At 39.1% G+C, this 71,741-nt stretch overlaps 3 protein-coding genes across 32 annotated transcripts in view; 1 reads left to right on the forward strand and 2 right to left on the reverse strand.

Annotated features, from left to right (window-relative positions):
* Positions 1–376: 376 nt before the first annotated feature.
* On the reverse strand, positions 377–27,165 carry Srsf11 (serine and arginine rich splicing factor 11). Of its 18 annotated transcripts, none has more exons than XM_087631486.1 (15): positions 27,075–27,165; positions 25,378–25,489; positions 22,392–22,497; positions 19,628–19,824; positions 15,505–15,638; positions 11,556–11,665; positions 10,607–10,699; positions 10,056–10,105; positions 8,174–8,301; positions 6,666–6,747; positions 5,132–5,263; positions 3,153–3,242; positions 2,223–2,318; positions 1,769–1,907; positions 377–1,665 (listed from the first exon to the last, which is right to left on the reverse strand). In XM_087631486.1, the coding sequence occupies exons 3-15, from the start codon at positions 22,416–22,418 to the stop codon at positions 1,471–1,473; spliced, it is 1,473 nt and encodes a 490-aa protein (XP_087487612.1). In that variant the 5' UTR covers positions 22,419–22,497; positions 25,378–25,489; positions 27,075–27,165; the 3' UTR covers positions 377–1,470. The 18 variants fall into 18 exon arrangements, 14 of the variants coding, with proteins under 14 accessions (XP_087487612.1, XP_087487605.1, XP_087487609.1 ...); XM_087631479.1 differs by having other exon boundaries at positions 2,223–2,339; XR_015668177.1 differs by lacking the exons at positions 22,392–22,497; positions 25,378–25,489 and adding an exon at positions 7,937–8,048 and having other exon boundaries at positions 377–1,662.
* A 94-nt stretch (positions 27,166–27,259) lies between these two features.
* Lrrc40 (leucine rich repeat containing 40) lies at positions 27,260–56,823 on the forward strand. 9 transcript variants are annotated; one of them, NM_001399480.1, is made up of 16 exons: positions 27,261–27,434; positions 30,994–31,175; positions 32,107–32,180; positions 33,058–33,308; positions 34,131–34,260; positions 39,016–39,139; positions 42,419–42,561; positions 43,515–43,687; positions 45,799–45,886; positions 46,002–46,047; positions 46,767–46,875; positions 48,377–48,484; positions 51,064–51,174; positions 52,477–52,554; positions 53,223–53,408; positions 55,913–56,823. In NM_001399480.1, exons 5-16 carry the CDS (start codon positions 34,147–34,149, stop codon positions 56,016–56,018), a joined length of 1,386 nt encoding a protein of 461 aa, NP_001386409.1. In that variant the 5' UTR covers positions 27,261–27,434; positions 30,994–31,175; positions 32,107–32,180; positions 33,058–33,308; positions 34,131–34,146; the 3' UTR covers positions 56,019–56,823. The 9 variants fall into 9 exon arrangements, with proteins under 9 accessions (XP_087481248.1, XP_087481262.1, XP_087481245.1 ...); XM_087625122.1 differs by lacking the exon at positions 33,058–33,308 and having other exon boundaries at positions 27,260–27,434; positions 31,061–31,175; NM_001034926.2 differs by lacking the exon at positions 33,058–33,308.
* A 14,723-nt stretch (positions 56,824–71,546) lies between these two features.
* Positions 71,547–71,741, reverse strand: part of Lrrc7 (leucine rich repeat containing 7) — a 479,249-nt gene continuing 479,054 nt past the window's right edge. For all 5 annotated transcript variants that reach the window (XM_087614691.1, XM_087614685.1, XM_087614702.1 and 2 more), the window contains one exon: positions 71,547–71,741. This exon is cut by the window's right edge and continues 2,302 nt beyond it. The gene's annotated coding sequence lies outside the window, so the exon portion shown is untranslated.

Below are 71,741 nucleotides of genomic sequence, written 5' to 3' on the forward strand. Positions count from 1 at the left end.
GTCTTCCTTCCTCTAAGCCACCCAATACTAGCCATTTACCTGTTTAATATTGTAATACAGTACAAACATGTGACCAGCAACTAACATACTATTTCAGAAAGGCAAATTTCTGTACTCTCAATGAAAATGTAAATTTGTTAGGCATAGGTGAGATTGTATTTATTCCCAAGACACTGTTGTATGACCTCAGTCCTATATCTAGAACACAGGTTAAACCATAATTTAGACATAAAGTATTGTTAATAATTATGCTGGCATCTACACGGAGGGGGTGGACTCCATTCAGCTATTGTTTAAACATGTAAATAGGGAATGATTGTAACTGACATACGTTCAACATGTGAATAAACACAATGCAGTTCTACAGAAGCATGACTTGTGAGTTTAAGGGTTTTATTATCAAAGTCTTGTAAAACAATTTCAGAAACTGTACATCAACATGGCACAGACTGTAGCCTACTTTTGTTTTTTTAACTGCACAAAAGTGAAGCTTGTAACTAAGAAAACAGTTGCCTAACTAGTCTGCATATAACATGGAATCACTATGCATAAGATACTACTGCAATCAAAGTAACACAAATTTATTGGTTTTATACAACTTGAGATCAAATAAAAGTACATTATCAAGGAGATCTGTCATATTTTAAAAGCACATGAAAGTCAATTTAAAATGCACCACCACTTCCTCTTATTCAACAGTGAGCTTTAAAACTAATAGTTGAAAACTGAAAATCAGGACAAGGTCATTTTCTAGTGATGGGCTGCGTTCACTGGTAGAGATGTGAAATAAATTATTGGGAAAAAAACATAAGTAGCTATGAAAAAGTGAACAACTCTAATTCAAAATATATTTTACAGCCAGTTTTATTTGAAAAAATTTTACTGTAATTTAAAGCCTACTTAGCCATCAAAAAAGGTTAGTGCATATATAACCTTTGAAAGTTAAACAAAGCCACAAAAATTTAGCCACAAGGCTCAAAGGGCTTATCTATCACAAATGCTTTTTTCGAGATGTAACTCTAAGAATGTTAATTTGTCATGTCAACAAACAAGACCATTAAATAGGTCACCGTGTCGGAAGGTTTCATGACGCTTGGGGTAACATGCAATCAGTGCATTCCCTACATGGCTCTATCACGGCAAGGACTCAAACTCTAGAAATACTCTAAGTGAACGCACTGAGGATCATAGACAAGAGACAATCCATGCCTGCTGGAGATGCATGCAGCTGTTCATCTGTTAGAAGCAGCAGTTGCACAGCTGCTTGATTACGCAAATGGATGTAACCATGGCAATGCTGGTCACCCAGGTACCACTTTACAGCTTTTGCTATAAAGCACTAGAGGTCATGATTGGGTGTTCTGCAGCCATTGGTAATGTGCAGCTGTATACACCTAGGTGAGATGAACACACACAGCATTAGGGATCACAAGGAATGACACTGAGGCCCATCTGCAGCCAGCCTTGGGCTCAGTCACTCATATCCATGTCTTCTTCGTGGTGATCATCCCCATTCACTTTGGACTCTCGAAGGTCGCCCACCCCCTTCTCCACAGAGCACTCCTTTGCTTTAGGGGACACTGCTTCTGTTGGTCTCTTCTCCTCTTTCTTTTCCTTCTCACTGTCATAGCCTTGCTCCTCTTCATCATAATCCCGAGTCACCTGCTTTGCCAAGGAGAATGGGAAAATAAGCTTCTTCAAAGGAAAAAACACTTCTTAATGAAACAGCAGCAGCACCATGGTGTTAGTGCCCAGCCTGTGTACTTACTTTGACATCCTTGTCACTCTCAGACTTCCTTTCTCGTTCCTTCTCCTTGTCTTTGCTCCTCTTCTTCTTACTTGTTGATCGCTCCCTTTCATCTCTGCTTCTTTCTTTGTCCTTATCTTTCTTCTTCTCTTTTTTATGTCTAGAAAGAACAGTTAAAATTTATAAAGTTGCTTTGTAGAAACTTTTGGCAGTTTCATTTATTTCTAAGTGAGCAACAGGTGACGAACTTAATCAAGCTCTCTAGACAGAATGTAAAGAGTCCATTTTGAAACACTGGGTAATCAAAGTAAGAATTTAATCTGGATAGAGCCCTAAAGTAAGTGCATACTAAGAATCAAGAGAACAATGCCTTAAATTCCGCCCCAAAGAAGATTACTGCATATAAAAACCCTAATAGTTTAAAAAACAGTCCCAAATATTACAAATCAGAGATATAAACAATTGATATTCCTACCTCCTTGGGGATGGTGAGCGGGACAGCTTTCTTTTAGGAGATCTGGGCTTTTTAGGGGACCTTGTACCACTCCTACTTCGCCGTCGTCTTCTCTCTCTAGAATCACAAATGTGCAAACTAGGCTTTAAAATATAGTGTGGTCTCACTAGCTCCACTAGGAGCTTCCACAGCTCAAGGCCTGCCTAACAATATTATTTTAAGCAATAATGACCTCAAGCTTAAGTTTAGACTATTGTGTTGGTTAGATCTGGAAGGGATTGGATAAGGTATAAATTTTTTATATTTAATGTAAAAATGAGCCCTTACAGCTAGCACTCTGGAGTGTTTTTAGTTTCTTGATGGTCTTTGAGACAGGGTTACATGATACAGTTTAAGTTAGCCTTGATCTTGGGATTCTTCTGTCTTCAAGGTCAACAAAGCTTATTTTAGTTTTCTTTTAAAAATTTTATAGTATTGGCTTTCAAGTCTTTGATCCAACATTTCAAGTTTTTGAAAAACGCAGCACAAAACTTGTGGCACATTCATATAAGATGAGTGAGTAACACAAATGCTGTACCCAAGAATGTGTGAACATCTGACTGAAATGGAGTTAAACATTGAGAATACTTTGTACAAAGTTTTCCACATCACTTCTATCTTGACTGTAATAATTTATATATAGTTACCGGAGCCTTAAAATGACACAATCAGTTCTTAAAATGCCTCCCATTCATTTATCAACAAATTACCATCTGGAAAGTAAACATTTTTTAGCATAACATGTGATTATAGTAAACACATCACAATAAAGCCACCCTAACAACTCAGGATACTTAGTCATCAAGACTTGGCTCTCTAAACCTCATTTTCTCAACACTGAGGTATTTGTTTGATTCTTTTGTGGCCTGCTGAAAACAGTCATGTCCCTGGCCTGCGGTCCTGTTGCCTTACCTGCTTGCACTCCGAGAGCGTCTGGCTGTGCTGTAGCTTTTTGGTGGAGTTTTGGAACGTTTTTTTTCTTTATCTTCTTTCTTTTTGTCTCTAACAAACATAATTTAATAAAGTGTGACTAACAAGTCATTCAATGTAATCTCACCCTTATGACAAATGGCATATTTGTAATAAAATAATTTTTTTAAGCTCCCCATTTTTCTTGGTAGTTCACCTAGAACTTATCTCCAGTAGAAAAGTGCTAAGAAAAGTATTAAGGATGCTGACTAGTTTCTTGTGTTTGGTGGTTGAGTTCACTGTTGCTGGGTCCTTTTCACTTGATTACAAGTTCCTGAATTCTGTCAACATGTCAGAATCCAACAAAGGACCACAGCCAATCATTTGCTATCACCCGTTTCCTTCAATGCATACATGCCGAGGAAATGCCCATCTCAGACTAAGCCAAGTTTCCATCTTTTTCTGCTATTGCATACTCTGGGCTAGTCGGTGATATCTGAAAACGCTCCCACCATAATGGATAGGTCCCACACCACTCAGTTCCAAAGTTCTTTACAGACCCTTCCCACAGTACACACTCTCTACTTGTCTCCTTCCTGCTCTGGTCCTTGTCCTACAGCAGCCATCTTCTCTCGTCAGACAGCACTTATCACCAAATCTCCCAACAGGCTCCAGTATGCCTTCTCAAGTATACTCCTCATGTACTCTGTTGGTCTTTCAGGACATAAGTGTGTGCTATACCATTATATTCTCCCTTCAGTAACTCATAATACCTGAAATACAGCTATCACTGAACATGGTTCCTTAGAAGGATCTTAAGGAAAAGAATACCCAGATTCCTTCTCTGTATAGAACAAGTTCCTTTCCCATTAATTAAGGTACATGTTCACCAATGATAAATGGTTGAAGGGTAGGGAAAACAGAAACTACTATTATTTTTAGTTATTCAAAACTAAACCACTGACTTAAAAGAATTTTTCTCTGAAAAGATGTATTTATTTAAACTTATAAAGTATATGTATGTTTCTGTACGAGTTTATCTGCACCATGTGCATGTAGGTGCCCAGAAGCCAGGAGAGTGTTGGATCTACTAAACCAGAGTTACAAGTAGATGTAAGAACAACCTGGTGGCAGTTCTAGGAACAAAACCAGGTCATCTATTAAGAGCAGCAAGTACGCTATTAAAAGTCATCTTTCCAGCCCCAAGACTAATCTTAAAAAAAGTGGGGAGAAAAAATTTTTTCTTCTTACAAATCCTTAATTTAACTTTTTTGGTCAGATCAAGGGACAAGAGACTTTCTCTAATATGGCTACATCTTCAGACCACAAACAATCTTTCAAGCATGTTTCCAACTACTGATAATGACATGAAAATAAATGAACACAGCTAGCTGTCTGCTTAGGGCTCATTGGCACGCAACAAGAGGGTATCTAGGAGTCCTAAACCCACTCCACAGCAGTGATTGAATGGGAAAGAGATGAGTCAACAAGGTAGGTAACTAAGAGATGTTGCAGCAGCTAGAGGGATGGCTCAGCAGTTAAGAGCACTTGTTGCTCTTATAGAAGACTTGGTTTAATTCCTACCACCCACATGGCAGCTTGCAACCACTGGAACTCTAGTTCTAGAGAACCCAATTCTCTCTTTTGGTTTCTGTGTGCACTAGGCATGCACATGGTACAGACACATATGTAGGCAAAACACTCAAACACATAATTTTTTTAAAATGGAAAAAAAGGAAGGAAGGAAGGAAGAAAGGAAGGAAGGAAGAAGGAAGGAAGGAAGGAAGGAAGGAAGGAAGGAAGGAAGGAAAAAGAAAGAAATGTTACACCTTTAGGGTGGCAGACCAAGAGCAGTATCCTCAAGCCATATTTTGTTTTCCATTCAGCCCCCTCCCCATACCTCACCAATTCTGTAACAAAGAAGCACAGCACTGGGGTCTCAGGAACTGTGGCTATTGAGTGTATGTTTTGTACAAATGTACCTGGCTTTGGATGTGCTCCTTGACCTTCTACCCCTCTCTCTCGAATGAGATCGTCTCCGTCTTGGACTTTTGGATCTCCTTCTACTCCTGGACTTGGAGTGTGACCGCCTCCTTGACCGGCTTCGTGACCGCCTAAAAATATAAATACATGTGCATAGATATAAAATGTACAATGAACCCAACTCAGAGGTAAGAGCTAAGTATCAAGCACCAGAGAAAGTTGCCCTCTTTTAGCTGTGATCATCATTTAGCCTAGCTATCTTCTAGACCTCAGAAACTGCTCATGTGTGTACACGATGTGCATCCACTTGTGCTTGTGTATACAACTGATAGTTTATAATGTACATTCTACAAGTTGATGCCAGAAGATTCCATAACAAAATTGAATCTCCCAAGAACCAACAGACATAGGTATTTTGAACTGAGTACTGGAAGGATGATTTCTTAAAAATGAACAAAGCATATTACCCCTTTAAGGAAAACAATCTGCTGTCAATAATAAAATCTGTCTTCCAAGAGAAAATAAAAACATGTGAAAATCTAATTAAGAGTCTGATTTGTTGCTTTTCTAATGAACTCTTGAAATCTCATTAAATGCCAGTGCTTAGTGTTGGGCAGCAACCAAAAGTCATACTAAATTTGGGCAATTATCAAGCAGCAATTTCCTGAAAATAACAAAATTCTTATCTAAGTACATAGTCAGGAGGCTAAGTTTTAAAATATGCAAACAAGACTGATTATGATCAAAATAAACTATATGCAATTTTTAAAGAATAAAAATATTAAAATTATATGAACCAAGCATGATATGGTCTTTAATTTTAGCACTGAAAAACAGGTAGATCTCTACGTGAGCAGCCTGGTGTACATAATGAGTTAGTTCTAGGCCAGCCAATGCTACAGAGACTGTATCAAAATAAGTCCCCCAAACCAACAAAAGTAAAGAAATACAGTGTAAAATTTGAATGTAAAATCCTGATTCTTCTATTAAGTTAAAACTTTAGATTGGTGAAATATAACAAACCCTTGTTTTGGGGGTGGTAAGTTATGCTGTAGAGCAATGCAAAGTGATCTGGATAAGCCGTTAAGACTTTCATAATGTTTAATATGGTCAGATATATTTTTTAAAATGTGAAAGCAAAGAGTCCTAAGTTTGGAGGGAGACCCACTCTGTTACAGAAAACAAAAGCTTACATATTCATCAGTCTAGCTAATGTGGGACAAGAGAACAGAGTAGATTAGTCTTAACTCTTGCTACACAGATTTAGACCTGACTTTGCATAGCAGAGTCTAGATCTAGAACACAGGAAAGGTTTCCAGTTACTTACTCTTCACATAACCGAGTTCCCGATCAGTGAAGGAACCTAGCATTGCTTTGGTTTTAAGTAGGAATCACGTGTTCACTGTACACCTTTCTCCTAAAATGCTCAAGGAAAGTCCCTCTAGAATTCCATGGACAGCAATGACTAATGACTAGACCTACTTTACTTAAGAGGTGGTTTTCAAGGCACAGCTGATGGTCAGCAGAGCTAACCTGTGTCTGGAGGATGAGGGGGTCCTCCTCCTCCTGGAGCGTGACCTTGATCTCGAATGTCTTCTCTTTTCTTCCTTCTTGTCTGGATTTTAAAAATGGGGGGGAAAAAAAGGAGCTATATTAAGAAATGTTTAACCAGCGGTATACGTGTGAGATTTAGGAATCAAAGTCCAGCCCTCCGGCTGTCCAGAAGCACATGTAACTAACGTGTTGGCCTTCCTTCATAAGGTACCCTCGAATGCTATAAATGATCATATTTCCACTCCAGGAAGCGTCACAGACAGGATACCTCAGCGTTCAGTAAATCCTATGGCAATTTGTGATTGCTAACTAAGGTCTCATCTATCTAATCTGAAATGCTCTTCAGGGCTCCAGCATCCTTCATAAGTCAACTCGATGGCTTTCTCATTTGGTCTTTAGAAGTCTCTACTGAAGGTGGTCCACAAATATACCTACAATCCAGACACTAATATAAGCATTTTAAAATCTTGATGCAATGAAATGTTCTCATCATACATGACTATGCGTGTATACATAAAAGATATCAAGAAGATCATTTTTCTCTAGCACTTGAGTATAATTTATATCAAAATTTAAAGCCATAGCCCCAACTCATTTTCCTGTCCCTATACCTTAGTGACAGAATCTGACTGACTTTAGGAAGCTAGCTTCTTCCTAATACATGCCCATTCTTCAAGGCCATTCTCAACTGCACACATATGAGTCAAACTGTCTCACTTCCAACATATCAAATTTCTTTAACTCAGGATCTAAGAGGTAACTACAGCCATTGCCCTCTTCACATGCTCACTATTACCAAATGGTGTCACCAATTCATCTGGTCATTTCATTCATAGGCTTTAATTTACAGGTACTTCACAAGTAAAGCCATACAGTCATGGAATTCATTATACGTAAACCACAGTCATTTCAGCCCCAGTTTTTAATACAAGCAGTTAAGAGCTTCTATAGCAATACAAACCCAGCTGTACATCTAAGACCCCTATCACTTACTTGACACCTTATCAGATGATATGCTTACAGTATTTGCTATCAGTTTATTTTTATCAATTATTTACTTTAAAATTATTTCCCAAATAATAACATTTCCACTTATTAAGGAATGATTAAAAGAAAAATGAATCTAACATTTAAGAAAATGTGCTTCATTAACACTGATTTACATATACGTAACAAACATACAGTGGGCTATTCATCTAATCAACCTCAAAAAGACAATCTGTCCAGAGCTAGTTTAGTGGTGGTTATACCTGCTTAGCATCCACAAGCCTCCAGGTTCCCTCTCGGCAACTCCTACCACCACCCAAAAGTATCTGATTGGCACTCTACTACATGATTTTTGTGTCTCAGAATACAGAAAGTCTTAAAAACAAAACAAAACAAAACACGACAAGAATGTTATTCAACAACTTCTACATGTAGGCCATTACCAGCTTTACCAAGAACTAAAATTTAACATTCAAGGAAAATGTGTATGTGCATTTTACCTGGCTCAATAGCGGCAGATATCAGGGACTGAGCTTCACGCACTCTCTTCATGGCTTCCTCTATTTCTTTACTAGAGGTGTCTGACTTCAAACTTGGTGAAACAAGACCAGCTGCTACATGATTCAATCTAAAACAAGAAAATAGTTTAAAATTTAAGCTTCCACTTCAAGTAAACAGGTATGTTTCACACATCATCTTTGTAAATAATCCTTGAAAACGAGATACCAGGGACCACCATTTTATTAAGCAGCATGCAGGAAAGTGCCACTTTCAATATTTACAGAGATCTGGAGTAAGAAAATCCTTATTTAATTTTGGTAAATGTTAGTATAATAAAACATGTTGATGCTAATGTTAACCTTGTAGGATTTAGAAATTTTCTATACCTCAGCTTCTTTCTTGTAAGGGTGGGAGTGGGGGAGCATTACCTTTTAAACTACAGACGGGGAGAAACTAAGGCAGTGGTTAATAGCTCATCTTGACCACAAAAGCTAATGATCTGCCTTTAAGTGCTTTAAGGAGAAAAGAAAAAACAAACCCAACTAGGCAACCTCAGTTGTCACTGGAGAGAAAAACAGGCACAAATGGCCCTTGAGACGACTTAGCAGGCAAATGCCCTGGCTGTCAAAGACTCATGACTGTGAACCATCACCTTAAAACTGTCCTAACCGCAACACACACTGTAGCTTGTATGCATGCACAGCACCCTGCTAAACATTTTTAAAAAAGTCTTCTTTTGGTTTTTAAAAAGAGCTGGTGACACACTCCTTAATCCTACTACAAAAGAGGAAGAGGCAAGCAGATCTCTATGAGCTTGAGGATAGCCTGATCTATATAGCAAATTTCAGGCCAGCCAAGGTTATATGAGGTATAAGGTATAAGAATATATAAGGTACAAGGTATAAGAACTCATGATGCACTGGTCCTACTAATATGTGGGGACAGTAACCATCTAAATCATGTCCTTCCCCCAGCCATGTTCTTCTATTTATTAATGGTGATGCTGACTAATTCCAAGAGACTTGGAATAAAACTCCAATTTAATTTACATTGGAAAAAGTCCCATGAATCTGTTACTGTGAAGGAGGAAAGAACTCCAAGCACTTGGGTAATAGCACCTTTAAGAACATGGTAGTGTTAGTCACCTAACATGTACTTCCTTCTCTAATTCCCACCTCCCTCAGGACTCAGATTCTGATCTAAAAACCCAGTTTTTTTTCTCTGTGGTCCCTTCCCCTGGCACTTCTGTACTTTTCCCATTTCAATGCATATACTTTGCCACAGTAAATGCTTACTATTGATTACAAAAAATGCTATGTGCATTTTTTTTTGGACTTTTTTTTTTTTTTGAGTCAGGGTCTCACTGTGTAGCCAGGCTGGCTTCTAACTTAAGAGATCCACCTGCCCCTGTCCTCCAACTGATGGAAATAAAGTTGTGCATGCACTACCATCCCTGGGCTCTGTGTACTTTGTATAAATCATCAGAATACCATTTTCATGCTACCCCTCTATAACAAGCCACTCACAATTATTAGGAAACACTCAAAAGAAAACCCTTAACATTTGGGCTTATTTTTGGATTCCCTTTCTTGTTTCTACAATGAAATAAACACTAGTGTATTAAGCATGTCCTAGGAATAGCTAACTTTCTTCTCTTAACAGTAACTGTTTTACATTATAATATATAACATAGTAACGGCTCTCAATTTGGTGTGGTGATCTATGCCTGGAAGGACAGGAGTTTGAGTTCAGGCTTGACCACACAGTTAACATACGGCAAAGCTACACTGCACAGTGAGACATATCTCAAAAAGAAAAAGTTAAGAATTCTTTCAACAGTTACACAATATAAAACCAAAAGAGACAAAGGAAAAAGCTTACTTGGGATCAACAGTACTCATAAGCTTCAATAGCTGGTCTGCAGCAAGGGACTAGAAAAAAAAAAAAAAAAAGAAAGTACAATGAGCTCACACTGATAACTGACTGCTATTTTATTTTCTTAAGTTTGTTAAAAAGTTCTAGGACAATCTGGCAACCTATAAAGTACAATGTTCTGTGTATATCCACAGCAAAAAGGTAAAACCAAAGCTATGAATCCTAACAATGGGTAACTTTGTGGCTTTGGCTATGGAACAGCAAGTTAACTAGAATAAGGCTAAGCAGTCTGGGTTCATTGGGTCAGCTCTTGCTTATTCTAAAGACTTAGAAAATGTGAAAATCCTTAGAGTAATAGAACATTTCTTAAAAGCAAGAACTCTGGGAAACAAACTATTCTCTAAATGTGTGAAGGATTAATGATTGATGTAATTCAGTGGTCATTTAAATCTCTTTCAAATGAGTTAATCCAATAAAAGATTACTATATAACACAAGCAGCTATCCCTTGCTTTGAAATGTACACTGAAGTTTACAGATAAAGGTAGTGAGATATACCTGAGAGTTCAAGTTTGTTCCTGGAAGCCCAAGAGCAGCAAGGGCAGGATCAAGAGCTGGAGCTCCCAATGCAGCCAGGGGAACAGCGCCAATCTGCAACAGTCAAGGGTTTCTTATATAAAACATCTTTACCTTTTTACATTGGGTTAGACACTAACTTATTCATTTATGTAGGCTATGTGTATAGTGTTATAATGGCTCAATGGTATAAAACCATTACTGATATTGTTCAAATTTTTAAACATAAAATGTTTAACAACTGGACATAACCATATCCCAGTAAAAATATATCAACAGAAATGAAGGTTGTAGTTTGTAGTTGCTCACACCTGTCTATATACTAGTCAACCTTTCATTTTCTTATATAAAACATTACTCCTTGAAGATTTATAAGAAAAATTAAGTACTCACTGGCTCCTTGATGAAAGCCCAGCTCTGTGCTATGATGCTGACAGGGCCCTAAGTACTTTTCTTCAGGCTGCTGTCATGTATACATGCTGTCTACAGACTACTGTTTGGCTACTTACTGACTAAGGTAGAGGCCTCCTTTTTGGAAGCCCCTGTATCCGGTCCTCCCAGTGTTAGCACTATCTTTGAGAAACCACTTAGCCACACTTTGCAAGTGCAAATCTCAGTACTAAGTCCTCTAGTCAAAATGTTTCTTTGTGTCCTTGTTCTGCAGCATGGCTTCTCATAGGACTGTTATTCACTCATTAGATGTATGGTAACTGCCACCTTTATTTCCTAATCATCCCTTGTTTCTCATTTATATTGCCAAGATCCTGTCTTCTTCCTGATAGAATTTTTAGTTAAACCACAATTAAATCAACTCAACATGCAAAGTTTTACAGAGGCAGTCTGACTTTCCATACATGTGCTGAAGTCATCTATTGTCAAATACTACCTCAAACACCAAACATACCCTTTTTGAATTCAATGGCATAAGTACCTGGGTAAGTGGGTTGGGGGTAGGCAGGAGTCCACCACCAGGCAGAAGACCTGCCACTGCATTAGCTGGTGCCAATAGAGACAAAGCCTTAGTCTCATCAGGAATAACTCCTGCAGAGAAACATCCTTGCATGAGAACACACTCTCTTGTAAGACAGAAAACACACAAAAACACCCAGAAAATGTCTCCCTGATACACCACCTGAGTTTGTTGAAAGTACTTATGTTCGCTAAAATATAAAGTTTGATCTCTATGATTATTTATCATTAATTTTATGTCAGATTGAAACTTCAATGTGTGAAAATTTGTTTCCTTTTTCTCTACAATGGTTAAGTTTCTAGAGTAAAAAAAATAGCACAATACACACTACTGTTTTGTTAACACTGCCAAGATTTCATCACCTGTACTCGATTTTTAAGTCATGAACCAAACGTAAGCAAGCACAGTCGGTTCTCCAGGGGTGTGCTCTCAACTTTCAAAAGCTGTTTTATGAACAACGACTCGTGTCGGCTGCTTCACTATAAAGCACACAGAAAAATCAAGATACACAAGACAAAAAAAGTTTGATTTAGGGGTTAATAATATGGTACAGTTACTATGATTTTCTTTACACCTACCATACAAATTTTGTAAAAATTAAAAGGAAAGTATGTAAAGGAAATATTCTGTTGGAATCAAGAGTAGGGCTTTTGCTGACTCATGACATGAATATGAATGTTTCTGAAGGTCTCTGAATACACAGGGGAAATGTGTGTAGGGGGAGTGGAGGGGAGAGGGAGGGAAAGGGAGGTACAGAGAGAAAGAGAGGGGAGAGGGGGTTGGAGAAAGGAGGGAAAAGGGAGGGAGGACGGAGGAGGGGAAGGGAGAGAGGGAGAGAGGGAGAGGGAAAGAGGGAGAGGGAGATGGAGAGAGGGAGGGAGAGAGAGAGAGAGAGAGAGAGAGAGAGAGAGAGAGAGAGAATAGGTAAAACATGGCACATTCCTTACCTGTACAGTAAAATGCTTTAGGTTCCAATATGTGCCATGCTAACCGTATCAAAAAATGTTGCTATATAGTGTCAATTCAATATCTAACTTGTTCAAAACTCCTTAAGCCCAAAACCACATGTATGCCTGCTTTTAAAGCCTAATATGTGTATTCAGATAAAATCTAAAGGTCCTAAGACAAATTATTTATGTAGACAATTTAAATTCTATCCAACAGCAAAAGCCCTATACAGATGGATTAATCTGTTAATGTGCCCAAGCCCCCAAAATGAGAGTTCAATAATACAATTAAACTACATATTTGCAAATACCAGTAGTATTTCTGTAATACATATTAAGAAACTGCATCTCATCATAAAACATACAATATGTACAGGGCACTTAAGAGAAACTGGATAAGCTGCAGAAGAAAACTGTTGGGTGGTATTTTCAGCAGGGCCTGGTATATAGTTCAGGCTGAACCAGGGAAAAGAACTGTAAAACACAACAACAAAAAAGAAAAACCACTGTTAAATAAAGGTAATGGTTCCTTCCACCTACACTGAGAAGTGCCGATAATATAAACAAATGTATACTACACAGCACTGCTATCTTGCTTGTGTCAGAGCTGTCATCAATTTAGATACCGAGAGTTATGGAGGGAAGGGGAGAAGATCATTTGGATATAGGGCATTAATGCATCAATATTAACAAACCTACAAAGATAAAGGGATAATTTTGCATGCAAAATTATGTCTCAAGAGGATATATTAAGTATCAACATATTACTCAAATTAAGTGCATTTGCAATATTTCTGGCAAACTAAAATCCTCTTGAATTTATTGTGAGACACCTGAGAGAAGATCTGCATCCATTAAAAAAAGTCATGCATCTGATCCTCTGATTAAAAAAGGACTAAAAACAAAACTACAATTTAAAAATAGCAATGAGGCCCCTCACCAGTTAATTTTCATGCGTCAAGAGTATTTTTTTTTACTGCTGCTTTGATAGAACCATGAAATACTGCATGAATGTGTAGAAATGAAAGAAAAAGAAACAGACAAAAGAAACAAACATTAACCAAGGAACCTAGATGTCCCCAAATCCACTACTATTAAGAGCACCTTCCACATCCAGCTAATCTCTATGTTTTATCAAGTGAGGCTATTCTTACCGTATACTTTTGGTCTATTGTTCTAACACACTGACCAAGAGTCAACACCAAGTGTTAAGGGCTAAAACCGAGTGAATGGTGACAAAGGGATTGAATATATCAGTTTACTTGTGGAAGTAACATTAATACAGCACATCATACCACAAATTAAATGCAGCAAAACAGATACCTGAACTAAGTTTCTATAGCTCTATATACACTCCCCAAAACCTCACTTTCAAAAACACATCTACAAAAATTACTATGGCTTAAAATAATTATGAAGACCCAGATATATGATATACTATATATTCCATCCCAAGCTCATTGCATTTCGGCTAACTGAAGCACTCTGCACATTACTCACATGACATGACCGTCTCAAGACCTACTGTCTACTTTACTCATCCTGAATTGAGTTCTGTAAGTTCTCTGTTGGTGTAAGGTGGTGGTTAAGTCTTATCTTAAAGAGGCACACTGAAATAAAAGGAATTGCTTATCCAAAATACACTATATAGGCTTCTTTCTGACTTTTCGTTCATAGAAACATTGTTACTGGCCTCACATCTCTCATTTTAAAACACTGTTACCAAAATAGCATGCCTTAACTCATCTCCAAATATAATTTCTTTAGAAAAACCAGAGGCAATTCTCTATGATTAGACATTTCACAATTTTCACAAAGTATGGTGGCAAATCTTCACATTTGTCTTCAATTATCTAAGAAGCATCTAAAAAGTATTGATTACAAGATACAGGCTTCCACTAACCAGTTTATTAAAGGAAAGGGAAAGCATGTAGATCATGGACAGTATATTAGATTGTTAAGTTAAAATTCAGTACGAGTATCATGTCAATGATTTCCTCAAATAAAGATTTATAGTTACCAAAAGCAAACCAAGCAGCAGTTTACTGGGAACAAGCTAACTGTAAAGTATGCCTTAGAAAAGTTTTACAAAACGGCACTAAAATAGTGCTGTCCTGTCACAGTGGCTTTTAGATCCAAAAACCTGCTCAATTTTTTTTCTGTCAAATTACTTTAACAGCCTAAAACGTAAAAAGAGAGAAAATGCAGTTAACAAATGGTGACAGCAGGAAACACTTGGGGGCTCGAGTGCTCGCTGGTTTAGTTAGTGTCTAGAGCCTGCAGCTGCAGAGCACCCACTGTGTCCAGCCATCTGGGAGGGTTTGCATGTGCCTTCTCCACTACAAAAGTCACACACACAACAGAGAGAAGAGTTTATTATTTTGAGATATTCTAGAAAATATAACAAGAACAAGAAAATCTGCCATAAAAACAAACACCCAGTGCCCATCTGGCACCTAAACTATAGGCAATCTTAAACTTTTACAAAAGCCAAAGTTATTGCAACCCTTGGTATACTGGAATTCAGCATGGGGTTTTTGGTTTTGTTTTAAGGTAGGAGTAAGTGAGAGAATTAAGAAAATAAAACTGACCTAGCTACTGACTTTTGAACAAAAGCATCATGCATTAATTTGAAGGTTTCTATGTGAGAATGATATGGTATGAATGTTTACCTTTGGGACTTAATAATACTTAACATTAATATATCTCAAAGTTGGGAATTCAGTTTAAAAAACTTGAAAACATTTTAAAGATAGCAGTTAATTATCTTATAAAACAGACCTTACTTCTCAGTTTTAGAATAAGACAAAAAATCTCTAAGTAATAATTATGGAGTGCAGTATAACAAGGGTTTACAAAGTAATGCTTGGAATCTGACCATCTAGTGATGCTTACTCTACATCTACACTGTGGCCAGTGGCCAGGCAGGGGTGCCCACATAGGTAGTGAAACAAAGCACAAACCTTCAGCATATGGTACGACTATCAAAGCTCTGTCAACGAACACAGTGTTTGTCAGATGCTGTGCCACAACTGCTGAGTCTGGATCATGGAACTTAACAAAGCAGACACGAGAGGAGACTGGCAAAGGTGAGTCACTAAAAGATAAAGAAATATCATTAGAGAAAAATAGCATTGGCTAAAACACATATATACCACCAAAGGACAATGCTCAGGTAAAAATAGATGCATGTTAATTTATTTATTTATTTTCATATCTCTATGAAAAGAGAATGTCTTGCATGACCTGATGACGTAACAGAGTGAAAAGCTGAGCAGACATGCTCCTATAATCACCACTTAAATTGTAACACAGCAGTTTAAAAACTGCTTCTTAAGTCAGAGAGACAACTATATCATTTTAGTGACTGTGCACACATGTGCTTGTGTTGCTCAAGCCCAGGGAAGACACTGAAGCACTGATCTACAATCCCAGTTCCAATGCCAACTGTTTTTAAACACAAGTGACATTTCTGGCTTAGAAAGTTTTCATTATAAGTAACGTCACAGTGCAACAAATGATTTAAGATTTTTTCTTACTTCAAAGGTAGAAAGTACACCTTAAGAAGGCACAATGACACAACCCTATAACACCCATCACCCAGGAAGCTGGAACAGAAACTGTAAATTCCAGACCAGCTTAGGTTACATTGAAACCTTGTCTCAAAATAACAAACCAAATCAAAAAACTACATCTATTTGATAATCAATGAGCATTCTTGACCTGAACAAACTGATTCCACACCTTGATCCTCCATCTGTAGAATACATAAAAATTCTTAAGTACTTTAAACAAGGCTTTCTGGTCTAAAGCATTGTCAGACAAAAGGAAAAAAAAAAAAAACCCAGGCATTTGTACATGTTATGTAGCACCTCCTCCCCATACTACACCTTAGGAAGAGCACATGGTTTCCATAGACAAGCGATAAAATGCAAGCTATGGCAGTGAAAATTGATAGTGAACAATAGGCCTTTAAAAAGAAATAATGGGTCAATTCCTAGCATAAAGGCAAGGGCTGCCTCCTAGACCAACACCACAAGTTACTCAGGATCCTGACCAGTTCCCTGACAGCACAGCAATATACCCTTCCTTCTACTTTAATTCTTCCTGATATATGAATATGAACACAGGGTAGAGAATCAAGCAACAAGGCAACTGCATTCACAAAGCCTAATGCTCAATATTTCTAAAAGGATAAGTAAGGCTTTGTTTTTGAGACAAGGTATTATGTAAAAATTCAGGCTAGCCTTGCAAGACTCCTGATCCTTCTGCCTGTACCTTCCTGCTGAGATTATGTGGCTCAATGAACACATTAAAAATTGAGAAATTTTTTCAATCAGAAACAGTGAAAAGAAGTTCTAGCATGAACACAGAAGACACCTATTTTTTTTTCTGTCACTGATTTTTTTTCTTTCTTTCTTTCTTTTTTTTTACATTTTAACCATTAAATTTACAAAGCTCTCCAAAATGAGGTTACCTTCTATTCTTAAAACCCAACAGAACAACACCTTAGGAATAACACTGGTAACTATTGTTCAATTTGCAGTGAGAAAACAAAACAAAACAAAACAAAACAAAACAAAAAAACCCAAACCAGTTCTTAGAATGAAGAGATGGTTAAGAGAACTTCTTATTGAGGAGGACCCACATTCGATTCCCAGCACCCAGATGGCCACTTACAAAAGTCTATAATTCCAGTTCGAGGGGATGCAGTCAGTGCACTCTTCTGGTTTCACATCAGGCATACACATGGTACAGACATACATACACACAAAACACTCATGTACAGAAAAGGAAATCTTCTAAAAAAGATTATTCTTGAAGTATATATAAAACAATTTTTTTTTTTTAGAAAAATCAGAAAACATTGCCTTCAAGTTAACTATGTCCCACGTACCAAATACATTTTATTCTGTGTAAGGACCACATTTAAAAGTATCTTTATCCTAAGACGTAAGACAAGAAAAACAGTTCCCTTATGTTTCTGCTACTGAAAGAATTTCAAAATATCTTCTAAGAAGCACATAGAAAATTGTGAATTCTAATGTTTACCAAAAGCCTACAGAATCAGAATCCCTTTCCCAGGAAGAATTTCACTCTTAAGATGCCCACACCATTCATGGCCACTAAAGTGTAAGAACTTGTGGTTTAGGCTATGACACTAATCTTTTTAACTCTACATTAGTACTGTGTCAGTAATTTCTAGGCAGAAGAGTTTTGAGCTTTATAAATGAACCTAAAAGGCAGCACAGGTAACAAGAGTGACAATCACTTGAGAACAGTTTGACTGACTTCACAAGCCTCTTCTTAATTATAGAATGAAATATGTGACAACTCATTAAAGTATATCTTTCTTGCAAAGTGGATTAAGATCATTAAAATGATCACTGACTGTTTGGCCCATGAAGGCTTCAAACGAATAATTTATCTGTTAACAGTAACCTTTAAGTACAGAATAACACTGACATGCTTCACTGGGAACCTAACCTAGATTAGCATCCCATTGTGAAATTCCTTTAAAACTAAATACTTTATTATCCACTTCAACAACGATACAGTGAACACCAGGCCTACAATCATAGTACTTGGGAAGTAAAAGCAGGAAGATCCTAAGTGGAGGTCAGCATAGACTACATTGACCCCCACCCTCAAGAAGCCCTTCCTTGGTCTGAAGTATTTTAGTAGATGTGTATGGGAGCATGCATTCTTCAAAGTGGAATGATGATGAACTCAAGAATCTTGGTCTATTAAAGGCAGGAAGGCTGACCTTATTCCCTCTATCATTTCAAGGAATAAACAAACCCTGCAACTATTCAGCTTGTGCTGGAATTACCCATGTCACTACAAAAAGACCAGACTCAAGTCCATCACAACCTCCTTTAAGATATTGTTCACTAGCTAGGTTAACAAAGGACAAACAAACAAACAAACAAAAAAACACCCCACTATAATACCCACTTCTTTTATCTTTTATAATATAGTATTGAGTTGCTTTGGAGAATAAACAAAGTGAGTGACTATAATAGAACTTTTAGTAATCTGCAGGGCCTAGAATCACAATTAAGTTGAATACACGATTTTTTCTTTTTACAGTTTTACTATTATTTTTAGGAGCAATCTGAACTATGGAATGTAAGGAAAGAGAGTAGCAATTTCTGTATGCTTATAAGGAGTTACCCTGATGATTTCCAAAGTCAAGATTCTGCTCCAAACAACTGTTCGTAAAACGCTACTAAAACTACTAACCTTTGCATATTTTCTCTAAAATTTAAGAATACACAATGTCAAGCTCACATTTATGTAAAAATATTTCAAGTAGGGGAGTCATGAAATGTGATAATTAACACATAGGCTTACATGATCAATTTCAGTATAATTAGTAATTACACACACAACAGAAGACTGTGATGATTCTAATTTCTTATTTTGAATTTAAGGGACAGCATAAATACCCAAAATTTGGTTGGTAGTTTTAACCAACATTAACCACTATGTTTTCACTAAACTTTATAATTCTTCTAGAGGACACACAATCATTTCAAATGTGTATTTTCTTTGTTCTTTACAATGAATACATTTGTTTAATACTATTGCAATAAAAAAACTTTCAAAAGACAAAAACCACATAAAACCTAATTCTAATTTAAGCATTCTGTAAATTATTTAAACACACCAGGATTCAGCTATGATGAATTTCTTAATTATATAAAAACTGAGCATTCAGGCCTATTGATATAGTCGTCTGTGGAAGGGTTAGGGTTTGATGCTCTTCCCTAGTTCAAAATCACTTAAGAGCAATCCTGATTTACACCAAATGAATACAGCAGCAACAATTTTACTTCTTTTCTAACAAAACACTGGATTAGCCTTTCTTTTAAAAGGGGGATTTAATCGAAATATTAAGTGCCCAAAGCAAAACGATGGTGTAAACAACAGTAAGAGGAAAAACATTCCTAAAACTCCACTCGGACGCTCATCCCGGGCCTGCGGCCTGGTGGGCCCGCGGATTTTACAAGCTGGGCTCTGACAGACCGCGCGCCTCGCCTCACCGGAAGGGCCGCGGGCCCGTAGCGCTCTGGTACTCACTCCGGCGGGAAGAGGCGCAGCTCGTCGATCTTGCCCAGGAAGCCGAAGAGCGTCCGCATCTGCTCTGAGCTGGCGCTCGGGGACACGTTGGTCACCTGGATCACCTCGGTGCCGCCGCCCGGCCCGCCACTGGGGCCCGGGCCCGGGCCTGGCGCGCTGGGGACCACTGCCGTGTTGCTCATGGCGCGGGCTGCCTCCTGCTCAACACATCAAACACAAGACAGAGTGAGAGCGCGCGGCACCGGCCGCCGGCCGCACACAAACGGCCGTCGACCTCGCGCAGCGCCGCCGGCCCACAATTCCACACGCCCGCCCGCGCATGCGCCCAGACCCCGGAAGTACGCGTCCAGTTCGCGCTCTCACAACTGTCCCGACTGCGCACACCCAGCTGAGCCACCTCAGAAATGGTTTCTGCTTACTCCACACAGCACAAGCAGCATTTTCAAGCAGAATCCCTCCACCTAGCCGCTGAAACCTCCAGCAAAAACAGTTTAACACACACGCCCTGTCTTTCTGTACGCTCAATTTTAGCTTACCTTTATAAGTTTTACAGTTCGTATATTACAGTATGTGGTCAGCAGTCTGAAATACACCTGCTTTAACACGCGTATTCTTCACTACAAAAACAAAACACCCCTCCCCACGCCTTATTTCTCCAGCCTCATCTGAACTATTCCGGTTCTCCAACATAAAGACACAAAAATTACTTTCACCATGCATTTATACAAGCCACGAAGTTTCCCTGTCTCACTTCACTGCCACCAGTTTGTAATAGCACTGCTTTTGTTATTCAAATGTATTTCCCTACCGCAGAACAAGGAATGAAAGTTACTGTTCAGTGAGCACCGAACACTTACACCAACCTACTTTAATTAGTCATTTATCACACAGGTTACGCTAATTTATTTGACTCAAAACCATTGAAAGCTAAAAACCTCAGATTTTACACGCAGAGTCACAAATCTGTACACTGGCAAATAACTCTTGGCTAATAATGACAAGGATACAACTGGCTTGCTAGATCTACGCATTAGTTCAAGTGACTTAGTTTTTAGCACAGAAGGGAGGGGCTGATTAATGTGCCTCATCATAGTTTAAAAAAAAAAAACAACTCATCAATCACTCCCAAGATAATGTTAAGTAGTTTCTCGATGAATCAAAGGTATCATTCACTGCTAATTACAGATTCTCATAGCTCAATGTTCTTAGTATACAGACAATGAACTACACATGAAATCGTCAATGACAAAAGAAAGAGTAGAGTGACAAGAGCTCAAGCTTTGTCTTTTGATTTTCAGTGTTATTTAACATCAATTTATTAGCTGTGGCAGGTACATGAAAATCTTTAATACTGTTCTACATTTCAAACAAAAATTTGTGGGCTGGAGAGATGGCTCAGTGGTTAAGAGCACCCGACTACTCTTCCAGAGGTCCTGAGTTCAATTCCCAGCAACCACATGGTGGCTCACAACCATCTGTAAAGAGATCCGATGCCCTCTCCTGGTGTATCTGAAGACAGCTACAATGTACTTATATATAATAAATGAATAAATCTTTTAAAAAATTTGTAAAATTTATTGTGTATGTGTGTGCCATGGTGCCCTTTGGAGGCATCAGTTCTCTTCCACCATGTGGGACCCTGATCTAACTTGGGTTTGATTCATTCATTCTACACTTTTCTATAAGCTTGATGTTTTATAATAAAAATTATAGCATTAGGCCAAAGAAAATGCTCTGGGATAAAATATTTTAGCCACAGAATCTGATTATATAAGACTTACTGAGCACACTAACAGATGGCATTTGATGCAGAAAGGCTAGTAAAAAGTAATTTTATTTAAATGAATATTTTCAAATATTTAGCAGTTCCAAAAATAAAAAGCAAAAACTTCAGGAAAATTGGCTTAAATACATTTTCATTTCAAAAATCCACTGTTTTTCCAGTCAATCAAGTAAGTGAATAATAATTTTGACTATCACTATAGATCTACTAAGTTGAATAAGCAATGAAATACTTATCACTGTTAATGACTTTCACAGAAACAATATAGCTAAGGGCAGGTGACAAAAATATTAAGACAGTGTGTATTCAATCTATGCCAGTTTAAGTGATTTTAAGATTTGTCAGAAAAGGCAAAAGAAATACAAAATCTGGAAATAGGCAACAAATTCTTTATACCACTTCTTCAATATTATAATAGGCATCCCAAACTTATAAATTTCTCCAAATACTATGTATCCACTATATTCCAGGGATTTCTGAGACGCTAGAAATATAACATAACATATATAACACAGAAAAAAAAAAACAGCCAATGTTCCCAATCTATTGGAATTGCAGTTCTATAACAAACTCTCCATAAGCAAACATAAAGATGTAAGAAATGCATGTACTAATAATGCATGTACTAATGATGCAGAATCTGCTCAGATTTTAGAACACAAAGAGCCATACATTTGCCTTGTCAATTTCTCATTTTAAAAGCCCTACAGAAATGTCTGACTTTCTGCACTGCTACATAATTGTCACCTACAAAGTACACACCCGAGAATTACACAATCAAGTCACCAAAAAAAAAAAAATTGCGACTTTAAATAAGTATATGCTTTTATTTTGGTCACATCCAAAGCTATCTAAAGGTATATGTAGACCAAAGACTTTGATTTTGAAAGAATGTCTCCAGAAGCTCATGTAAATATATTCACAGCAGATTATCTTTGATACAGAGCTCTTCTTGATACTCGGTATTATATTTCTACACACCTTATTTTTTGAGATGGAGTATCTCATTGCATCTTGGAAGTCACCATCAGCACTAGTCAGCTAGCCAGCAAGCTCCAGAGTGCCTCCTGTCTTCACTTCCTCACTGCTGGGAACAAGTACAGCCCCACCAGGTTTTTAACTTATGTGCTAGGGATCCAAACAAGAACTTCACTGAATGAGCCATCTCCCTAAAGTTTTTATTCCTATTGTTGTCTGGCAGTCACCTGTCAATACTAGTAAACTTTTTAAAAAGTAGGAGAGACTAATGATTACTCTCAGCATTCCTTTATTATCTGACAAAATCCTTTCATTCTGAAAACATTATCCTGTGGTAATGCTACTTTATTGCTTACATGGAAGAGTTAATTTATGCAGCATATTTTATTTTTATTTTACATTTTAACATGGAAAACTTCTTACTACAAAGATTATGCACTTAATGTTAAAACCATAAGCTGTAAAAAGTTGATTATTTGTAAACTTTTAAGTGACAATAAAGAGGCCCCTCTTCCCAGAGAGATTTGGGATGTCTGCCTGTCAGCATACTTATAGGCCACTGCTAACAAGCAGTTCTGATACAGTGAGATCATTTTTTCGGGAAACTCTTTTAGGAAGAGTATCACTGTATTTTGAGAGCATTATTTTGATTTACGAAACACACAAACATTTGAACACATCTTTGATAAACGAACTATAATTACTATGGTATGACCCAATGAGTCATGAATGAACACAGAAAGTACATATTTGAAATAATCTCAACTGCTGGCAAAGGATAGGCACAATAAGCAGCAGTCTGAAAAGCTATTAGCCACGATCTGCTCAGGCTAAATAGTCTAAAGCACTTTGATGACACTGATCAAATAATTTGTGGGAGAGAAAAGACGATGGTAATACTTCTGGGAAGTAAGGAGAAAGGAAGGCAAGGCCAACATCTCTAAGACGGAAAATGAGCATGTGTATTAATGGTAAGTAAACTGAGTGCAGAGTGAAAAACATATTTCTAGATGATGGACCACAAGAAGAGTTTACATGTTTGCACTATTGTATTTAAAAGTCCATGAGTATATGTCAATACATTTAACTGTGGGCTGGTTGGTTGGTTAGTGGAGACGGGTTCTCACTTAGCAATCCAGCCTAGACAAGTAGTCGCAAACCTGAATGATCTTCCTGTCTAAGTTCCCAATACTGAGGTCACAAGCATGAGTTACCATACCTGGCTATACCACTGCACTATTTTCAACAATGGAGAAAAAGAACAAAACAGCTCAGGTAGACAAAAAATTGTGGGTCAAGAAAACGACAAAAGTAACTAAAACATCCAGAAATCTAATCGTCAAAGCTTAAGTAACAGTCTGTGATTTTCAGTAAACTATCAGATTATTTATACTTTTCTTTATCAGCTTAAATTGATGCTAGAAACATCTCAGAAAGTAGGAAAGAATGTATTAGAATATAACAGATCATATATTAGAATCATGATGAATGTTAGAGCAGTGTGATTGCTTCACCATTCACAAGCATGGAGAGAAGCAATGAAACACAAATACCCAACCCAAATAAACCAAGATGGCTAGCCACAACTCCAATAACAATAACAAAATATAAATCAAAGCTACATTTGAAATTGGGAATCAAATGCTAAATATTCCCTGCCTTCAAATGCTTCAAGGTTATTGACTGCTTTTAGAAGTCAGCTGTTATAAAGACATCAAAAATTGAATTGCAAACTAAAAATTTTAAAGAAAATAAATATGTTCTTTCAATAACATTTAACATAAGATACCAGCTTTCGAAGATAAGGCAATATTCTGAAATATAAGAATGATATTGATTCAAAACAGGCTTTTCACAAAAATAAACAGAAATGTCTACAAAGCAAGTTCACTCTGCTTATTTGTATTTTGCAAACAATTGTGCTTGAAAACTGCACAAATTTTTCTCTGTACCCTTTTTCTTACTACTGAAACTACTTACTTTAATAAATCAACTATCAACTATAGCTTTCAACTGTGAAAAGTCTAATATATACACAAAATTTCATGAGTGACAGTCATGTTTGAAATGTACTATTAAATTGTAGTGATAAGAATGAATTTCCCTATCTTTATTTGATAATAAGTCTTACTTTTGTCATGAAAAAAGCAGCATTTTCTGGATGACTTGAATGCTTATATTTTTGGTGTCTTTTTTTTAAGTAAAGAAGTTTCAAGAGACATTAAATAAAATGCATATAATAAACTACAGCCAAACACCTCCATAACAAAAGGTAGGTGTACCTAATCTTCAGGACAGAGGGTTTCTATTCCATGGAGCTGGTGATAGAACCCCCAAAGCTTTTGCAAGATATGCATCCCAGAAGATGTGATCTTTTATTTTTTTTGGTGCTACTTCAATAATGCAGAATGGGTGATTTTAAAAAATATTTTTAATTATGTATATGTGTGCCTGTATGAGCTTTTATGTGGTCCCTATGTGTGTAGGTGCTGGCAGAGGCCAGATCCTTTGAAATAGAGTTAAAGGCAATTGTCAGCTGTCTGATGTAGGTAGGTGCTATGAACTGAAACAGGGCTCCAAGGAAAAGCAGCAGATACCTTTAACCACTGAGTCTTCCAACTGTTCTCATAATGTCTAATTTTTAAACCAGCAAATACTTTAAGTGCCACTACTAAAAAAGGTGTTTTATTTTAAACTCATCGGTCTTAAAATAATTCAATTATCATAAAGAATTAGTTCACAAGGCTACAGCCATAGATATTTTATAAACAAGTTCAATTTATGAATTAGTTTCCAGTTTCCATCAATTAGCAACAAATACATAATTCTCTTAAATGCAAGAGATAATTTTGGCTACCACTGTTTATTTTCCACGTTATATAAGCATAATATACAATATATTATGAATATAGTATATATTCATTATACCATTCATTATGCCAGTTTATATCTATTGATGTACAAATATGCTGGATGTGGTGGCACTCACTTTTAATCTTAGCACTTGATAGGTAGAGTGGATTTCTTCAAGTTGGAGGCCAGTGTAATCTACACAGTGAGCTCCAGGCTAGCTAGGGCTACATAGTGAGATTCTGTAGACTCTAAAACAAAACAAAAAACCCAAAATACATTTGGGTGAAACTGCATGTGACACGGAATGGTCAGACCACCCCAAATGTACTTTTCAATTAGTACCACTCTCCTCATTAGAGTGATAAGAGTTATGCAGCCTTCTCCTTGCATATGTTTTTTACATTTAAAAGAAAGGAAAAAAAAATCGGGGCTGTAAAGATGGCTCAGTTGTTAGGAGCACTTAATGTTTTCTCAGAGCACCAAAGTTCAATCCCAACATCCACATGGCCGGTGGCTCACAATCATCCAATAACTATAGTTCTAAAGGATCTGATACCTTCTTAGGACAAAAAGGCAAACACCAATATACAAAATAATTAAAAAAAATCATTTCTGTGATGGCTGGCATGTTGATGGCTAACTTTATGTTTAAAAGTTAAAATCTCTGTACTTAAGAGAATTATAAAGCAAAATTAGACCTCCAATGTTAAGAATTAAATTTCTTTTACTGACGTTTCTATAAACAAGCTTGTTCTGCTTGTGCACATAAACACATTGCAATTTTATATTCTTTGCCTTTATAAACCTCTGACTGAGTTGGCTAGGCACTGCATTCTAGTGAATCTCTGAACATCCCCAGATCCAAAACCATTTCATACTGGTCAGCAGGTAAAAACGTTTACTGTCAAGCTTGGTGGAAAAAGAGCGTCTCGCTCAAGTTGTTCTCTGACTTCCAGAGATACCAAGGCACGTGAAACTCTATTCACTTGTGCAAAAACAAACACTAAACTTAAGAGGAATCAATCTCAGTCAAAGAAATTTGGTGCAGCGCTGGGCACAGGATTCACAGTTTTGCCCACGTTAGGAACCTACATCCCCAGCCCAGGACAGTCGAGGGCTACTTCTTCCTTTGAGAAAATACATCAATATGTTATAAACTCCAGGAAAAACTAAGCAGGAAATTGTTACTTAATAATTAAAATTTTCATTTTTGTATTTCCAACAAACTCTGCGCATTTACATTTTCTTTTCTTTCTTTCCTTTTCTTTTTTGAAACAGAGTTTCTCTGTGTAGCTCTGGCTGTCCTGGACTCGCTTTGTAGACCAGGTTGACCTCCAACTCAGAGATCCACTTCTCTCTGCCTACCTAGTGCAGTGATTAAAGATGTGCCCCGCCGCCACGCCCGGCCAGTATTTACATTTTCATTATCAGAAATTATTTTTAGAACTTCGTAAGATTGGATTGTCCATAAATCGGTGGAAAATGAGCTTTATAAGCGTGGGATCAACTGCATAAGTTACTCTGTAAGCGGGTAGGATTCGAAGTCTAAGCTGCTCGTAATACACCACAGCTTTTAGCTTTCGGGTGCGTACACATCGTTAAGATCCAAGCTTCGTGACACTCGCTATCCTGTACTCCGGTATCAACTCAAGACAACCGACTCGCTGAACCCAGAAATCCCCGGGCCTGGCGCCCAGGGCCAACAGGCCGCGCCTCAGGTTTCGTCGCCGCCACGTTCTGACGCGACGTTGGGCAGCGCAGTCCGTGCCCGACCGCGCTGTGTAGGGAGCCCATGTTCCCTCGAGGACCTCTCAGCCCGTTAGACTAACTTACCCGAAAAAAGTTTCTCCTCAGTGCGAGGTTGGTGAGGGCAACGGAAGGGCTCGGCGGTCCTGCGGCCCCGGGAGCTGGCGGTGACGACATCAGCGCGCGCAGCAATGGCAAGGCCCGGATTACTAAGAACCGGAAGGGGCGGGGTTATCTAGCTGTGGCGCCTTAAACGTCACTGCGGTGGTCAGGGCTTCCTGTCTGAGCTTTTGAATATGTCGCGCCAGCTGAGGGCCCCTAGGTCTGACCCTCGTGCGGGATTCCGCACAGAGAGCAAGGACAGAGGCCCCACTGTCCCCCAGGGCCTGCTGAAGGCAGCGAGGAGCAGCGGCCAACTCAACCTGGCGGGAAGGAACCTCGGGGAAGGTGAGGCAGCACGCAAACACCCTCTTGGTCTCCTGTGCACCTACCCGCTCCAGCTCGGTGGCCCTGCTAGGACTGTGGCATGACTTACTCGGAGTGTTCGCTGAGATGTCCACAGAATGCGGGATAAGCATTATAGTTTAGGAGTAAACTAGCTATGAGATAGATGATAGGCAAGTATTTGATTTGACCTGAGAATACTTAACTTCTCTTTCAAGACCTTTTTTTTTTCAGTTGAGAAAAATCCCAATGACAAATATACCACTTATTCTAAGTAGTAATTTAGAATAAATGCTGCAGAGTGTATGAGTTTGAGAACATCCTAAGAAAACTGAATGACCAACAAGCACACATTTACACACTACTAAGTATAAATAAAACCTTTTGTAGTGTATATGTTTGGTTGGAGAGGACAGAGACAAAGAGAGGATTGAGAAAGAATGCATTCTTTCTGAAATATTTTTTCTTACTTTAATTGATTAGAGTCTTCCACTTCTAATAGTGCACTTGTGTATTTATAAGATTGACTACGTAAAGACATTGTGTGTATGCTTACGGAATGATTGATAGTTGATGTAGGAAGATCTAGCCTACAATGGGCTGCACCATTCCCTGATTTGGGTCTTGGACCCAAGGGTGAGCTGTATAAAAAGGTATGTGTGCCTTGATTCATTTCTCCCTCTGCTCTTGATTGTAGTTGTTTTGTGCATTCTTGCCACCTTGACTGATGGCCTGCAAATGAAACTGTGAGCTAAAATAAACTTCTTCTCTAAGGTGCTTTGTTATGGTATTTTACCACAGCATATGGAAAGAAGAGTATGATAGAAATTGGTATCCAGAAAGTGGGTAAATCTATGTGATTCCTATGACATTTGGACTGTTTTATATGACTAGAATGTGGAAGGCTCTGGAATGTAGGCCTAGGAAAAACATTGAATGTTATGGGCAGAGCTGTGTCGGGAACTGGGTGAGCAGCCATTTGCATTATATTGTGGTCAAGACATGGCTTTATTCTACCTATGTCCTGAATACCCTAGAGATCGCTTCTCAACTTTTTGGCTATGATCAAGTGTAGTATCTGAATACCCGAGAGAAGACCATGTACTGGTTTTTTTGGCAGAGGCAATTTCAGGAGGAGAGTATTCAGGCTGGTACTGAATAGACAGCTATAATTGCTAAAACTGCCAATACCATTGTAGAGAAGCCTCTTGCACAGCACTGGAACGGTAGGAAAGTTTTATTTTTTAGGGTCAGCACAAGTAGGCTTGTGAGTGGGTCTGTAGAGGATTGTCTTGGCTATACTAATTGACGTAGGAAGATTTTTTTTTCCCATCTTGATCTGTTTCTGAATCTTTCTTCCATGTTCCTAACGTTTGCATCCTTTTTAAAGATTTATTTATTTATTACATATAAGTACACTGTAGCTGTTCTCAGACATGCCAGAAGTGGGCATCAGATGCTCATTACAGATGGTTGTGAGCCACCATGTGGTTGCTGGGAATTGGACTCAGGACCTCTGGAAGAGCAGTCAGTGCTCTTTAACTGCTGAGCCATTTCTCCAGCTCCACGTTTGCATCCTTATTGTGGATGTTTTCAACCATTTTGCTGACTTTCTTCTCTGCAGCCTAGGTTGAAACCATCTGCTTGTCTGTATCCTCTTTTAATTTATTGATAATTTCTTACCCAAAATTTTGAAAGCTTCATGTGGCATTTTGTCTATTTCAGTATCTGAAGACCAGTTACAATTTTTGAGGGATCATATTTTCTTACTCCTTCTTTTTTTTATAGCTCCGTGTTGCAGTTTACACATCTGTTGGTTTGTATATCTAGTCTAGAGTTTTGAAGGGTGTCTTCATATTGAGTTGACTGTTCTTGAAGGCTAATTATCCAATACCACCCATCAAGAAATAAAGTCACTGTTGTGGCTCCAAATCCACCAAACTATAAAGATATGCATACATTGAAAATAAGTTATTGCTCACTAATATACCATTACTAGTTGTAGTAAGGGTTACTTACCATTACTGTGAGGAAACACCATGACCAAAAGCAAGTTGGGGAGGAAAGGGTTTATTTAGCATTGAAGTAAGTCAAGGCAGGAACCTATAAGAAGGAGCGATTTTTCTGTTTTTTTCCTATATTCTTCCCCCTTTTGAATTACTAAAACTTTTCTTCTGTTTGTCTCTTTGGAATTAAAATCTGTTTTCCTTATTGTGACTCTTCTTTACTGGTTCATACATAGGCAAGCCTCCATTCCCAAATCTGATTGGGAAGTCTCTGGTGAATTTGAATGACAATGAAGGTAGGGCATAACTAGTGATTGATTGGCTTGAATAATATTCCAAGTTCTGTGTCACCCTCCTGCAGCCATACCTTTGTGAGGCTCTCTTAACATAGTTGGCTACACAAGGACAGAAGTTTTGATGCAACCTGTTGACAAGCTTCTTCCTAAAGATTCAAGCTTTTGCTTATCTCAATGCTGTACTAGAGATGGAACCCTAGGACCTTGCCTGGAAGAAAGCATTCTAGTGGAATTTCTACTTCAGAGTGACTGTTCTACTCACTACATTATAGGTGTTAACTTTTGCTACAATAGAATGACACAGCTTTGTGTGTGGGTAAGAAACAAAATTATGTCTGGTAGAATGGTAGCTACTAGGGTCAGATACCTTTCACAGGCTGTAATGGCAAGTGGTTCTGCAGATCTTAGAGTGCAATGTGAACTTACCTGCTAAACCCGAGGTCACACATTTTCTTGCTTCATTTTTTTTTCACTTGCAAACAGGAATAGTAAAACCATCCATCTCACAATGTTGTCAGAAGAGTTTAACGTTGTATTTTGTGTTTCGGTGCTGGGGATCAAACTCAGGGTCTCATGTAAAATTCGCATTGCAGTCTTTTTTTCCCCCAATAAAATACATTGTGTTGTAACTTATTGATGTTTGATTTATTGGCATTTAAACATTTATTTATTTATTTATTTATTTATTTATTTATTTTCCTGCACATGGACAAGTCAGGGGACAACTTGCAGGAGTTGGTTTTCTCCACCATGTATGTTCTGAAGTTTAAGCTCATGTGACTAGACTTGCCAGCAAGTACACTTACCACTTACCACTGTGATGGTTTGAACGAGCGTGTTCCCCAGAGGTTCATGTGTTTGAGAATTTGGTCCCCAGTTGGTAGACCTGTTTGGGAAGGATTAGATGTAACCTTGTTGGAGAAGGCATGTCACAGAGGGTGGGCTTTGAGGTTCCAAAAGACTAATACATTCCCAGTGTACCTTTCTCCGCTTCATGCTTGTGGCTCAGAATGCGGGCTCTCAGCTGGTCATTTACTCTACCTTAATCCAAATTAAACACTTTCTTTTATAAGTTACCTTGGCCGTGGTGTTTTATCACAGCAATAGAAAAGTAACCAATACACCCACAATGCTTTCCCTCGGGCCCTGGAGTTATTTGGGTCCATTGTGAGGTAAGTAGTCAGTGAGTATGTTGCTTAGTCTTCACTTCATTTTCATTCTTTTCCCCTTTTCTTCTTGATGTGGTGGTGATGGAGATAGTCCCTCAATGTGTTTGGAGAATAAATGTGGACATTCCCGAAGAGGCTAATCAGAATCTTTCATTCAGTTCTACTGAACGATGGTGGGAACAGACAGATCTGACCAAACTCATCATCTCCAGCAATAAACTTCAGTCTCTCTCTGATGACCTCCGACTCTTGCCTGCCCTTACTGTTCTTGATGTAAGTTGACTATAATTATGGTTTCTTAGTTAAAAAGGCTGAATTGAGGTAAGTTGAAGAGCTAAATTTAGGCTTTGCTAAACAGGAAGCCTTCCTTGCTGAGCTTATAGAATGCAAGTTAAATAAGAAACTGACTTAGAGGATTGGCTTCATGTCTCCATGTTCACAGACCTGATGTAGATGCTGTGATTAAATGAGTCATGTGTGCAAACAACTGTCATTTGGCTTCTTGTTTTTGTTTTTTATTTCCCTTCGTTAATTTTTATTTTAGGCACTAAAGCAAGTATAGGACTTAGGGGCCCTTTTGTGTTCCTTATAACTTGCTCTTAGACTTATTGACTGTAACCACCTGAATTTTTTATTTTATTTTATTTTATTTTATTTTATTTTTTGTAGTGAAAGTTGACCTACCATAACATAAGTGAAGTGTGAAGGGTGTATTTCAGAATATACAGACTTTTTGTGACATTGGCAATATCTAAACCCTTCAATTCATGTGTGGAAATGGTGGATGTAAACAATGCCATTCCTGGAGGAGGTTTTGTTTGTGTCTGTAAAATAGCAAAACAATAGTTTGGCTTACTCTAAGGTTCTTTCTACTGTGAAGACAGTATGATTTTTGTGAGGCTATAAAACTGTTCTCCCAGCTCATATCTTCTCAATGTGTGATATGAGGAGACCACCAGAACCCTGCTGCTGTTGACCCTCCTCCAGTCTGTGTTTGTCTCTTTACATTTTAGTAATAACTTATTTGGTCATAATTGCTGAGCAGCAGTTTGGTGAGTACACACAGAATAAATTACTAAGCACCCAGCACATTGCCATTTAATATGAAGAACAGGGGTTTAGTAAATAACTTTTTTCAATGGCAAAGCTCAAATATTGCTAATTGTAAGATCAGAATATTGACTTTGTCTTGTAATCATTTTAGATACATGATAATCAGCTGACATCTCTGCCTTCAGCTATAAGAGAGCTAGACAATCTTCAGAAACTTAATGTCAGGTAAAGTGAACCCATGTCTAAGACTGCAGGTACAGTGATGTGAACCGGAAATCCCTTTTCTTCACATAGAAAATAACCTTGAACTACAGTGTGGCCTGTAGGAAGCAGGGTTGGTTAAACACCTGCCAGATGCTGAATTCTACCCAAGAGGAGACAACCCTTGGAGACCAGATCTTTGCATCATCCCAGAAACTGGTTAAGGGAGAACAAGAATTTAATGATTCAATTATTTGTTTTTTCTATTTAGAGGAATCTTGCTATTTGTCTCAATGTAACCCCACAGTGCTGTGCTCTGGGACTCCTGTGTTAGTCACAGAAGTCTGCGGTGCTGTACACAGCAACTTTGTCTATGTGTTTTGTTTTTAGAATTCATTATATCCTCTTTGTCTCTACAGATTTAAGGCCAATTGATTTTTATGTATTTTATGTTTATGAGATACTTTTGGCTCTTGTTTTAGAAAACTTCTTTCTTAGAATCTCAGGTTTTAGTTTTCATTTTTAGCCTGAAAATTTTTGCACAGTAGATTTGAAATATTAATTATTTCATTAGCAGTGAAGAATTTTGTGTTCTTTTTGTTGGTTTTGGTCTTTGTTTTTGGGTTTTTGGTACTCAGTGGAGGTCAAGACCCCATGTATGCTCAGCAGCTGAGCCAAACCTTATGGCTTTTACCTATGAGTAGTAGTTAAACATGTCCAGACAGCTTTGGGCTCCATGATTTTAATGTAATATTATTAGTCTAAAGTCCCTGGTATTTCCCTTTCCCCTGTTATATGTAAGCTAAAATAAGAAAATGGGATAAATTTTATAGTTGAACATTTTAAGTTATGATGCACCTGAAATTTATTCATGCGACTTCCCCCTCTTTCTTTTTTCAAGACAGAAATTCTCCGCATAACAGCCCTGGAACTGAAACTCCCTTTGTAGACCAGACTGGCCTAAAACTCCAGAGATACACTTGCTTCTGCCTCCCGAATGATAGGACTAAATGTTTGTGCCACCACATCCATCAGTTCGTAAAGGTTAACTCCAATAAAGAGACGAAAGTGCATTATCCTTTAGGCTGTACAAAGGCACCTGTGAGACTTAAACCAAGGATCTCATGTTTACAAGACAGGTGCTTTAACCAAGTAAGCATGGTGCCAAAGCCTCATTCCTCTCTTAATCACCAAGAAGTATATTGTCCTTACTGGGACTTTTACATCAGTGAGTGTCTCTTCAGAAGGCTTCAACTAAAAAGGCCAAGTATAGAGTCAGATTGAGTGTTGCCAAACCTACCAGATCTGAAAATAGAAATAACTGCTTTTGTTTTGAACATGAAATTAAAAACCTAGCCTCCATATCAAACACAGCTCCAGGGGCAGAAGAGATGGGTCAACAGTTAAGAGCACTGTGTACTCTTCCAGAGGATCTGGGTTCAAGTTCCAAACCTATGGAACTCACTACAGCCCCTCACATCTGTCTATAACTCCAGTTTTAGAGTATCTTAACACTCTCTTCTGGCCTGATGTACACCAAACAGACATACATGTGGCAAAAACAGCTATACTCATAAAAATAGATAAGTATTATAAAAAAATATATATAGTTCCATTGCAATGTGTATGTGAACATATGTTTTCAGGAACAATGTAAATATTTAGTACGAGTCCAATAAGTCCCTTTCACATTACGTGTTAAGTAAACAGATTGTAAACAAGCAATCAAAAGTTTACCAATTATTTATGTTTACTTAAGAACAGTTTTCATTGCTGGTTTTCTTTCAGACCCTGACTTGCTTGGTTTAAATTTCTGCTGATGGGTGTATATTGGAGATGTGGGTCTTGATAAACACTTGAACGGATAGCACCATTCGATAGTTATGATGAGTCCTTGTGGTTGATTGACAAAAGCCTTTGGTAAATACTTCTCAGTCTACTAAGTCACTCAGCTTTTGTTTTATTAACTAATAGCCATAACAAACTGAAAATGCTGCCTGAAGAAATTACAAGCTTAAAAAACCTGAAGGCGCTGCACCTCCAGCACAATGAGCTGACTTGCATACCTGAGGGGTTTGAACACCTTTCCAGCTTAGAAGATTTAGTAAGTTATGACTTGGTTTTTTCATAATTGGGGCTGTTGGGGATTCTCGATAGGCTAGAGAACTGAATGTATGATTTAAACTGTAGGACATAGGTAGCCAGTTTTATGAGTAGCTTACTATAAATTATTTTAACTAGGTTGCTAAATTAGTAACTGTAGACATGGGTTTTCTATGTTATCAAATGAACTAAGTTATATTGCAGGAATAGAGTTCAGAAGAAAACAGTGGGCATGCCTTGGTTGTTCAGAGGCTTTTGTCTTTTTCTTACTTTCTTCTAAAGAGGGCGTCAGATCTTCATACTTCAGTTCCAGAGTGATCAGTGTGCTCTTCTGGATACCAGGATGTAACTGGATTTATAGACAGTTATGAGTCATGTAGGTACTGTCAATCAAACCTGGACCTTCTCCAGGAAGAGCTAGTGCTTTGGACCGCTGATTAATTTGTCCAGCCTTGTAGGTTTTTACATCTTAGTTGAATAGAGGGAAGCAGTCTTTCTTTTTTTTTAATCTTTATTAACTTGATTATTTCTTATTTACATTCCGATTGTTATTCCCTTTCCCGGTTTCCGGGCCAACATCCCCATTACCCCCCTCCCCTTCTATACAGGTGTCCCCCTCCCCATCCTCCCCCTATTATCGCCCTCACCCCAACAATCACGTTCACTGGGGGTTCAGTCTTGGCAGGACCAAGGGCTGAGGGAAGCGGTCTTAAAAGTACATCTCTTCTGTTTTCCTATCCTCTCTATATTTTATATTCTGTTCTGCGTATTACCCAATGGCCATATATATTCCAATTTCTTAATGGTTACTTTACTCTAGTTTTTAAATTAACACCTTTTTTTGTCAAAACTTGCATGCTGCCTGTTTCATCTTCCTTAACTAGAGTCAAACATAAATCAGTACAATATTATTTTAATAATTTTAAGAATAAAAACCACAGACACCTTGCATTGGCTTTATATATAGCAAGGTAAGTATAAATGTATCTGAGTTTAAAAAAGTAAGAAATGGAAGCTTTTACAACAGGAAATTTGTCCTAAGTTATACAACTGACAAAGAATGAAATTGAGATATAAAGATGTCAGTTTGCCTCCTTTTCTCTGCTTTAGAGCAGGATGAGAGTCTGCCATAAGCTGTTCCAGCTGAAAGGCTTCAGTCCTCTGAGGAAGAGGCTCCAGCCTACAGTATGTGCTGTCATTTCATGCTGTGCTCTGTCCTTGGCCTTGGCAGGTTTTAGAAACAGATTTCTCATTTTAAGTATTTAAACGAAGTGTTTAAGTATTTATTCTGTATATACCACTTCCTTCATATGTCTACCATTTGTGCTAGTGTTTAAAATAAAACATTTTCTTTCAATCTGATCGTTTTGGAAGTAAAGTTTGAGAAGTAAAAGACATTTGTAGATAAAAGAAAGGAGGGAGCCATTAGATTTTCATATAAAAAGTTAATTTTGTAAGTTAGTTTTAAAGTTGATTCATAAAACTAAGTATAGTTTTGAGTATATGTTTATGTGGATGTATGGCATGTTCATGCAAATGCTGAAAGATGATATTGGAGCCCTTGAAGCTGACATTACAGGTGGTTGTGAGCACCTACTGTGGGTGGGTGATGGAACTGAATCTGGAAATTAAACTAGGTTCTCTGAAGAGCAGCTAGCTCTCTTAACTTCTAAGCTGTCTCTCCACTTCCAAAAGTTGTTTTCTGTTTTGTTTTTCTCTAGAAAAGAGCATCATGTAGAGGTGAAAGTTAAAAAGAAACCTTACACTAAGTGAAGTTTTCCCTTTCTTCTTCATGGGTTCCCAGATGTTTCCTTCCCTCCCCCCTCCCCCCTCCCCCCTCCTTCCTTTCCTTTTCCCCTCTCCCCACCTAATAGAATCATTTAGTTGAGACTGTCCTGGAACTCACTCTGTAGGCCAAGTTGGTTTAAACTCCTCTGCCTCACAAATGCTGGGACTAAAGATGTTCTTCACCACTTCCTGGCTCAAGAATTTTTATTAAAGATTCAATATGCTTTAATTCAATAGCATTTAATTAATGATAAATAAAATATGTAGAAAAATACATCAAAACAGATTAAAATATAAATACTTGTAATCATTTACACTAATATTTCCCGACATTATGTAGAACTTTAGCCCAAAAATAGCGTTTATTGAAAGAATGACATGTCATAAGTATGAATGTGTTTATATATCCTATTTGCTTTAAAATTTCATTTGTCATATGTATATAGTGTTTTGCCTGTATGTTTGTTTTTGTATCTTGTGTGTGCCTGGTGCCTGCAGAAATGGGAAGTGGGTCCTGGAGCTCGAGTTCCAGGCATTTCTGAGCTGCCATGCAGGTGCTAGGAATAGAACCTGTGTCCCCTGCAAGAACAAGTGCTCTTAACTACTGAGCCATCTCTTCAGCACCAAGTGTTTTATGTAATAATTAAATTTTTGACTGTCTTGATACTGTCTAGAAGTTCGGTATTTTATTAAAATAAATTTACTTCTTCACATGGTTTCAGAATTTTTTAATTTCTATCTTAAGAACTCTGCATTGTCAATAATTAGTTCATTTTGGAATAATCTTGGGGTTATGCAAAAAGTTTTAAAAATATAGTGAAGAGTTCCCAAATGCCCTTCATCCTGACTACAATGAACTTTATTTTATTTTTTAGAATAACTTACTTGTTCTTTGAAATTTTCATACATCATACCCACTCCAGTTTTTCCTTCCCAGACTCTCCCATCACAGGCTCCCACATTTTAACTTTCTCTTCTTTCTTTTATTTCCTTCCTTCCTTCCTTCCTTCCTTCCTTCCTTCCTTCCTTCCTTCCTTCCTTCCTTCCTTCCTTCCTTTCTGTTTGTTTTCTTGTAACCCAGTGAGTCCAGTCAGTGCTGCCTGTTGGAGAGTTGGCTTGCCTTGTTGGCTGACCGTGTGCTGGTGGCCACCGATGCTGTGAGTTCAGTGGCCATCTCATGTCCAGAAAACAGCATCTCACAGGACTCCTACCCACCCACCACTTCTTAACTTTTTCTACCCCTTCTTCCTCAGTGTTCCCTGAGCTTTGAGGAGAGTGTTGTATGTGTGTCACTCAGGGTTTGGAACTAATTTTTTAAAATTATTATTATTATTTATTATTATTTTTGTTGTTGTTTTCCCTTTTGACACAGGGTTTCTCTTTTTGTGTCCCTGACTGTCCCGGAACATGCTGTGTAGACTGGACTAGGCTGGCTTTGAACTCACAGAGATCTGCCTGCCTCTGACTCCTGAGTGCTGGGATTAAAGGAATGAACCGGCAGCACCAGGCATAAACACTCACTTTTCCCAGCACTTTGACCATTTAGTTGTGTTTCTAGTAACTGCTGCTCACTGTAAGTGGCTTTTCTAGTCAAGGTTGAGGGTAGCACTTATCTCTGATTATAATCATTTAGAAGTCAGTTTATCAGCATGTCTACTTAGTAAAACCACAGTAGTAAATCACTCTACCTTAGCCCCAGAGCCTATGACCTCCCCAGCCTTGAACTTTTGATCAAGTTTAGAATGCCAGCATGAATTCTCTTCGATGGAACATTCCTCATAGCTAAGCATAAAGCTGTTGTCACCCTCATAGCGGTCAAGCCACTACTGTAAGTGCATCTTGCATAACATAGTATCACAGCACTCGGGGGTCCAGTATTGAGTAAGCTCATTGTATCTTTTTCCCCCCAGTGGCTACAACTTCTGGCATTCTGAAAGCTAGCCAGCATGGAGGAAGTGTCCTATTCAATTCCAGATTATATTTGCTCTGCAACCAAAGTATGTGGTGTCTTCAGCAGTAGGGTCTTGCCATCTAGTTATGGTCAACAGCCAAAAGCAGTGGAAATAGCTTGTGTTGCTTTGGGGGCCTTTGGGAGCTCCCTGACCAATACTTCATAGGGAGGTAAGCTATGCCGGGCACAAAGAGTTTTGTTTAATGACCCATGTCTTCTGGAAGCTGTGCTGTCTACTAATGAACAGCAGCTGTGCTAAAACTCCTTTAAGCTTTACACACACACACACACACACACACACACACACACACACCACTCATGCATGAGTGGTTTTATTCTTAATTATATGTATGTATATGTATGTGTGTGTGCTTGAGTATGTGCATGTACGTGTGGGTGCCCCATGGCAAAGGCCAGAGAAGGGCATTTGGATCTCCTGGATTTACTGTTATATATAGGTGATTGTGAGCTGCCTGACATGGGTACTGGGAACCAAACTCAAGTCCTCTGAAAGAGGAGCATGAACTCTTAACCACTGAGCTATCTCTTCACCCTCTTTAATTTTATTTTTTGCCCAGCTTACGCAGTGCTGGGTTTTTGTTTACCACCACCACTCAGCCCCCTACCCCCAACACACACACTCTGGTTTTCTGTCCCTCTGCCCTCTTCTCACTTAACCCTTTATTCTCCAGAGGTTTTTTTTAATCTCCCTTTGAATCACATGTTACACTGCAGAGGTATTACTTGAGATTAGTAAACACCATCATGTAAAATACTTTCAGACGAGGAACTGATTTTAATTCCTGACCATGACTTTGATGGACAGATAGTGGACCTGCAGGTATTGAAGAGGAGTGAGTCCTGGTTTGTGAGACAGTGGCTCAAGTTGAAAATATCTGTTCCTCTGAAGTCATCTCTTATTCTAAAATTTCTTCATAACTCTGAAATTCCTTTCATGAGTATCTGTTAACTGTTATTTCCTCACTTACAGATTCATTCTGTCCTTTCTTTTTAAAGGATCTTTCAAGCAATCGTCTTGCAACCGTGCCTGCTGATTTTGCTTTGCTGTCCAATCTGCTGCGACTCAATCTTTCCAGTAACCAGCTGAAGAATTTGCCAGCAGAAATAAGCAGAATGAAAAGTAAATTGCCATAGTAAATACTATATGAATTTGAGGTTAATGTAACTTTCTTTTAGAAAAACAGTTACGATAATTACAGAAAGAGAAAGTACTTTCTTTATATTGTAAGTGCAAACGCTACTTAGTATCATTTATATCTAGTACCCATTACATCTAGGGTCTGCCTAAAGAATGATTATCAAAAGACATGTAGCTCATGACAAAATGAAATGGTAACTGGTGAGTAGAGGACAGAACATACAGAAACTTGATGAACATTCTGCTTCGCGCTATCTTTATGAGTTATGCACCATCCTTCCCTTCTCAGCTGACTCCCCCTGTCGTGCTTGGGGATACAGCTCTAGCTTCCCTTGGCTTGCACGTAGTGATGTCTACTGAGAGTCCTGTTCTGCCTGAGTGCCCACATTGTAAATTCTTCTTTAAATTAATGAAATATCAGATAGTAGTGGTTCATCATTTACAGAAGTAACACTAAGGGACCACGGGTACATTCTAGTGCTTCAATATTTGTACTCCTATCTCAGAGCTCTCAATTTAGAATATAAAACATTCTTTGTTGTTGTTTAAAGGCAGAAAACATGGTTAGTATTTCTGAGTTCATGACTATAGTACTACCCATTGTATACTGTTTACCATAGCTAGTCCTTTTTTGGCTAGTAATATATTAGACATTTTTCTTGTAAAAATATAATTACAAATTATTTTAAAATTATATACTAAGAAATTAAAGGTTTTGAACTATGCTAGCTCCTATCAAACAGGCTGGCCTCAGACTTGCTATGTGATTGAAGATGGACGTGGTTTTCCTGTTTCTCCCTGCCTAGTGCTAGGATTACATATTTGAGTTGCCACACCCAACTCCTGTTCATATTTTTAGAAGTTAGAGATGTGATTTTTTTCAACAATTAATTGTAGATAACTTTCAATTAATTGTAAATCTTTGAATTTTTTACTTTTAACTATTTTAAATGAAATTATTTTCAGCAGGCCTTGAGTTTAGATACTGACACTTAAGATTCTACTTATCGTTACCATTTTCAATGTCACTTTCCTTAACTAACATCATATATAACCAGGACAGTAGATGAACATGGCCCTTCTTCTGTCCTTTCCTTCCAAGATCAAACTTAGAACCTTGTATGTGCTAGATGGAAGGTATTGTTGAATCAGCCAGAAGCAAGGTTTTGTTTGTTTGGTTTTTGTTTTTCCTAACTGGAGCATGCTGAAACAGCAGAAGGGCATCTGAACTTACACAACAGCCTGATGACTCTGACTGTGTAAATCTGTGTTCTTAGCCATGTTGCAGTGTCTTCTCTTTACTTCACAGACATATTTACTAGTTACTTGTGACTGGTGAGCAGAGTCTAGGATTTTACGTTTGTGTGATACTCCGTAACTAGAACGCTCTTTCTTTTGAGAGTTTTCCATTGTATGTGTAGTTCTGTAAGGTAATTGAGACAGTGATAACATTTTCCCTCCGCTTTATAGATTGATTACTATAGGATTAGAAATTAAATTTAGAGATGGGTTTTTATCTGCTCCCCCACACACATTCCACTGCTTTGTTCTCATCTAGTGCTCCTGATTTGACCCCAGAGTTTACAGTAGCCTTTTTCTTTAGATTTTATTTATTTTATATGTATGCATGTTTTGCCTGCATGTATTGATGTGCATCACATTTGCAGAGGTCACAAGAGAGGTCCCCTGGAACTGGAATCATGGGTAGTTTTATGTCACTAGTCACCATATGAGTGCTGGAAACTGAACCTGGATTTTCTGAAAAAGCAGTCTGTTGGTGCCTTGACCTGTTAGGTATCTAGCCAGCTCCTATAATGAGCTTTTGTTTATAGAATTTTACAGATTTCAGTGGATCAGTTCACCCCCATCCCCACCCCTACCCCCGCCTCATTATTCTAGTCAAGTAATATCTAAACTTTTGGGGAAGGCAGAACCCTCAATATAGAATAAATAAATAATAGACTTAAAAAAACTTTTATTAGAAGTTAAAACTAGTACTATACTTTTTTTAAAAATTGGCTAGCTTCTATAGAAGAATAGAAGCTGAAGGTGTCATATCAGTGCAGTTTTTGATTATGTTAAAATTGATGGGCTTGAAGTTAGGAAGATAAGCTGCAAAATGCATGTCCCTCACTCCAGTTTATTGGAGGGCTGAGGATGAGATTTTTGAAGTATGTTTTCAGTCTTAAAAATGGGAATCTATACTATGGTTAAGGGAGAAATTGCATGTTAACTCCCTAAAAGATACCTTTACTGAGACAGTTTTGTTTTTTTGGAAAAGAAAGGCACATATCAGACAAAAATGGTGGTATGCTTTTGCAATCCCAGCAGTCAAGAGGATGAGGCAAGAGGTTTGAGAATCTAGATCTGAGGCCAGCTTGGGCCTCATAGAAGGGAGGACACCCTATCTCCTAAACCAAACAAGTGAGTGAAGAAGAAAATCCAGGAGATGAAGATCCTGAAAAGAAAGGCATTGTTGAGATACAGCGTTTGCTCTTATGGGCAGATGAGCTTAGGTGTTAAGGAAAGCGCGTTGGCACAGAATTCTGGTATACAAGTATGAGGGTCTGAGTTTGGATCCCTCACACATGTGAAGTCTGGGCGCTCACTAGCCTGATCATTGAGGTCCTGGGTCATTAAAGAACCCTGTTTCACAAAACAAGGTAGAGCAGATGGAAGAAGATACCAAACAGCAGCATCTTTTCACATGCACAAGCATATGTAGCCATGTGCAAACATACACATCACATATGAAATTCACCATAGAAAAGAAGACAGGGAGAAAAGGAGGAGGCAAAAATGGATGGATGAAAGGATTGGAAGGCTTGCGTTAAATACAGTATGTGTAAGCCATTATCACATTCCCTCATCTAACAGATAACATGCATATTACCCCTTAATTACATGAAGCTCTTTGTAAAACGAGGAATAATTGAGAGCTGTACAGTTCAGAGTAGTTTAGCAGAGTACCTGAAAACTTTATTCTTAACTATATTTCAAAGATGGCCTATACTAATCAATATTGATTACTATAATCAATATTAATTATCACTTCTCTTTAAGTATAAAAATTAATTTTTATTTTTTCAGTTCAAAGATGTTTACATATTTTTGATTGTCATATCCATAGGAACAGATTGAGAAGTCTTTGTTGTGACACTTTATTATGATTTGATATTTTTTCTGTATTTAATTATTCTGTCTTTCTATACGATAAAAAATTACAGTATTTTTTTAATTGTCTCTGAATATGTGTTAAAGGATTAAAGCATTTGGATTGTGATGCCAATCTCCTTGAGACTGTGCCTCCTGATGTGGGCAGCATGGAATCACTGGAATTGCTTTATTTGCGAAGGAATAAATTACGAGTCCTACCTGAGTTTCCTTCTTGTAGGCAACTAAAGGTAACTATTTAGTTAATATTTATACCACTGTATGTTTTCTAAAAGTTACTTGTGAAATTAAAGTTTTTAAAAACTATGCCCAATCTTTTAGGCATAATCTATGATTGGTATTTTTCTCTGTTGATATCTTTTAAAACTTGAGTGTACTACTAAGAGTACTAATGTTTTCTTAGTAATGAAAAGAAATAATCATTTCTTCAGTAGATTTTGTGTATTTCATGTACTGAATAGTTGTTCCCTAAAGAAGGGTCTTATAGTGAGGTGAGATGCTCTGCTAAGCTGTACCGTGGGTGGCCTGGAGCAGCCGGGGACAGGGGGATTTGTTACGTTGCCACCTCTCAGGACTGCAGTCACACTTCCAGTGCTAATCTTTTGGTTCTAGGTGTAACATTACTTCTGCCTCCTAGATTTCCTATGCTTTAGGGGTTTTTTTGCTTTTGTTTTTGTTTTTTGGTGTCAGGCAAGTTTCTTTTAAATAGAATTGTAGTGATGAGTTTTTTAAAAATGCTGGGAAATTCCATTCACTATGGTAAGTTTTTATTGGTTATAGATTCTGTTATAAAGTTGGTGTATGTATGGTAGCTAGTGATAATACTCTGTAATATTTTTTTACCCTGAAATCAGTTTTGAGTGGGTTCATTTGATTTGAAACTAGTTTTTCACCTGTATTATGTTTAGATTTATACTTTTACTTTTGTAAATATAATTAATAAATTGTTTCACTGATTTAGTTTTATAAAATTTTCTTCTAGGTTAAACAATAATTTTGAGATTGTTAGAAAAATTTTTTTCTTTTAATCATGTTTTAGCTTTACAAAAGGTTGTGTCTAAATAACATAATTACAGTGGTTTTTTCTTCTGTATGTTGCAGTGATTTAAAACTAAAAATATCTACATTTGTTTTCATTGTTTAGTATATAGTTGAATGGAATATGTTCTACCTGTTTTCATAGGAATTGTACTTAGCTGAGAACCAGATCGAGAAGTTAGGGGCAGAGCATCTTCAACACCTGCAGGCCATTCTTGTGCTGGACCTAAGGAGCAACAAGCTGAGGTCTGTTCCTGAGGAAATGGCCCTGCTGCAGTCTTTGGAAAGGCTTGACCTGAGCAACAATGATATTAGTAGGTATGTTTAAGGATTATATGGTAGAAATTAGAGTTTATTCTGCATTGGATTATAAGTAGTTTTCTAGGTCTGTTGTTGTAAAATTAAATGGGGCTGTCTTTTACCCCCTCTAGATCGGGCACCACAGATATCTTGCCAGAAGCACACACCCCAATTCCATGTCCCAGCCACCACACTCTCCTAAACTTAATTCACCACAAGAAAGAACACACAACACAGTAACCTCTGATCCAATTGATAAGATATAATTGCCCACCTAAACACACAAAGCCCAGTACACATCCATCCCTCAAGAACATTCATAGCAACCTGTAAATAAACAGAGTGGAGTCTTAACGTCAGCCTCCATGTTCTTTCCTCAGCGGCTTCTCCTCAGTCTCCTCCTTTCTTCCATTCCTGTCTCCTCTTCCTTCAAACTTTTCTCCCGCCCATCCTTCTCGTCCAGTGATAGGACTCATTCTATCCTGTACCTGCCTCACCTGTATGATGACATCATCTCACATAGGTTCATTTAAAAAAATACTATTTAATTATATATTGAACTCATGTTGTATACAGAGAAGAATTAGTTTTCCTCTTTGGCAGCCAAGTTAGCACATTAATGAAAGCAGATGTGTAGTCACATTTCAGAACTCTTTAAGGGTTGTTTTGTGTCTTTTTTGTGCATGGCTCCAGTTCCAGATACAAACTAAGCTGTGACAAAGCAAGTGCTTCATGGGTATTTACTGGGCTTGGATAATGAACATAGAATTGAAACATGAAGTTCTGAGTGACTAAAGGATTTATGACTAGAGAACTTAGACAGGACTGAGATTAGTTAGTTAGTTAGTTAGTTAGTTAGTTAGTTGCTGATATACACACACCTAACAGTACACTTGTGCTGAAGACCAGGAGCCCCTGGGTTCTATCAGCTGATGTGATATATAAACCAGAATGTTTAATTCTGTGTGAAAGTTGATGTATACGAGCAAACAACACACACGTAGCTTTGGGAATTCTAAATAGGGTCCAAGGAGGGAAGTCTAAAAATTTAGGCCAAATAATCAGTTTTTATTAGTTCAGAGCCACCGACATACCACAGAGACACTATGCTGAGTGCAAGCCCGTTAAAGAGCCAGTCATTGGCAATGAGTATGGTACTTTGGGTGGGAAGGGGTTGTTGTGGGTGGCAGCCTTTAAGAATTACCTGTCAGTTTAGCTCATCATAATTGCCACTAAGAAACATTTCTTTGTCCAGTTTGTTGACAGCGTGTGACGTGGCTCAGAGGCAGGGGGGAGATGAAGTGAGGAGATGAACCAGGATAAGTTGTCTCCATAGCCGTCTGCTGTCTGTTAGAGTTGGACAGAGCAGAGTGATAAGCAAAGAATGATGAAAGCTACAGAACGTGGTGTTAAGAAAGGGTTCCTCTACAGATCTTACGGAGATGAAACTTTTGGGCTTATACAGTAAGGGCAAGCATGAGGTTTTGAGCCTCGTGGGAAAAGGGGATGCAGTTCCCAGCTGTCCGTGCCCTCCCATGTGACTCCCATGTGACTCCCTATGTGACTCCCATGTGACTCCCATGTGAGACTCCTCATTGCTGCTGGGGCCTTTCCATGCCTGAAACTCCACCTTTCTTTCCAGTGGGTGGATAGTTGTTTCCTACGTGGGTTTGGGATCAATTAAGAAGCAGTGAAGTGGAAAAACAAACAAACAAACAAACAAACAAACAAACAGATGGTGAAATACCACTGAATTAGAATCTTACACAGTGAGAGCTTGAAATTCGTTCTGGTTTTTGGAGGTCCCCTTCTGCGATTGGGTGACGTCTTATTGGTCAGTGGGCTGCAGGTTGTTCATGGCTGCTGGTTTTTGTGTTTCAGTGTGAGCACTAGGCAGATAGAGCAGATGCTTATGGCGCATGTCCTTTAGCAGCTTTAGTGTGAGGTTGGAAATGTATGTGGCCATCTTTCTGTGTGTTAGCACTAGAAGGGAAATATTTTAGGGGCCTTCATGCCTCTCCCTTGAGATTATCACATGATATGTTGTTCTCAATTGTTACTTTGTAGCCATGCCTTTGATTGAATTAGACTTTCATGTAATGTTTTCTTCAAATCAACTTGTTCTGTAGTCTGCCCTGCTCACTGGGAAATCTTCATTTGAAATTTCTGGCACTAGAAGGAAATCCTCTAAGAACCATTCGAAGAGAAATTATAGCTGTACGTACTATTAGGATTTGTAATTTATTTTTAAATTAAAATTCAGATATTATGTTGATGCACAAAACTTCCAAGTGTGCCTTGCTAACAATGTGCTCTGTCTCCACCCTTTCAGAAAGGAACGCAAGAAGTCCTAAAATACCTGCGGAGCAAGATCAAAGGTACTGCTGTTGCCTTCTCTATTTTGAAGGAATATTTGAAAAATGGTGACATTAACAGGACATCGATTTAAATGTTCTTTTGATATGCTTATTAGAGGAAGAGTGCCTGGCATTCATAGTTCTAATTCTATATTCATGCAGACTATCTCTTATAAAAGTGCTTGAGGGGCTGAAGAGATGGCTCAGCAATTAGGACTTAGTACTTGCTGCTCATGTAGAAGACGAGTTTGTTTCCCAGCACCTACATGGCAGCTCACCAGGGGAACCAGTGCTCTCTTCTGGTCTCTGTAGACAGCAGGCAGGCACTTGGTACACATGCAAACATGCAGGCAAAGCATTCATATACATAAAACAAAAACGAACTTTTTAAAAGTTCTTGAATTCATGATTGTGGATGCTGTGCCTCAGTCCTTCAGATTTGTGTTGAAGTCTACCAATTATGAAGTATCATAACACAGTTTAATTTTCTTTTATTTTTTATTTTATGTATATGGGTGTTCTGCCTTCCTGTATGCATGTATACATATGCCACATCACAGGACTAGGACTTTGTTTTCTATTAATGTGTTTTTTAAATGATGTCTCTGTTATTGGGAATAAACTATGTGACTGGGTATTATCAGTACTGTCTAGAAATCATGAGTACCTTTATATACCATTAAAAATGTAAAGATGGGTGTGTAATTTTAATATTCACTGTATATAACTTTGTTTTCCAGATGATAGAACCAATCAAAACGATTCTGTTCCTGAGACTGCCATGACACTACCAAGTGAAGCCAGAGTCAATATCCATGCCATAGTCACACTAAAGCTGCTGGATTATAGGTATGTAGTCTCTATTAGTTGTTGTTCTGTTGCTGTGACCATGCAGCACATTTTTAAAACAGAGCATTTAATTAGAGGCTCACAGTTACGTTCATGGTGGTAGAGTTAGAATCCATGGCCATCATGGCAGGGAGCATGCCGGCAGGGAGGCAGGCAGACATAAGGGAATGGTGTGGGCTTTTGAAACCTCAAAATACACCCCCAGTAACATACTTTTTCCAACAAGGTCACACCTCCTAATCCTTCCCAAACACTTCTACCAACTGTGGACCAAGTATTCAAATATATGACTTTGTGGAAGCTATTCTTATTCAAGCCGTCACACTGCCCATCTGCATGGTACATCGGACCTTCCAGCACTATGATAATGAGACAGAGACTGCTAATACAGTTTGAAGCTTAGGCCTTTTGCTTGGGCAGTCTCCAGTAGCTTGTCTAACTTAACCCACCAATCAGCCTTCAACCTACACTTGGCCAGCTCTGTACTTCTCTGCTCTGGTCTGTGTCTGTTCCTCTCCATTGTCTGCTCTCTGAATCTCCTGCTTCTGCTTTCTTCTCCCTATGACTTCCTTTGCTGGGAAGTTCCACCCTAGTACTTCTACCTTCCTACCTTAACAGCTGTCATATGTTTATTACAACCAATCAGCGGCAAGACAACCTCTGATGCATCACTAGATTGCCTTTAGGCAGGTGAAGAAGGATGAATATTTACAAAACAGAAACCCAGTGATGACCATAAAAATGACAATACCAAAATCCCACCAGCATTTAGCTCTCTGCCTGTACAGAATTAACAATTGTAAATACAGAGATATGCCTTACAAAGTAAAAAAGGTCACCCCAACAGCAAGGCATTGAATATGCAGTCGGTGTCCATGCCAGTCACACTAAAGCTGCTAACTACAGATATGTAGTCCATCGGTTTTGCAAGGCCCATGGGGAAGAATTCTTCAGAGAAAGGGCAGCTAATGAGGGAAAGACAGAGCCATGGAAGCAAGATTTCCCCTTTGCAGGCTCCTTAGGTCACAGAATTTAAAAGTGGTCTCAAAAGAGAACTTGAATCAAAGAGGTGGAATGCCTGAGTATCTGGGGAGGGACATTGTGGGAAGGAAGGAGAGAGCAGTGGTATACTAATGCAGTGAACTTAAGGGTTGGAGAAAGGGCACAATGAGGAGAAAGGACCTGTGTTCCCACCATCCTTCAGTCACCAAAGCTCACAGATCGCACACATTTTACAGAAAGCTTAGTTATAAAATTGGATTAAGCTCCAAGCACAAGTAGAGAAATAGACCATGCATTCTGTAAGTTTCTGGATTTCCAAAGTGCTTCTGTTTCTGTGTCTGCTTCTGAGCGTGAGCAGAGCATCCTGACCTCACAGAACTTAATCAGCTACCTTGAACATTTTGGTAAAATCTATAAAAGTCTTTAGATATGGGCAATGGTAATTGCATCTTTTTGGAATGTTGAAAAGGCTTTTATTTTTTGAACCACGCTTACTTAGTGATAAACAAGCAACCTTGATTCCTGATGACATTTTTGATGCCACAAAAAACACGGTCGTCACTTCCATCAACTTCAGCAAGAATCAGCTGTGTGAGATTCCACAAAGGTAGGATCGGCCATGATCCACTGTCGAGGTGGGCCTTCTTTTTGTCAGTTGTGTCTTGGCAAATGAACGTTAGTTTTGTGAACTGTTAATGTGAGAGGGTACTGCACACTGTGGTCCTACTGTTCTGAGAGATGTACGGGAGCTTTAAACTTCCAGCTTTATGTTGTGAGCTTGGGAAATGGGTGTTAGAATTACTAACTCTAAAATTACTAGTCTTGTATAATAAGTATGGCAGGGAGAGTCTTGAGAGGCCACCCAGTGCCAGGCTCAAGGTGGGTAAGAATGGTTTCACTTGCAGACTCAGGCCAAGGAAACTTGAGTGATTGATTTTTCTCATTTAGAACTAAAGCCAAATGCGTGAACTGCTAGTGTCATCTTCTAGGCAGAGACCCTGCACTCTAGCCACTAGCTGCTGTTTATGTTGTACTGTCCTCTGCTCATGTGTCATTGTTGGCATTGATTAGCAAAACCTTCAGGTTAAAGGAGAAACTCATTCTACTGTTGAACTTTAAGAGTTTGTTAACTGTCTGCCCCCAAATGATCCTGACAAATGACCTCGTACCATACACACAGTACAGGACAGGACAGCTGAGTGTACTGGTTCTTTGTCTGTGACTAGCTGCTCTTAGCTTCCTAGTCTATGACATCATACTTAATGTCTTAGTAGAACATGGACCTCTAACGACAGCAGACAGAAAAAGACACAACACAAGGGAATAGATGAAGTGGTAAGGGCTGCTGTATCAAAAAACCCAAAAGTGTGAGAATGACTTTCTAGAACTGCCCAGATTTTTAAATGTTTAAAAGGGCAAACTATAGAATGTGTCACATTTACAGAGAACACTTGGGATGTAGGTCTTGAAGCAAGATAGCCCATTACAAAAGCAGACCTGTCCATCTTTTGGTTCCTGTTGTTGAAGGGGTAGAAAGAAGTTTGACTTGGTCCCAGATGTACATGGTATGTTTGGGCAGACCTGGGTCATGCTGACTGATGGAGTAAAGGTGGAGAACTGCAGGGGACGCTTCTGCGCACTTAGACTTCACTTACTCTCTTACTTCACAGGCTCCTTACACAGTATGCAGTCCTCTACCAGGGATGCTTGGTGTTTTTCAAAAGCAACTTACAAAGTCAAAGAAGACAGCACAGATTGCCTTGCTCTAGAGTATTTCTTAGCATACTTTTTTTTTTTTTGCATCTAAAATTTATAATTCATAATGAGTATTCAGAGAGTAATGGATGAAATGGAAGGATATTACATAGTCTTTTAATATTTACTTATTATATATACATCATACAGCTTTCTGTCTGCATATGCCTGCAGGCCAGAAGATAACCCCAGATCTCATTATAGATGGTTGTGAGCCACCATGTGGTTGCTGGGAATTGAACTCAGGACCTTTGGAAGAGCAGTCAGTGCTCTTAACCGCTGAGCCATCTCTCCAGCCCTGCATACAGTCTTATCACAGATATATATGTTAACTTAATGACATTTTAAGCGATTTGGAATTTTATGTGTAATTTGTTTCTTGGATGCTTTATTTACCATATGTATTTGTTTTTTTGTACTTTCCTATTTCATAAGTAATATTTTCAAAATCTATCTTAGCTGTATATAAGTAAGTAGGCTACTTACTTATAGCAATTAAAAAAAAAAACTACTGTTTCTTTAGGCCAAATTTCCAGAAAATTTACTATATTGAGAGATATGACCCTTTGTCAGTGACACATTGAAGCTCACCTCCCTGCGTCTGCATCACCAGCTATGATGGTCTTCTCTTTCTTTCTCTTTGGTAATGTGGTAGATTAAACAATGTTTGTTTTAGTTTAATCTTATTTGCAGGTTATATCAGTAACATAATTAAAATGACTAAATTTGATTAGAGTGTTGAATCCTTAAGATGTTCCACCTAAGTTGCTTTGGGATAGCACTTGCCAAACTTAGAAACTGTCTTCAGATCTTGTTTTAACCATGATTGCATTTAATGCTAATTCAAATAATAAATATTAAAAAATGAATAGGTCAAATTAAAAGATTATTTTATGTGTATGGATGTTTTGTGTGCATGTACATCTGTGAATCACTTAAATGTCTGATGCTTGTAGAGATCAGAAGAGTATGTGGGAACCTCTGAACTGGAGTTACAGATGGCTGTGAGCTGCCACATAGGTACTGGGAGTCAACACTGGGTCCTCTAGAAGAGTAGCCAGGACTCTTCACTCCTTAGCTATCCATTATGCTGTCTAAAATGCTGTGATATCAGTGTCTAACAATGCACTTTATGAATTTAGCTCACTTCCAAAATAAAATACTATAGTAACCACCTAGGTCTGATTTTTCTCTTTTGTGTCATAATTTGGTTAAATGTATAGTCAGTGAATTTTTAAATTAAACTTCACCATCCGTTTGTTGTCAGGTTGAAGCCCTGGTCAGATCATGGTAAGGATTTTAATGTTTAGCTTTATGGCACAGCCAGTCTCTGAAGATTTTGAGAGGAAGTGAGGTCCTGGGAGCTGCTCTTCCTCTTACCAGGGTTTCAGTTTTGAGTCAGTGCGGACATTTACAGTTGTTTTGTTTCAGGATTGCTGAGCTGAAGGAGATGGTGCTAGACGTCAACCTCAGTTTCAACAAGCTTTCTCTTGTGTCCCATGAGCTGTGCCTGCTTCAGAAGTTGGCATTTCTAGATTTAAGGTACTCGGTGCTACTGTTACTTGACATCTTTTGAGTTTTTATGTTGTGTTTTCTTGATGAGTATGGAACCTGGTCTTTAGTGTATTAAGTATATTAGGGGAAATCTAAAATTAAGTTATTTAGGCATTTTAACCAGTCTGTCCTTATAAGTAGCTTATAACTTAAGCGATGAGACAAAATTATCTAAAATGTTTTTAATCAACACATTCCTTAGGTCCTAAGTAAATTGACAGTTAGCACATGGAAACTGTCTTTTTCATCTTGTTTGTTCCTGAAGTAGATAATGAAGAACTAGCACAGCCGTCCCCTCTGAGCAGCTGTACAGTTGCAGTAGGCCGTTGAGGAGCTGGCTTGCCTCCCAACCAGGACAGTAGACAGGTTAAGCAGAAGAGCCCTCACTGGAGCAGAGATAGAACCTGCCTAATTCTTTTGGGAATCATAGCAAGCCTGATTTAAACATTCAGTGAGAAGCTGGCAGCTCATCAGGTGAACTGTGCATTTCAGGGTCACACCATTAACATTGCACTTGTAAACTGCGTTTCTGGTGCCTGCATTTCCCCTAGTACTTCCTGTTGTTAGCTTGAGTGCTTTTAGTTGGTGTGAAGTGTAGTGAGACGAAGGATCTGCCTGCACTAATTATGGAGCTCTTTCTTCTCTAGGGTAGCAGAGCATAAAGCTGGTGGAACAGAAGGAAGGGAGGTCCCCACGGCTGCTGTTTGTTTCTTTTTGTCCAGGCTGTGTGTGTCTCTCTGTGTAACTATCCCTAATAGAAGAACTAAATCTGCTTTCATGTCTTACACAGAAAGACAAGAAAAGAATAGGACAGGCGTGAGCTCTGCAACATAGCTTGCATAGCATTGTGTGTCATAGCGTGTACAGTAGTCACTGTGCATCATAGCATGTACAGCCAGTCATTGTGTGTCATATTGTGTACAGTAGTCATTGTGCAATATAACATGTACAGCAGTCATTGTGTGTCATAGTGTGTACCCCAGTCATTGTGTGTCATAGCGTATACAGCCAGTCATGGTGTGCCATAGCATGTACAGCAGTCATTGTGCAACATAGTGTGTACAGCAGTCGTTGTCCAACATGGCCTGTACAGTCAGTCACTGTACATAGAAGAAAAAGGCTGCAGGAGACTTGTGTCATTAACTACTACCACCCCCACTTTCTAGGGCCATCCTAAGAACATCAGATTAATAAGGATTGACAAACATGTTTGTATGTTTTTTACCTTTCCTGGGATTTAACTAGTAAAAGTTTCAAACTTTAAAAATTGTGTTTTGATTTTCAACTTAGGAATAATTTTTTAAGTTCTTTGCCTGAAGAGATGTCATCACTGACAAAACTACAAACAATCAATCTTTCCTTTAACAGGTAAGGAAACATCTGGGAGCCAGGTAGACCAGAAGCCTTTATTTTTACTGTATTTCACTAGCAAATTTTATTTTCATTGAGATTCTACTTGAACACAGTGTTGCTCAGAATTCTCATGGTTGATGCTCAGCTGGTTTGTTTGCTTGTCTTACTACTCCACGAAATCGTAGTCTAGAAGAAAGATAAACATCTGACTAATTGTGATTGTTGTAGTGGAAAGAGATGCCTTGAGGCAAAACAGATGTTAGCCAGGCTACCTGTCTTTGGCCTCTGATGGATTGGTTTGGACAATGAAACCTTTGTCTGATAGTCAGGCATCTTTGAAAGAACTCAAAACAAAGTAAAAAGAGAGTCTCACACTTTACTTAATTGAAAGCTACTACTAATAAAATTAGATCAAGAAAGAGTAACTTTCTGAGGGTGGCTTGTAGAGACCCTAAGATAGGTTGCCGATCAATGAAGAGCTTTGCCTCAGCTTTTGCTCATTTTGATTCTTAATAATCAATAGTATCTTCTATGTCTGCTGAATATGTATTCCAAAATTAGTCTATTATTTTTTGGAAAATTTGAATGTAGAACTTAAAGCACACTTAAATACAATCATTGATGTGAAAGAGTGATGTGATTCTAGCGGATTACATGGGGTTGTCTTGCTCACATCTTGATAGGTTCAAAGTGTTTCCTGCAGTTCTGTATCACATCTCCACACTGGAAACAATTCTGATCAGCAACAATCAGGTTGGCTCTGTGGACCCTCTGAAGATGAAGCTGATGGAAAATCTGAGTACTCTAGACCTTCAAAACAACGACCTTTTGCAGATTCCCCCAGAGCTTGGGAACTGTGTGCAGCTACGGTAACTTTCTTACTGGGGGGCTTCCAAGTGATTTGTCAATTGCATTTTTTCTTATAGGAAATTGAAATAACAGACTTAATACCTTGTAACAATAATAGTTAACCACATGCCTAATTTTTCTTTTTAAATTTCACCAGATGTTTTCTGGCTTTATATAGCATTATGTATACATAAGCACCATTTCTCATAATACATCTCTCCTGGTATATGCTTATCAAGAATTGCACTGGGAGAGGAGCAGGAAGATCTGACCATCCTTAGCTTTGCCCAGGATTTCTAAGGTCAGATACAGGGCACCAGCTTTGGAAATCCAGCCTTTATGTTCTTTCCCCACTTGCTTATCCCTTAGCTCTTACCCTGCTCTCAGTAGTGACCAGCTTAGTGTCCCCTTCAAAGCCTTCCTCTTCTCCACACAGAATTGATCCCACTATTCTTTTGAGCCCATCTGTTCTACTTTTTTTTTTTTAATTAATCAAGAAATGAATTTTACTACAGCTTCACTAAGTACCTAATTAAGTGCTGGTTAAACAAGTAGAAAGAAGGGTGAGGGCTTGAGATTTCATCTGAAAGATGTTGTCTTAGTCATGGTTTCTATTCCTGTACAAAACATCATGACCAAGAAGCAAGTTGGGGAGGAAAGGGTTTATTCAGCTTACATTTCCACATTGTTGTTCATCACCAAAGGACTGGAACTCAAGCAGGTCAGGAAGCAGGAGCTGATGCAGAAGCCATGGAGGGATGTTACTTACTGGCTTGCTTGCTTCCTCTGGCTTGCTCAGCTTACTTTCTTATAGAACCCAAGACTACCAGCCCAGGAACAACACTACCCACAATGGCCTGGGTCCTCCCCCCTTGATCATTAGTTGAGAAAATGCCTTACAGTTGGGTCTCACAGAGGTATTTCTTCAAGGGAGGTTCCTTTCTCTATGATAACTTTACCTCGTGTCAACTTGATACATAAAACCAGCAAGTACAGTTGTTTATTCTTGAAAGCAGCATGTTATTTTTTGGCTGTTCATCTCAGTGGGGTTATAGTTGTAAACTTTCATCCCTGGCTATTTGGATCCATTTTGAACAGTGAAATTATAAACAAAAAGTACAAACACTTGCAAACTATGCACTGAGTGAGCTGCAGGAAGGATGCCTGGTTGCAGTGTGATTACAGATGCTCTATCAGACATCACACAAGTGAAGTCTTGAGTGATGTTAGTTTTTCCTATTCTCAGCATAACTGCAAATCTAGTGATTTGGGGTTATAGAAGGATTTGCAATGGGTAGATTTACAGATAACAACTTGGCACAGTGAGAATAAACTGCAATTCTTTATTTTCTTCTAGAACCTAAGAAAGTTAAGTGTCTAAAAGAATTCTCAAGTAGCATAAAAAAATTGAAGGATTGTAGGTGAACCAATGTTGTGTGAGCTTTCTGATTTTTTTTTACATAAAAATCTAGATTATTAAAGCATTTTGATTGAAGCTATTTCACTAATTCCATAAAGAAACAAAAGAACCAGCCCTTATAAATTGAATCTTATTTCCAAATATGGAAATGGACTTAGTGTATGTCCCTCTGGTCCACAGAAGGAGGGCACACATGTGTGAAAGGCCCTTCTGTTACAGATACTTATGACCAACCATTAGACTGAGCATGGGGACCCCAATGGAAGAGTTAGAGGAAGGACTGAAGGAGCTGAAGGGGATTGCAACCCCATAGAAAGAACAACAGTGTCAACTAACCGGATCCCTCAGAACTCCCAGAGACTAAGCCACCAATCAAAGAGCATACATGGGCCTGTCTGTGCTCCCCACTACATATGTAGCAGAGGATTACCTTATCTGGCACCAGTGAAGAGGTGGGGGAGTGCTAGAGGGGTGAAGTGGGAGTGGGTAGGTGTATGGGTGAGAGCACCAGAGGGGGAAAGGGGTGGAGGCTCATGGTGGGGAGATCAGGAAGGGGGTCAACATTTGGAATGTAAATAAGTAATTAATAAAAAATAAAATAAAATAATCCAAAACCAGGAAAAGATAAAAAGAAAGGACCTTCTGGAGTGTAGAGTGAGCTGTGATATCAGTGTCCTTGGCATGGATCCACATCAGTTTGTTGGTTCACTTTCTTGCTTAAATCTATTGTATTACCTAGTGTGTGCTTGTATTAAATGGAGAGGAGACCCAAAATCCCAATTCCATTTAGCAGTTATTTATTCTGAGTAGGCCTTTATCTCTCCATATTCGTATTTCTCTCTTTAAAATAGCAATATTAATGATACCTACACCATAAGTCTTTTAAAACAAAGCCAACAGAGTCAGTGCATATAAACACCCATGTGATCCTTAGCCTGTGTTGTTGAGCATTGTCAATTCCAGCTGTTTGCATGCTTAGTTGGACTTGTAAAGGAGACATAAGAAAATACACATTTTATTTATAAAATTGCAAATAATAGTTTTATTTCATGAAAAGAGAACCACTAGTGGGAAATATTTGATTTTCCTGTTTCTTTTATTTAGGACACTACTGCTAGATGGAAATCCCTTCCGAGTTCCTCGAGCGGCCATATTGATGAAGGGCACAGCTGCGGTGCTGGAGTATTTGAGAGATCGAATCCCTGCCTGAGTACAGCTGGCCTTGAACTCTGGGCATGGTCCCTTGTCCCAGGTGGCACTAGGCAGTCACTGGGCTGTTCATTCCCCTAAATGTCTACAGTTTGTGAAGTGCTGTGAACATTTATAATGATGTCAACTACAATAGATTGTAGAGGTTCTATAAATTCATTCCCTTATGACATTGCAAGAACTTTCATTTCATATGAGTTAATATTTTATAGTGATGCAGCAAACATCTTTGTAGAACTGGTTCCACCTGGTGTCTTTGTATTTTCCATATAATGTAAACTGAGCAGGACCATATAGGTGTAAAGTCAGCAAATTTTTACTGACTATTATTCTTTGGCATTTAAAAGAAAATCAGACTTTCTTTGTCCAGGATAGGACTTGCTATGTGCTCAGTGCCACTGCATGTTTATGTTTAGAGTTTTGGGTTTGACTTTAAAAAAAATTATTTTTAAATGTTTTGGGTGTCCTTTATTCCAATGTGGTACATCTTATTTCTAAAACCTTGGTTCTGAAATCTGCTTACAGTCGGATTAAAACTAGACTGGCAGTTTTACCGTAATTTTCTAAAAAGGGGTTAGATATATGTAAACTTGATTTAATAAAAATCCAAATATAAACATTGTTGTTTACACTGAAGTTATCAGATGCAGCTCTTACAGCCGTCCTGATTCATCATGTGATTGTGTCAGCATGCAGAGGGCGGAGATAGGGACCATATGGTGGTTGAGGTTGTTGACCTTAGGGAAAGTCAGTGCTAATAAACATACATGCTTCATGTTCATAATAAAAGTTACATATTTAAGGTATTGATACAGTGTTTTTGTTTTAAAAAGAAACACACATCTTTACTGTGTCCTAAGCTCAGAATCTGCTTCCATAGTAAACCAGACATCGTGTAATAAGGTGACATTTTATTATTTATACAATAGACTTTTATGATATTCAAAACACTTTTTTTAAATTCTGAAAAAATTGAGTACAACAGAACCTAAAAATGGCTCTGCTATACACCACACAGCGCTATTATCTGTACAAAGCGCATCTGTAGATGCTTCCAGACGACACCCTACCCTTAACCCATCGTGTCAGAACGTAAGACACAGCTGGAGAGTACAGATCACACTTGCAAAGTCACTGGCTTGGCAAAGTTGAAATACAGGTTAGTGGGACTTTGCACATAAAGTTAAACAGCTTTCAAGGTTGTTATGGTCTCATATGGCAAAAAACCATGAAGTACATTCACAATCTAAGTTAATAAAGTAATAAGTGTTTCTTCATTCAGTTTTATTTACACCAATATGTAGTTTAACTAAAAAGTACTGTTAATCATGGTACATTGGTTTTTTAACACATACAAAAATGACAATTTTTATATATAATTTTAAGCTGAAAATCACAATTATCTCAAAATATTAATTACAATACAGCCAGTTCAATTAAACATGTCATGGTTTGATTTTTTTTAATAAAAAATGGTAAACTTTATTATTAAAGTAAGCAATTTGTTTTGATTGGCTAGAGTACAACCAAGTAGAAAATCTAAATGTGATGTGTGAGGTGTTTGCTGCCCCTCCCACCCAGTTTGTATACAGCCACCTAGGCTAGCAAAGAGACAGAAAAGGCCCCGGTTTATAAATATTGAGCCTCGTTTGCTAAACTGCCTTGGCTTCTTGGTTCTTCCATAAAAGCTCTACAAAGGGCATGTCCATAGACTGCAGTGAAATGCATGCAATATATACAGCGTGTAGAATTCAGCTCACTGACACACATCAGAATGTCCACATAGACAGCAAAAGATGGACAGAAGGAACACTCACCTGCCACCTGTCATCAGCTAGATCGGAAGGAATGAGGTCCCAGTTCTGGTTCTGAGGGAGGATTACTACAGTTACTGCAGATGTGTTACCTGGGTACTGCACTTATGGTAGTGAAGCCAGATCCCATCAGAGAGTATGGTCAAGAGACCCAAAGCTGCGTCACCACTTAGGAATTTCTCTCATGACATTTATGAAATGAAATATTTCATTAACTGGCTTAGATGACCTCAGAAATTTTTATGTGTTTGACACATAAAATATTTACAGAATAATGAAATAGATTCATCTCATAAATTACTGAGGGCAAAAATCATCAATCTGATAGTTTTGAAAGTGAAAAATAAATTTCATGAATATTTTTAAAAAATCGTCTGCAGTGTGTTTGTATAATTCTTTACAAACCTCTTGGAACCCCACCATTGTCTTCCTTCAGAATTACTTTTCTGATGCTTAGTATTTCTTTCCTGAAAAGAATGAGACTACAGTTGAGTTTCTCATACACAGCCGAGAGTGAGAGAGTGAGGTACCCTTGGGTGGCTGTAAGTAGGAAAGAAAAGTCTGGTTCTTGCTATAACCTGTAGTGACCTTGCAGTGACCGTACCCTTTTGAAGTTCAATAGATATATCTACCTCTGGCTTCCTGCCAGCCCTGGACAGAGTCCCTTCATGTGTAAACAGTTTCACATTCTCAATCAGCCTTCAGTCCCTTCTATTCACTGAATACAAAAAGACCTTAATTGATTCTTCCAACAAAAGTGCGTTTGCCTGTCGGTTACATCTGTCTTTACTCCAAACGTACCACAGTAAGGCTTGCTCTTTAGAGGAGGGAAGCAAAGAAAATGTCTAATTATTGGAGCAGGAATATGAAACATTCCTTGCAGTCTGTTGACACTGACATCAAAACAAAGTTTCCTAAGAGTTACACAGCACTTAGCAGTCCTGATCTAAGCCAGATGTCCTCTCCCTGGTCTGAGACCATTGTGTGCCCTCTGAGTGGAAGAACAAGTATTGGAAATAATACTTATTTCAATAGTACATTTAAGCAAATACGGGAAATTCTTTATCTGCCTGAGAGATTCGTCTTGGTTTTTTCCAGAGACTTCAAAAACAAAACCATCTAAGATTTCCCGACTAACTGTAGTAGAGGCATGGAGAGCTATGAGAAACAATGTGGTTTGTCCATGTGTCAAGTACCTTCCTTAGTCTAGCTATCAGGCGGTTCGGCTGACCTGCAGTGCCCAGGCATTATGCAACCTCGAAACTCCAGCTGTGCAAAACAAACTAGCAAAGAAAAATGTGTGTCTAAGAGACACAAAACCTGAGTTGCAATAAAAGGTTTTAATAAACTTCTTAATATAGGAAAATAACCTTTGAACAGCCAAAAATACATTTATACAAGCGGCTTAGTGCTTAAGTGTCTCATAAGACTAAGCAAAAAGATCATTTACATTTGATCGTTTTTCCTAACTGTAGTTGAGATAACCACCTTTTATTTAATATCTATTTCATTCCCCTGAATTCATCAGTTTTTCTTTAAAAAAAAATCTACACATATCTGGGTAAGTCCTTCTGACGGTAGACCTGTTGCTTCTGGATACTGAAGCAGTGGTTGGGACTGCCAATGTCAAGCCATGATGGAGCCTAAAGCTTAAAACAAACGTTTAATCTTGGGGTTGGGCTTTCTGCCTATTCCTCTTACCTTTATCTCTACATTCCATTTCTTTAGCTTCAGTGGGCCTTTTACGTGCTAGTCCTTCCTATGTAGCCCAGACTGGCCTCAAACTTGTAATCCTCCTGCCTTTGACCTCCATTGCTGGGATCGTATGCACACATGGCCAAGCTTGATGCAATCGCTTGCTCTTTCACACTTGGTCACAAATTGTCTGAACCAAAGCAGCCCCCTCCCCCATACAGGGAGCATGTCGCCTGCTTTCCACCAGAGTCTGCTCCTTTTCAAGAGCTTAGAGCTTGCTTGGCCTTTTTGCCATTGACTTACTAGGAGGAAAACTGCTTAAGTGCCTCTCCTCTCCTCTCGCCATCAGACACTGATGTGAGGCTCCTTTCAGGGCATGTCGATTTCCTCAGACACACCGGGTGGTTTTGATAGAGATTGAAAGTTGTCTTCTGTACATCCCTGATAGACACATTCACATTTTTGACACTTGGAATGGGGAAGCCATGAGAACCCAAAGGTTAAATCCTTGAAGCTGTAGCTGCCTGGAAGGCCTCTGCATGTTTTTGTTTTTGTTTGCTTTTTTTTTTTTTTTTTTTCTGTAAGAGCTTTGCTGGGGGATGGGATAGGAAATCAATATAAGAGGTAAGAAGATGTCATTAGCAAGAGAACTCCAGTCTTTGCATGTTCAGGTGGCACTTGCCTGGAAAGGAATTTATATTGTGATCAACGCTAAGAGTTACACTTTCTCTGCCAACAGACCTGTTGTCATGGGAACTAATGCACGAAAATGAAAATATGACAAAGAGTGAAGAATTAAATTGGAAAAAAATGATAAGGAGTTATTTCTACATTGCCATTTAAGCCTTTGGGATTTAAAATGTTACTCATCTGGTGAGATCAATGAAAATGGCCAGAATGACTTGGCAGATGCAGGAAGAAAGCAGCAAGCCTATTTGGTTAAAGGAACTCTGTAAAACTTAGTTCCTTCCCTGATAAGTTAAGGTTTTCAGCCCCTATGTGAATTGTGTGGGTAAGCAGGCAGCCTGTAGAAGACTTACAGCCTGGCGTACCACCTGACAGGATTACTGCATACCTCACTTTATTGCTTGAAGCAGCCTCCCAAGAAAAAGCCAGAGAACATCAACAAAAGCCATGATTTAAAAATCCTCCCTTTCCCCTGTCAGGCAACCACCTGAGAATTTAGTTTTCAGGGAAATAAGAATTTATTTCTCTTCCCTTGCTCAAAGGCTCCCTGAGCTGTTGTCATCTTCAAGCCAGCCTGCTTGGCAGTGAGGACCTAGCAATTTCAACCCTGATATGGGTTGTGAGTCTGCATTTGTGCTCCTGTGAGCCACTCCCCTTGTCCTCGTAGCTTCCCCAAAAAGCTACTTTTCCTTCCCAAAAGCTACTTTCACAAGCCTTGGCTACGACAGATCCTAAAATGCACCATGACACATGCAGAAGGTCCAAGGGAGGTCACTCAGCCGCTTCTGAGAGCTGATTTCCAAATCACAGCGACGGCTTTCATTTGCCCTCACCTAGTGAGTGACCTTTCAAATACACATTACAAAACCGACCATTACATTCACCAGGCATGGAGTCTGAGCAGTATGGACAGTTGGAGCTAAGCTATGGTCAGGAAGTGATCTTCAGTGTCTAACAGAAAATAATCTGACTGAAGCAGCACCCTGCGAAACATTTCTCTAGAAGCCTTGATTTAGCTGTGACTTCCTGACCTTCCTCTAACCTTCCTCTAGCTGTTCCTCTAACCTTCCGTTAGAGCTCCTTACTAAAGCCTTTGACAATGTTCAGAGTTCTTCAGAGACTTCTGGAATCTGTGAGGGACCTGGCCACTCAGGATGATAAACAGGTTGGAGCACAAAATCTGGTGTATGGAGACTAAATGTCTTTCTATTCCTACCACCAATGAAGGTCAGGATTAAATAATCCAATGAGGGACTAATCCTGACAGCCCCATGGAGCGCTGCTGTTACTGATCATTCTTTGGGGTAAACCTGAGCCCCTCTGAGAGGCCACCCATCTACTGTGTATAGGAATTTTACCACATCCATCCCACAGACGAATGTTCCAAACCATGAGAACTCCTGTAAGGTGCTAAGAACTAAGATTCTAGTCCACTTTCTTCTGCATGTGTGTCTTTGGGTTTATCACATGTGTGCATGTATCTGTGGGGAGGCCTAAAGTTATTGTCAAATATTTTCCCCAATCTCTTTCCACCTTATATGTAGGAGAGCAGGGCCTTCCATTTGAAGTCAGAGCTAATCCAGCTAGCACTGTTGTGTGGTGTGTGTGTGTGTGTGTCTGTGTGTGTGCGCGCGCTGTCACTTGTCTTTGCTTTCTGAGACAAGGAATGATAGGAGGCTGTCATTCCTGCCCAGATTTATATGTGTTCTGAGGGTCCTGACGTAAGCCCTCATAGTTGTGCAGTCAACCCCTTACATACTGAGCCATTTCCCAAGGCTCTTCTCTATTTTTTTTCAAACATTTAATTTCTTCTCTCCATTTCTTTGGTGGCTGTTTAAGAGATTCTCTGTGATGTCAGATGCCTTAGTGTGGCCGACACAACTTGGAGTTGCTTTTATCATTTGTCATGTATCAGTACACCATTAAAAATAAAAAAGAACAGTCTGTTTAACAAAGTATATTGTTTTTCACTTCCCCAAATGTTTGGGTGATTCTAAAGTCTGGTTTAAGAGATGACAGTGTCCATGGAGCAGGAACTATCAACTTTCTACAACAAGTAGACTTTCCGTTACTGGCCAATACAGCTGTGGGGTGTGTTTCAGTGCCTCCCAACCTAGATATCTAGAATGCTTAAAGTAGTACCTGGAGGTCAGGAAATACTTTAAGTATTTTCAAAACTCAATCTCATTAATTTTTTATTTTCTTGGAGTTTTTGAGACAGGGTTTCTCTGTTAGCCCCGGCTATCCTGGGACTCATTCTGTAGACCATGTTGGCCTTGAACTCCAATATCCACCTGCTTCTGCCCCCAAGTGCACAATCTCGTTTTCAAATGCAGCTATGTTTCTGCTAAACATTTCCTAACTTAATACACAGATACACTAAGTCACTCTAGCTCTTCACCATCAAGGGTAGCTGTGTGATCACATCTGAATGCATCCTAAGTTACTACTGCTGCCCCAACCCTGGACTACTCAAGGAAGTAAAACAAACAAACAAAAAACCAAAAAGCCCTGTTCTTCTTGCCATGTAACACAATGGCAGGAGAGACTTTGTGTGGGAACTTGGGGAGTTATCGATAATGTGGATAAGACAGCTGAAAGGGTCACTGCTGGACCACCCTTAGAGAAGAGTCCTCTAGGACCAAACACTAATAACTTCAGCTGCTTATGAGCTGTCCACGAGGCATTTACAGGAAAGCTAGTTCTGCGAAATCTGTTTTTTATTTTTTCAGCCAATTTTATTATCTTAGGTGCAGTTTAAATTGCACTTCTTGTTGGCCTCTCAGGGTCTTATTTTCTGTTCAAACACGGTACCTCAAGGACATAGTTGGAGCAGTAGGCCTTGGCTTTCCGGCCTTGAGAAGCCCTATTCCTACATTCTCCCTGCCTTTGATCCTCAAGGGAAGCTTCCCTCAAGCACTGAATGAAAAGGAATAGCAATCCAGGCCTAATGACTCATCCTGGACAATACTGCCTCCTCTGTCTCCAGAAACTTGTCCTTTCTGGACAATGAACACAAGGGAGAAGCAAGAGCTAGTCTTCTAGATTGTCCTACTTCCATAGTACAAATCAGTAAAGCTGAAAGGAATTCTTTGCTGCTGTGTAAGAGTGAGAGGGACCGTGAGGACGTGGGCTCTGCGCTCACTCACAGTTTTCGAAGACAACGGTTTGCTAGAGTTGAGCATCTGTCTCCCCAGTTGACTGTTTCTTAATGGGAAACGTTGGGACTTGTATATTTAGCTGTTCCCACAGGGAAACTTTGAGCATATCCCTCTTTTTCATTTGATTTAATTGCAAGGACAACCAGAAAAAAAGAAATGATTGAAAAATCATTGATGGTTTAATTTTTTTAAAAAAATGTATTAATACCACAGGCTAGAACTCTGGAGACAGTCCCTTTTGTATGGGTTGGGGTATAGCTCAGGGTTGGGGCATCTGCATGCTCCACAGGCATAAACTCCTAGGTGGAATGCCTAGGACCAACAGTTCCTGAACTATATCTATTCAAACTGTAGGTCTGGAAGCACAATAAATAAATAAATAAATAAATAAATAAATAAATAAATAAATAAAGTCTATTCATTGGTATAGGTTAACATGTTGGGGTATTTATTAAAATGATATTTATTAAGAAAGCAGAAGTCATTCTCTTTTATTTTCAAGCTATGTATGATGACCTGGGGTTATAGATCCCAGATTTTTATAGAGATGTGTGGAAATGAAAAAAAATGGAGTACTAATACTGAAAAGGACAGAGGAGTGTGTGTGTGTGTGTGTGTGTGTGTGTGTGTAGTTGGTGGGGAGTTGGTTCCCATATCTGACTTGTGTTGGGAGGCAGGCACAGAGATGTGCAGTTTGGGCAACGGCATCTACAACTGTATAAAGCACCCCTCAAGTGGTGCTTGCCGGAGTCTCTCTTGGGCAGAAGGAATCTTTGAGAACCTATCAAGCGCAAAACACTTATTGCCAAGTTGAATGTTCCAACAGAAAGGCTGTGTAAATGTGTTTAACAGCTTGTTTAAAATATGAGGAACACTGGTCAAGACGATTGTCTGGGAACAGGTTACATACAGTTTGGGAGAAGCTGGAACCTGCCAGCTGCCTGATGATTTTCCCCCATATGGAATCCTGCTTTAACAAGCACCAATAAACTAAGCTTTGCTGATCACTCATCTATCACAGAATGTGGCAGACTGGGACAGGGTTAGGGAAGGTGACAGAGGCCCTGTAAGTTACTGCCAGTTTTTCTTACAGTCTTCTCTTTCCACACTGAAAACCAACTCCACTAACCAACATAGGTAACTCTAACATTCTGAACAGCTAAAAACACAGATCTGAGTCCTTCATACGGCACAGCAGAAAAGGGTGTTTATTTGTATATTTAGCTGTTCCCACAGTAAAACTTTGAGCATATGCCTCTTTTTATTTGATTTAATTGCAAGGACAACCAGAAGAAGAAAGGATTTTTAAAAAATCATTGATGGTTTTAAAAAATAGTATTACTACCACAGGCTAGCACTCTGGAGACAGCCCCTTCAGCACTTCCATATGGGTTGGGGTATAGCTCAGGGGTGGGGCATCTGCACGCTCCACAGGCACGCTCCTAGGTGGAATGCCTAGGAACAACAGTCCCTGAACTACATCTATTCAAACTAGAGCTGGCAGGCTAGAAAGCAAAAGTAATGAGCCTTAATCTCAAAGAGCGTGGTGTTCCAGGAATAGAACACTAGATTACTATGTAGATCAATAAAAAAAAAAAAAACAAAACAAAACAAGGAAAAAGCACTTCAACAGTTTGTACCAAAATTTGAGTCGCAGTACAGTGCCAGAGCCCCAAGGAAGATTCGGCAGTACTGAGGAGCACAGGAGAGCATCCGGACAGCCTTTCCGCATTGTTCCAAGGTTCTTCCCAGTTCTCATTCTCTTGTTTAGTTCTACAACCAAATGTTTTAGGAGTTCATGAAAGTCTGAAAGGAGGATAATGATGAAATAGAGAAGGAAACAAGTTAAAAAGGCAAATGCTTTCCAAAAGAAGAGACCAGTGGTCGGCACTGTTGTGCTTGCTGGCAGGTAAAATTGCTCAAGTCCAAGCTGCCTGGGGGATGCTTAGCCTCCCAAAAGGAGCAGAAGTTCTCCTGGTGAGCCTTCCTGGTATCATAAAACCAGCAGGCTTGATTGAGGTCACAGTGATTAGTCCTAGGCCCCTAAAGAGGCTGACTAGAATCTGAGCTCACTACCGGAGCTGGTGACCTGGTGGCCAGAAGAAAGCAGCTTCCTTTGGAGAAAAACACCAGATTTAAAGGTCTAGTAAGCTTCATGGAAAAACACCCTGTCATCTGTTTACTTTTGCTCTAAGAGGACAAGATTAAATGTTGTCTGAGGGGGGTCTGAAGCTCCACTGGGGATGGATGGTTCTGATGGGATCAGCAAGGGAGAAGCAGAGGCAGAGTTAATGGTGAAGACACCCTCAGCTTACATGTGGCTCCCTTCACCAGAACCCAGCCATCAGAGACCCTGAAATTCTAAGTATCTCAGAATCACAGTATACCACAAGGGCAGCCAAGAGTCTGTGCTTGCAATTCTGGATCTTCTGATTGAAAGAGGCTGGGGATGGATTTACTGTAGTCCTCTCTTAGAACCCAATTCTCACTTTATGAGATGCTTTTTTTTTAAAAAAAAAGCATTCTCTATGCAATAAACTCCATTTATGACAGGCTAATTATTTGTGCGCATGAACAAAGTGAAAAGTGAGTTTACAGAGAAATTACCACCAGATGTCAGCCGGAAATGGATATTCAAGCAGGACTTTGATTAGCATTTCATAAGAGAAGCCATTCAGGCAAGCTTGATTCCTGATGCTTAACTTTTGGAGAGATAATTTATGAAGTAAATGGTGACAATTTAAAGCAAAGCTATTGCCATGTCAACTTAAGGGGATTGTGGATAAAATAAGGGAGCTCGGCACAAAGTATTTGGAAGACTCAAGAAATGTAGATAGAGAGTATGGAACTGGAGAATGTGCTTGCTGAACAACTTGGAATCACAGCACACACTGATCCAAGGCAGAGAGAGAGAAAGAGAGAGAGAGAGAGAGAGAGAGAGAGAGAGAGAGAGAGAGAGAGAGAGAGAGAGATGCACTCTGGAAAGTTGACTTAACCTGAGCATTTTAGTACCAAAAGATACAGAATCCACTGGCATCATTTAAGCTTAGAGCACAATTATAATCTTTAATAAAGAGCATGGAAAGAGCTATTACTAACAACTCCATCAGATACAAGAAGCAGCCTGGAAGATTTTTGTCTAGACTCTTTCATCAAATCTAGGAAGACGCTCTCCACCTAGTGGGCACTCTTTGTAACTACATGCTCCTAAAAAAAAAAAAGTTTTGTGGGCACGTTCAAATGATTGCAAGGATAGCATGTATGTCAGACTTGAAAACAGAAACCCAATGGAAAATTTTGATGGAAAAGCAACAATAATTTGGCGCTTCCTCAGTTTTATAGGTGGATGGTGGTGACACAAAGGTAAGACAGGCCTCTTCTCTGGGGAATTCAGATGATACATTGTAGAAGATGGGAACCTCATTTCTCCTCTGCATTTCTCCTGTTCTTTTCTTTTACGACGTCCTGTCTTTTCTCCCCACCTCCATATGGTAAAAACAAATTAAACCAACAACTTCCTTCCTTATATACACCAGCAAATGGATCTTTATATTAAATGGGTACAGGGTCAGCCTTGACCACATACAGTCTTCAATAGTCACCTTCCTGGAGCTTGACTATAGCCATGATGGGGTCCTGGGCTTCGTGGTCTCTAAGATGCTTAAAACTACAGCTTTGTGAGTTCCACACCATCCTTCATGTCTCTTGGATATTTCTAACAGCAAAACTAATGCTTTTCCCCAGAAGAAAACTCTGAACTAATTAAAAGGCTATAAATAAAATGTTTTCAAACCAAAGAACTGTTTGGTTGTTAAAGGTTTTGGGTGGTGCTGGTCCAAACACGTAAAAAGGAAATGAAACTTCGCTTCTGAACAGCACAAAGGTTCTGAAGATCTCTGAGAAGAAATGGCAAGGAGAGGGGGAAAGTCAGCTTAGGGGATGCCCCCACTCTCAGCAAAAGTGAGAAGAGTGAATCTAAGGTTCACCATTTAAGGACATAAGATTAAGCATCAGTCACCCATTGAAGTCAATATTTGTTAAGTATGCCACTCACTCTGCTTGTGGCACTAAGACAGGCTGAGGGATTGGTGTGCTCTCCCGGCGTTGCTGTCTTGTAAGTACTAAGTACTTCCTGGTTCTCTCTGTCTCTCTGTCTTTTAAGCTCGGTCTCTCAGTCTCTCTCTCTCTCTCTCTCTCTCTCTCTCTCTCTCTCTCTCTCTCTCTCTCTCTCTCTCTCTCTCTCTACCTTGTACTTGTGTACTTGATGGGAGAGAAATAATACAGACCAAGCAGCCAGGGACTCAGGCAGAGTGACACAGAGTTTTCCCATTAAGATTAGGGAAGGCCTCATGGTCACTGTTCCAAGGAGACAGGGCCCCAAAGGCCAAGCATGATTAGGAGTCTGGGAGAGGAAACTTGCCAGCAGAACGGGTGTGCCAGTGTGTACAGAGGCACTGAAGCACTGGGACACACAGAAGTGAAAGAAAACCCGATCTGGGTAGGGCAAAGAAAAGATACAAGCTGGTTCTATAATCAGAGGCCTCTCCTGGAGGAAAAGCAGTTTGGTTTGTGGACATGTGCAATCCAATGGCATACAGCAGTCTGTGACAATGTTCTTAAATGCACAGGGGAATACACAGGCGAAATTATTGTTCCCTGTTCACTGCCTTTCTTTTTTGATTGATTGATTGATTGATTGATTAGTTAATAAGAGACAGGGTCTCACTACATGATCCTGGACGTCCCGGAACTTACTATGTATACCAGGTTGGTCTTGAGTTCAGAGTCACCTGCTCTTGCCTCCTGAATGCTGGGATAAAGATGTACACCCCTACACTGGGATGTTTACTGCCTTTCTGAGTGGCTAATTCTGACACTGGACACTGAAAGTGTTTTCCAGAGGCAGTGGATACAGGAAGAACTTTCCCCTGTGTCTGTTAAGATGTTATCATCTGCTAATGCCAGAGCATGGAGCTGAACACTAGGCCAGACTGAGGGACAACTGTCCTCATGTCCTCTTCCTCCAAAATCCAAGAGATTTTGGGTTCTTTTTTCCTTGTCAACCATGATCAACCATGATCAGTCTGTCAAAAGTCTCTTTATGTCTCTACAAATGATTGAAATGGCCTCCCAGTGGCCCTAGGACCTGGTAGGAAGACATATATACAGAGCTCCAAGTGAAAGTGCTGTTCCAATCCAGACAGAGTTGACGCCATCAGTCATGGGATGGGGTAAGGGCAGAGACAGAGGACTCACCATACTGCCTCGTTTTGTTGCAACTTCTCTTTCCACTCAGTTATGATGTTCTGTGCAGGGGAGAGACTGTGCTATGTCCCTGACAGGCCCTCTGCATGGGGGTGTCTAGCAGATTATTGTCATAAAATTTATAATTACTGTATTTTGTTTTTGTGGCAGTCTACAAAATCATGTCTTTCAATGCCTTGACTGTATAACATACCTTACGATACTAAGATCAGCTGCCCTATTGTGAAGAAAGTCTCTGTTTGCTATTCAAAACAATACTATGTGAGACAGTTTTCTTGAGGTGAGAGATGTCTGTCTGTTCAACTGTATGCTCATTGTTTTATTTTTAAAAGGAGGGAGGAGTCAACCCTACAAACTACACTTGTTCAAAATGAGAGAAAGGGAGGGAAATTTGAATGATTCTTTTAAACCCTTTTTCATACCCATTCATATACAGAAATGGTACTAGCTTAAATGATAAAACAAAGAAGGGGAAATCATGCTAGATTTGGAAATTCATGTGCTGGGGACTGGCCTACCACTTCTGCTTTGGCCAGTTCTACACAGGATTTTAGCCTTTTCTACATAAATGGGGCCTGAAATTTCCCAATATTTAATTTGTTATGGTGTTACCATGAGCAAAGTTGAGCCAAACAAGGCTGTTTTGAAATTTTGGAAGGAAGGACTATACCCCAGATCTCCTGGCTGCTTGCACATGTTGGGTCCAGGCCTACCATTTTAAAACATTTTCTCCCTACCTAGGCTGATGTCACAGAATCACCTTCAGAACCCAGGGAGTCAAGATGCCACTAAAGTTGAAACTATATCTCCTTATTTCCCCCCTCCCCCCAAAAAATGGCTCCTAGGAAAATCAAGACAATCACATAGTGAGAAAGCAAGAGGACCCACATTCCTTTATTTTCACTGTTGGTTTTAAAGTAAAATCTGGGAAGCGATCTTTCCCTTTCATTGTTTCAAAACTCTTGAATTCTTTAGGGTGGAAGGCAGGCATTTCTATCCTCACAGGAGAGTGTTTCTAGATCATTTTCTCACAGTGTTAAAGGTTGGAGACTACTAGGTACCCCAATATGCATAAAAGCAGCTCAGAGAAAGTCCCCCAGTATGGCAAAAACCTAACACTGAGAATGGAGAGGCAACAGTGAAAAATCAGCACAGAAGTGGAAAGGTGGCTTCGTTAAGGCACCGCCACCCTCACACATCTTTGTGCATGAGCTGTTTGCTGCTGTCAGCAACGTGGTAAGCCCTGACTCTTCCCTAGGAGAATTGCTCTCAGGCTGAGGCAGAAGTCCTCAGCTGACATTCTGGGTCTTCTGGCAGCTCTGGAGCTCTGGAGGCTACATGTGCTTGTCTCAGTGGGATGGAAACCTCCATTGGACAGCATGGGTGGGTAGGGCATGAGTCTACACAAAGACAACAGCTCCCAGAGGAGACCAGCTCTGCATGCTAGATGCAGAAATGTCTCCTGATGCGTCAGAACAGAATTGGAAACACGGTTGTATCTGCCTTAGTCTTGTGTGGTGGGAAACTCACCGAATCCTGTTGACTGAAATGGAGCCATACAGATGTTCTGGAGAGTCATCATTCATGTCTCCTGTAACATTTTCCTATGTGTGTCCCTCAGCCCACATTCTATTTGATTTACACAGCATGTTTTCAGGGGATGCCAGGCCAATGCTCCAAGCCAGGGCAGAGTGTCTTATGAAAGGGATTTCTGAGGAAAAAAGTTTGTGAAAGTAGTCTCAAAGTCTAGAAAACTCACCAAAGTCCTAACTGGGTCAAGAAACTACACCCGTGAGATGGACATGGTTACATCACTGACTGGCATTTGAACATTTGGTTAAGCCGTAGAAAGATAAGCATTTCTGCCACAGGGCTTTCCCTGGATCTTCAACCCGGGTGTCTGTACTAAACAGCCATCTTAGCTGAGGGAACTTTATTATTTTCCCTGACTTGCTACATTTTGCTGACCTAGCGTTCCAGGGAATCTGTGGGTGGGTTGCCATTTTGTGGATCAGTCAGGTATGTTATGAATGGTTCAAGTGTTGGTCTGATACCAACATGAATTTCAAGCAGGTCAGGTCACATTCTTCCTAAGAATGAGCTCACTGGAGTAGATAAACTCGATCTTCTCGCCAAGGAGAAGCAGAAAGCGATGATGCTAACTCAGACCCAGTGGAAAGAAGAACTGAAAAGAACACTGTTTTCCAAACGTTTACACTGTGGTGTGCGCTGTAGACAGGTTTGGGGACTAAAATTAGGCATTTTTGGGTTTTTCCATCTAGTATTTTGGAAGATTTGGAAACCTTTCTCCTGATAATTGTATATATAAATCAAACTCCTCTATCAGTTTCCTAGCCTCTGTCCTCTCTCTTCACACACATGGGGCTCGCTCCCACTTTTAAAGAGAGAGAGTGGCAGCAATGTTTTGCGTACGCTCATCTCTGACAAGGCAGTGCTAGCTCACACCCTTGACGCAGAGGTGTTCTCTATGGAGGCAGCGGTCCGAGGCAAAGCCTAGACAATTGTAAGGGACAGGCACAGTTTCACAGACTTCAAGTCAGCACAACATGCATTTTTAAGGGTTTGTGTTGCCTGTCAGTCAAGAGTCACCTAAATAAAGTGTTAATGACAAAATATGGTTTGCCTTGTGACTTGTTTTTAGAGTTGCCCCTTTATGACTATTTATCTTGCAAACCCCACAGAGTTTGGCTACCAGTTGTCAATATTTGTTCTTCCTACCTCTAATGTCTCCAACCTACTCCATATGACCCTATCGCTCCAACTCTATAAGCAGCTTCCTCAGGAGGAAGATCTAGGGCCTGTCAAGAGGTAGAAATTGCATGGTGACATTGGGAGTTCAACTTCTTTGTCTTGTTGGAGACTTTTCTTTTTCTTTCTTTCCTTTTTACCACACACTCTTGACTTCTATGTTTGATGTTAACATGAACCGGATTTTAGTTTCAGGCAGCAAATTAGTTATTCAAAAACAAAAAAGTCAGTACCTCTAGATCAACAAATTACTGGCTCAGGTCACCTTTAAAATCAACGAGAAGCCCCCACCCCCCACAACTGATTAACGATTCCATTGAGTTAATCTAAAAC

Source organism: Rattus norvegicus, chromosome 2 (assembly GCF_021556685.1).
Source record: "Rattus norvegicus strain SHRSP/BbbUtx chromosome 2, alternate assembly SHRSP_T2T, whole genome shotgun sequence".
Taxonomy (NCBI): domain Eukaryota; kingdom Metazoa; phylum Chordata; class Mammalia; order Rodentia; family Muridae; genus Rattus; species Rattus norvegicus.

Excerpts from the sequence above, each read along its gene's own strand:
- Srsf11 (XM_087631469.1), bottom strand. The coding sequence starts at position 27,164 with ATGTCGTCACCGCCAGCTCCCGGGGCCGCAGGACCGCCGAGCCCTTCC. Across the intron at positions 10,106-10,606 it reads GAACAAACTTGAACTCTCAG|TCCCTTGCTGCAGACCAGCT; the intron begins GTATATCTCACT and ends TTTTTTTTCTAG. Across the intron at positions 5,264-6,665 it reads CCCTCATCCTCCAGACACAG|GCGGTCACGAAGCCGGTCAA; the intron begins GTTAGCTCTGCT and ends TTATATTTTTAG.
- Lrrc40 (NM_001034926.2), top strand. The coding sequence starts at position 27,284 with ATGTCGCGCCAGCTGAGGGCCCCTAGGTCTGACCCTCGTGCGGGATTC. Across the intron at positions 42,562-43,514 it reads CTTCTTGTAGGCAACTAAAG|GAATTGTACTTAGCTGAGAA; the intron begins GTAACTATTTAG and ends CTGTTTTCATAG. Across the intron at positions 51,175-52,476 it reads TTGGCATTTCTAGATTTAAG|GAATAATTTTTTAAGTTCTT; the intron begins GTACTCGGTGCT and ends TTTTCAACTTAG.